Genomic DNA, 61,227 nt, shown 5'->3' with positions numbered 1-61,227 from the left:
ACAGCGCATCACATGTGGTTCATGTTTCAGAGGTTCATGTCATGAGGAAAAAAAAAGGCAATTATGCAAAGGAAAGGAATCCAAATAGTACAGCATTGGTTAAAAATCATAACAGAAATGTATGACAAGCCTTTATATAAAATTTAAAATTTTAAAGGGAAGTGAAAGTTCAACATTATCCTACAAAAGCTAAAATCCTGCACCAGTAGGAATTACTGAGTGGATAGCATCAATTAATAAAATATACAGACCTACTTAATTTTCATTCCCTGTGTATTTCTTCATATACAATAGTAATTTTCACATTTTCCATCTTTTCCATGAATACTAAAATCATTTTTATAATAGCAGGCATTTCTCTCTCCATTTCACATTTGTGATCAGGGCTAAACATTGCTTACATTTAGCCTTAATGATGCATTTCTGTTGAGCATTAAATCTCATTTCAAGTCTCCAGTTACACAGTATTCCTTCCACTTACAGACTCCTGCTGTTAGTCTCTGCATTGGCTCATTAAGTGCTTCTTTCCAACAGTATCAAAACAGAAGTATTTTCTTTTTTTTCAGTTCATGTTTGAAATGTACACAGTTGTATTGGTACACAGTTGAAGAAATTTATTTAGGCAGTGGTGGTCTTACAGTTCATGTATAGAATAATTCTGGTATGTTGGATGTATAAGGCATCTTGCTGCAACAAAAATGAGGTGTTTAGATTCAAAGAGCAGGGGGTATCAGCCCAAAAGACACAGCAATCTTGTACACCAGTAAACAAGACAGGTACCATCTAACAAGATTGAAAAAGGTGAAATTGCTTCTGTTAATGCAAATATACTATTAACTGACAATTAACAATGACTATCTCTGAAATAGTCAGAGATGTAAACAGAAAGGAAGCCTCAAATCTTGACAACCTGCACCAGAACACCAGCAAGGCTCTGAGACAGACTGCAAATTAAGCCTCAGCCTTTCCAGGAGTTTCATCATAACATTAAAAAAAGCTCAGCAGCAGCTTCAAAAGGGAGTTGCAGCCTAGCTAACAGAGTGAACTGAAACTGCTTAATTTTTCATCTGCAGCCAGAACGACAGGAGGAAGACAGAAATGAATGCTTATCACATCTATACCTCACACTAAGCTAAAGAAATACAATCCTCTGTTTGCATTGTTTGAGGCAGTACTGTTACCCACAGCCTGAAAATAGCTCAGCTTTCACCAAAATGACATTTTATAAACTAGTGCTTTGCTAAAGAAGTGTATTTTTTGCAACAGCTCTTCCTAGAGGGTGCAATATAGAACACAGAAACAGTACAACCTCTCAGCATTGTTGAACAACAAAAGAGTTACATGGTAAGACAGAAAGAAATTAGAAACAGGTTGCCTTATGGAGTACTATAGCTAAAACCAGAATTTTAATAGCATATGGTTTTGAGTAATTTTTTGCCACATGTATTACATTAAAGAAATTAAAGAAATTAAAGATTAAAAAAATTAAACATATTGGCAAAGGTTTCAAGTAAGATGATTTTATTTTTTAAAATCATTTATACATCACTGAGTATTCTGGTAACTTTCAGACCCAAAATAATCCCTAGACACGTGTTTGTGTATTATATTATAAACTAGTACAGGTTGCCCCTGTTATTTTCAAAAGAAATAACTATTACAACTTTTCCTCAGGGATATACACAATCTTTATTTTAAGCAAGTCTCAGTAAATGTTTTATCACCCTGTCATTACCGTATCTTCTATTAACATACCACTCACTATTAATTTATTAGCATTATGTTGACTTTAGGCTGCAAATTCAGAAAAGCAGACAAAGTAGCAGACTCAGTGGTTGTAAAGACCTTTGTATTTTGTGAATCTGTCAAAAGGGCATTCAAATCATTAAGCACTAAAATAAAAACCACACAGATAATTTGGTCTGGTAATTTTTTTAAATGTTGTAAATATGCAGCAACAGTGTAACAAAAAGTTGCATTTAAGTGGTACATCCAACAGTAGCACAAGATAATAAGCTCCTGCAAAAGTTGCAAAGCTTGTCCATATCAGACAGGATTGTGTGCAAAGCTTGTCGATTCCAGACAGGATTGTGAAAGATAAATTAATTCATTACTTTCATCCTATGTAGAAGGGCTCTTGTTACTTGCTAAATTTTTCCTGTTTGGACAGGAAATCATCTAGCTAACAGTATCTCCGATTTTATTTAAATCACTTTTTATCAAAGAAATCTTCCAGAAGCAAAGGTGATCTTCCAAAAGCTTTAGATTTATAAGTTCATGGTCCTTGTACTTGCCAAGACTTCATCATGGAACAAGGTTTCAGCAAACATATCCGAGTTTTGCAAAGCCTCAAAAAGACGCTTATAGTCTTCTGGATACAAGTTACACATTGCAGCATTTTTGGGAATTTCTAGTGCTTTCAGTAATGTGTCACTATTGTCCAAGCTCCATGAACTGAAACAAACAAACAAAATCATAATGGAGCATTTCTTTCTGTGAAAAACTAAAAAGCAAGAAACATTATCTGAAGGTCCACTTCTCTCTTTCACAGCCTCTAGAACCTCTAGAGGTTGTGTTGCAACCTCTTCTTGCAACACAAGTTACTTTCAATCCATACTGCAAACAGGAAGAAACCTCTGCTATTAAAAATAGCAAATAAAGCCCCCAGCACACATAGAGAATACCAAACCACATAAACCTCCTCATTACAGGATAGGCGCTCTCTCTTCCTCATCCACCCTAAATGCGCAAGTCAGTAACAGGCATTACAGCCTAAAAAGGGTGTTTCAATGCTGGAGAAATTAAAGTCAAGGGTGACTCAGTATAGCATGAACTAGTGACTTACACCTCCCAGGTATTTTCTTCTATACATAAACAGATGTATCCACTCTCACCCCATCTACATCTTCTGCTATGAAAGCTATACTTTTATAGATGTGCACATACATTAACAATTTCCCAGACAGGAAAGGAGTGTATAAATACACAGAAGATGCATATTAGAAGCCTCCAAATTCCTGGCTGAAGGATCAAATGAAGATGAGTTATACCACTTAGCTTTAAGAAAGAAATCCATTTAGGCTCTTTAACTTGCCTTTGCTAAGAGAGGACCGGAATTTAGTAGCTTATTTTTTCTCCCTTTCTGGAAATTAACTTTCATAACCTACTATAAGCAATTGAGGAATATATTCATTATTTTCATCAGCAATTAGTCAATGCTTTCCAGAGTGTGAACACCTTCCATTTCTGGGAAACAGAAATCTACTGATCATAAAGAAAAATGAATAGTTTGCATAACTGGTAAAGTACAGAGCCTAATTTTTTAATTAAATAACAGCCATTTGAGGACATCCCCATTTCACCTTCTAGAACCTTCAGCTGTTTTTATTAGTGTGACTGATGTCTGTTATAAGCTGGATGTCTTTCAGCTTTCACTTCTGTAACTGCAAAAGTCTTGGTGGCTTTATTATTGTATCTGTAAAATAAGTGAAAACTTCTTGCAGATACATGACCTAAGCTCCATGGGAGGTACAGGAATTACTGCATATACACATTCTAAATACTTGCCAACCTTCCTGACAGGAACAGTCCCCAAAATACTGTATGGTACATTGCACAAATGAAATCTTCTATTCTACGTGTTGATGATAAATTAAAAACTAATTAAATTTTTAAAAGGCTGTATTTCATTTGCAAATTAATACTGCTTTGGGAACATATTTTTATATTTTCATATATTTATGTAAAGTATAAAAACTGCAATTCTTTTTTACTTACTTTAATCTATCAGTAAGTCTAGACTTAGGTTTAGCAAAAGACTGTTTCACCATGAAAATAAAAGTAGATGCATTTGAGGGCTTCAAGCCTCCTGTAAATAGATTTTGCTGAGGAGTCAGTCGTACCAAACATAAATGGTCATTTGGCACCTGCTGCAAGAAAAATAGAGTAAGTAAGTCACTGAAAAAATCACTTTTTACGACAGTATCTATCTTATGCTAAGAGTTTCATCTTTGCCACCAGTAACATTTCTTATTAAAAAAGTCATAACAAGATAATCCCATTGGAAGATGAGGCTTCACCTCCCTGTGCCTCAAACAGAAAAGGAAATAGAAAATGAAATATACTATTACTTGGAGTTTATTTCTATACTTTAAAACTGAACTTTCTTAGTTTAAATAGACAATACAGGCTTGATGTGAGTTTTCAAGGTATTATAATGGCCTATTGTATTCCTTTTCTATGCAAGGTATCAGACCTGCCTTTTGTACATAAAGATGGAATTATATGAGCGTAACACAAAGATACTATTGCAGCATGAGGATTTTGTTAAACTGAGATAAAGTGGACTCTTCAACTGAAATAAATGTACTTCTGCATCGGCAGCAATGGATATATTAGATCTGACACTTGTACTTCTAAAGCTGTCTTAGTACATCTTGCATGGCCCACCTGATGACCCTCTCTACATGGCTTTTCAGCAATACAACTAAGCGTATAAAGCACACCCAGTCACTTACATATTACAGAAATATTGCAAACTACACTCAATACAGCATCATAGCAGTTTTCTGGGGAGCGTGAAACTTAAAAATATTAAGTAAACATGTTTTTATATTATCAGAATTAAATAGGAACATTCCTTTATTATACAAAGGAACATCATTACTTCTCCAAAGGAGAGAAGTAAATAACTCTACACTTAAACTATAACTTTACAGGTATTTTTGCACTTCTCAGATTTAAGTTTGGAGACTCATGCTTTTCCACAATTAACTTGCACATGAAATCTATAATAGACATGTGAATAACTATTTTAATCAAAACCAGCAGCATACTGATTGTGTTATTAACTGTGGTAACACTTGTTTTGTTCGAGCAGGTAGATGTGACTATCAGTAACTTTCTCTGGAAAATACTTTACCTATTCATATTCCTTTATGCTGTTTATTCACTGGTTTTTTTCTTCACGGACAATAAATATATTAATTATTTAAGATAACTAATAAAGATATTTAAGTTTCTAAGATAATAACAACTCTTCACTCCACTTTTGATGAATCTCTATGCTGCCTTAAATTTTAATTAGAATAGTTCTTAAAAAATACACTTGTAAATGCTGCTATAAAGTTACTTTAACCTTTAATTAAAAGTAGTTTAGCTTCATCTTCAGAAGAAAAGTGTATACAACAATCTTACCACAGATTTTGGTATCGCCAGTGCCCCATTTTTCAAATTAGTTGCAAATGAAGACCAAGGTTCCTATGGCAGGAAGCAAATGTATTATAAAGTGTTTTGTTAGAATAGAATAGACTATTTCATTTGGAAGGCACCTACAGTGATCATCTAGTCCAACTGCCTGAGCAATTCAAGGCTAGCCAAGTTAAACCATGTCCAAATGTTCTCTTTAATGCTGACAGGCTTGGGGCATTGACAATCTTTCTGGGAAGCCTGTTACAGTGTTTGACCACCCTCTTTGTAAAGAAGTGTTTAATGCACAGTCTAAACCTCCCCTGGCACAGCTTTGAACCACTTCCATACCTCCTATCGGTGGATACCAGGGAGAAGAGCTCAGGACCTCCCTCTCCCCTTCCCCTCCTCAGAAAGCTGTGGAGAGCAGTGAGGTCACCGCTCAGCCTCCTTTGCTCCAAACAACACAAGCCCAGAGCCCTCAGCTGCTCCTCATGGGACATTCCCTTCTGGTTCTTTCACTGGTTTTGTTGCTGTCCTCTGGATGCAAACAAGGACCTTCACATCCTTCTTAAATTGTGGAGCCCAGAACTGCCCAAGTACTCAAGGTGAGGCTGCACCAATGCTGAATTCAGTGGGACAACCACCTTTCTCGACAGGCTGATGATGCTGCTTGAGGCACCCCAGGGTGCAGTTTGCCCTCCTGGCTGCCAGGGCACGCCCTGCTGACTCAGACTGAGCTGCTGCCAACCAGCAGCCCCAGGTGACCAGTGGCCAGCCAGGTGTAGCCCAAATCAGTACAGTCCTCTCAGCTCTGCCCTTCAGCCAGTTCTTCACCCAGTGCACCCTGAACCCACTCATCTTACAGCTGGACAGCTTTTCCAGAAAGATGCTGTGAGGGGCAGTATCAAAAGCCTCCCTAGAATCCAGAAAAATTGCATCCACCATCTTCCCTTCATCCACTGGGCAGGTGACCTTATCAGAGTAGGGTGTCTAATGAATTAAACCAGATTTTCCTTTGTGAACTCATGTTAACTGTGTCTGATGACTGCATTATTCTTCAAATGCCTTTCAATAGTAACCCAGTAGTACTCCATAATGGTTGCAGGTACTGAGGTTAGAAGACAAAGGAATAAGTCTGTAGTTCTTTGAGTCTTTCCTCACACTATTTTTTGTAGGAGGATGTGGAATAACATTGGCCTGCTTCAGTCAGTAGGCACCTCCCCACACTCCCAAGACCTTTGGTACCTGATCAAGAGAGGTCCTGCTGTAACTTCACTAGCTCCTCAAAATTCTGAGATGAATTCCATCAGGTCCCATGGACCTGAGAACATTCAACTGATATAGCTGGTCCCTTACAGTTTCAACCTCCATAAATGGAAAGTCACTGTTCCCACACTCATGGTCTTTTTGCTAAGGGGGCCAGGCAGCCTGAGGCTGTATTATTAAATTATCAGTATTATTAATGACTGAGGCAAAAGAGACATCAAATGCCCCCACTTCTACTTTATACTTTATCCCAAGTGAACACCTTCAAAAAGTACTATTCTTCAACTTCTTAATATTTACCTTAATGTATACTTTGTAGTATAAGGTATTTGGAAAACAGTGGACAGTGAAGCCTAATTTTAGGTTAGCAAAACATTTAAACTATGAAGGTAGGTTCCTAGAAAAAGAGAGCATGAAGATAAATCTGAAAAGCATAAACTAACTGAAATTTGATGGCCACGTGCTCATGGGGAACTAGGGGGACAACATTAAAAAAAGTTTTAAAACTAAACCATGGCATGTTTCACAAGGTAAGAAGGTACTGACTACTAGGAGAAGCAGGTATGCTTGGAACATTAAAGCACCAAGACTCAAAAAAATTTCAACTGAACACAACTTAGGAAGTCAAAAGCATATATGATGGCAAAATTCGGAGGATATAACAAAGAGCAGACTATGACAGATTGGAAAAGCAGACTTCTAGTTTCACACAACCATTAGCAAAATGGAAAAGGTTTATCTGGTGTGTAAACATCTCTTTTTTATCTATCAGTTTCTGAAAATAAATGTGTTTGAGTACAATGGCTTGCAGTGAAAACACTGACATCATAGTGAATAACAATTTTGCTTAATTGAAAAAATTTTACACAAAACATGACTATTTTAGCTTTTTACAAAAATTTTCAACTGTTCTCCAACTGATTTAAACATCAAATTAGCTTCCAATTAGTTTGCCATGGTAAACCACTATAAACCCTTTTCTAAATGCACATCCATAGCATTAGGCGATATCGGCTGGTACAAAATTCCTACCTTATGCAGTAGTTCAATTTCATACCCTAATTGTGCAAGTACAGTGAGTGCTTGATAAATCTTCGACTTCCCAGGCTTTGCTGTTAATATCTAAAAAAATGGCAAAGAGCAAACATTTTTGTTGGAGAAACCAAGACTGTCTTTATCTAAGTAATGTCTAAAAGACATTGTAATATTTCAAGTATTTCTTCACAGCAGTTATTTGGATAACTGAACTATGCGTGAATCTCCAGCATATATACTCTGTGGTCCCTTTTAAGGCAGAGAAGTTTCACACAGAAGAGAAATAAGGATCAGATTTCATATAAAAATGGTAACTTCAGTAGAGTTATCAGCTTGCACTGATAAGATAATATTACCAAGAAGACACACAAAGCATAGTAAGTAAAACATCAGGTGACCTCACTGAACATTAAGCAACTTGCACAGCCATCATCCTGATCAATGTCAGGATCAAAAAAATCAAACAACTCTTAGGGCAAGAAAAAAAGAAAAGCTTGTGATTATTCTCACAAAAGACAAGGAAAGAAGTAAATTGTAGTAGGGAGATTTAACTTCATGTAATAGATTCACACAGCCTTGTCATATGATAAAAAGCCAAAACAACCAACAAAAAGGAGTCAACAATGCCTACTTAAAAAAGGTTCCAACAGCTTTTACTACACAACTCTTATATAACAGAGTTCACACTATAACCAGAAAATAAAATAAAAAAATACAAACACGAAACAGAGACTGCCTAAAATGAATAGGCTGCCCTTTATTTAGTAAAAAAATCTGACCATTAAAACATAATATAAAAGTGGATATTTCAGTGGTGTTCAACTTATCATTTCACAGAAGAATATACTTAAGGCGTTCAGTTTTTTTCAGTGGGGTGTTAGACACAACACTGGTTGTGTTAGCAGACCTGGAAGTCCTTGTCTACTTCAAGTAATTAAAGGTTTATGACTCTGTACAAACCTCCCAGTTTCGGGGCGGGGGGACGAGGGAAAAAAGGCATCCTTTAAGTGTAAGTACAGGTCTAGAACTTTGGGACAGCATAAATTAGGAATATGTAATCGGGAAAAGGTCCTGCATTTTAGTTAACACGGCATTAATAAAAAGGACTGTAAATCATTATATTTTGCCTCTATTCTTTTCAGTACTGCATACAAAACAACTCAAGAGGACAAGTGCGTCTCACTGTATTGGTATTTAGTGACTCGGAATCCTCTTCACTTGTGTTTTGGTGTTTTGAATTCAGTCTTCCTTAACTACTACCTGTAACTAGTAAACAAACTTGTTGCAAAAGCATGGCACAGAATTTAATCACCTCACAATTTACAATGGAAAACAGCTAGTCTGCTGTTGCATATACTTCTCAAAGACCAGACTTCACATTTGTGATATCTGTGGTTATATGACAACAGAATGTTTCTTAACAGTGCTATCACTGCATGAAGCAAACAAGTAGGAAACTGACAATACTTAAAAATTGGGGTAGAAAAAATTTCACTAGCAAAAACCTTAAGTATACAATATAATTGGGTTTTTGTTCTCTGAAGCACTACACCTTCATTACCTATAAAATGCCTTGCACGTACCGTGTACTCTTTTTCACTTATAAAGAGGTTGAGTTCTACTCTTCCGTATCTGTATATGGAGCTGCATTCATACATGGCAAAAAGAAGTCTCCAAAGTCTGTTTCTTTCCAATGGTTGTGGAACAATTCCGAAAACTTTCAAAGGAACATCTGCTTCACACAATAGCAAAGGTATCTTTAAGATTTTGCGGTATGTATTAGACAGTCTCATTAATTCTAATGTCTAAACTACAAACAATTAAGAGAAGATAGTCTGTGAGTTCATGTTGTTCAAGAATAAATACCATACAAGCCTTAGTCAAAGCTAAACCCAGTTTGCATTAGACTAAAACTTTAAAAGTCAAGAAAATACCTAATTATCTGATATTGTCCTGGGGGGAAGGGAGAGGGGGTGTTCTGAAGCTATCATGACTCTTAAGAAAAGCTGAAATGTATAAAACAGTATCCATTAATCCAGCATGTGTATTAAACAGAACATACACCTCAAGCAAATCCCAAAGGTTTTGCCAAACTGCCTATGCACACTTCAAACATGTGTTTGTAACATGTGGGATCATAAACATATACCTGCCCTCCAAGGAACTGCTGCGACGCCCATGGTTTCAAAAAGTTTGTCAGAAGACAAAGCAGGTGGTTTCAAAGCTCCCTTTGCCAAAGGATCCAGTCTGAAGAAGTCACCATGAATCACCTTTAACTGCCCATCCAGGCTATTCTCTAGGGACTGAATAAAAATAACTTTAGTCGAAGAAATCTGGATACAGTAACTAGTTTTGCAAAACATCCAACCCAAACAAAAAATGTGTTCATGCATTACCTAAAATTGTTACCTGATCAACAAGAGTCAAACCTCAGAGCTCTTACAGCTAATAAAAATAACAGCTTCTTTCTTTCAGCTGATAAAAATAATTGCCCCCTTCACTGTGCAGGGCATTTTGACATTTTTTTGTGCTTCTCAACTTGAGCTTTAAACCACATTCTTAAACTAGTAAGATGTTCTGCAATGTTTCTAAGAAAACAAACAACTATACTCAACTAAACAAACCACTTATTTTAACAATTTAAAGCTAGAATTCTTCATATCTGTGGAGAGGATACCTTTCATACACATTTTAAGTCAGGTGAGAATCACTGGTTCCAAACCAGCAATGTAATGCAAACCTTCTAGAGCAACTTGTGCAGCTCTGTGTCTGACCCTCTTTGAATCCATGCAAAGCCCAGATGAGCAGGAGAGGACAACACATGTAAGTATCAATTGTAGGATAACAGATTAAATAAAACTCTGAGATAATTAGAATAACTAAGAGTATTTTTACAGATTTCTTACAGCTTCCTGCAGAACTCTTGCTTAAACATAAACATCTACAATGACTCCGATTAGTTTCAGATTTATGCATAGAAAGACTGTGTATGAACTTGAATTCCCACATACACAAAATGGGAAAATTAAAAAACATTCTGCATTTGTGATGCACAGTACCAAACTACATACTGTTATTAGACATTATGTCAGATATTGCAATCACTGACTAACACCTTTTTGATCCAACAATTACATAACAATTTAAGCTAATTTCTCATTTTCCCTTTAATTTTGTTTTAGAAACGTGCAACTGAATCAAAAGTATACCTGTAAGTCTGTAAAAAAATCTGAGTTACTTTCCAGAGCTACCACTCTAAATCCTGCATCAAGCAGAGATCGAGTCAAAATTCCAGGACCTGAAATAGGAAAATAAAAAAAGAAAATATAAATAAATAAATAAATAAATAAATAAATTTAAAAGTGCCTCCTTGTTTCTAAGTGATTTCCTTTAGTGACTTCCCCAACACAACACTTAGGACATATCACCTTCAACATGAGATAGCTTGTGCTCGTTAAACACACTTCAAAACAGGTGTTAGAGAAATGATTTACAGGCAGCCTACCCGAGATTTCTCACCGTATTACACTAAGAACAGCATTACAATTAGATACTGACCAGCACTGGAAATAACGTTTCAAATATTTCTATTATTTTTTTCTTCTGCCAACTCTAATATACTGTGAAACCTTAACCATATTATCCTTAAAATACATTCTGCAGAAATGTGAACAAAAAACTCCAAACCTCAACCATTAGGTAACTGCAGAGGTTTTGCCATAGCCCGTAATCCTGGGTGTGCTGTTACTGATAAAGTTCACCCACAAAATCAAAGTATTACCTAACAGAAAATGACATATCTGGTCACTCTACATCAGAGTTTTAACACGAGTGACTCAAGCCTGCACACTGCATCCTCACTCATTCCCCAAACTCTCCAGTAAATGCACCCCCTCAGGCACACTCCGGGGCCCACACCCACGTGTCCCGGGAAGGTGCCGGGCCGCGGGTCCGGGACAGCTCCCAGCCGGGGCAGTGTCGGAGCGCAACGCAGCTGCCGCCCCCGCCCGAAATCCCGGGAGAGGCCGAGCTCCAGCCCCTTCCCGCAGCAGCACCACAACCAGCGCTTGGCGGGGCCGGGGTGCCAGCACGGTGGCGAAGGCGGCAGGTCGCACTGACGCCCCAAGGTCATTGGGGCGCGCCGGAGCCTCGGGGCAGCTCACCAGGCGCGAACTCGAGCAGGAGGGGCTGGGGGCCGGGGCCGGCTCCGCGCTTCAGGCAGCGCCGCACGGTGCGCGCCAGCTGCGGGCAGGCGATGAAGCGGCGGACCACGAGGCTGCTCCGCTGCTCTTTACGCACCGGCCGCTTCTCCTTCCCCGGCTCCGCTACCCGCAGGGCCGGGTACTGCCGCCCCGCCGTCATCCAGCACGGTGACTGCCCGCAGAGCAGCGGGCGCAGCCCCGCTGCCAGCAGGCGGCCGCAGCCCGCGGCGCCCAGCGGGGCCCGGCCCGCCAGCATCGCCGCGCTGCCGGCTCCGGGTGCGTGATCGCCGCGGCAACCGGGGCGTCACTTCCTCCTCTGCCCGGCCTCTCCAGCGCGCTTCCGCTCCGCCGTCGGAGGGCTCTCCTCCCGCCGCCCGCCCTCTCTATGGTGCCCGCCCCGCACCGCCGGCAGCTTGCGGCAGCACCAGCCCCCGCGCCTCCACGCCATGCCGGCTGGCGGGTCCCGGCCGCCCGAGCCGCCGCGGAGCTGAGGTGAGCTGACAGCGGCTTATCCGCAGGGGGAGGAGGAGGGGAAGGCGAGATGCTTCTCCCGGTGCCGAGCACCGCCGCCGCCTTCTGCTTGTGTCGGCCGCCACCGGGCGCTCCAGGGGCGGGTTAGGGCCGCCGGGCGGGCGGCGGGAAGGAGCCGGTGCCGGGCGGGCTGGGCGCGCTGCCCGCCTCGGCCGGGGTGGACAGGTGCCCCTGCCGCGGCTCCTGCCCCCGGCGCGGTGCCCCCGGAGCGGAGCGGAGCACAGACAGGGCTGAGGCGACGGGCGGCTCGGCAGGGGCGGCTCGGGCCGGCGGGCAGCTCTCTGCCGGGCGCCCGTGGAGCGATGTGTGCTCCGTGTGTCGGTGAAGTCCCAGGAGCTACGTATTTAGTTTGAGGTTTGCCTGGGTGTTTCGCGGGTGTCTTTGATCTCCGCGTCTGCAGCTGAATAGTCACTTCGGGATGGGTTGTTTGTATCGCCCTGCCGCCCTCAGCAGGTGCAGGATTCTGCTCCGGCCGATCTCCGGCATCGGTCCTTGCCAGCTTCTCTCTGCTCTATACCTCGTTGCAGCTACGGTTTAGGCTAAACCTGTGATTTTCGGTAGCGGTGACGTTGTCCTTTCGGCAACGTCCCCAGTGCCTGAACGAGAAATAACTTTAAGACCACCTTCAAAACGTTTTCAAGTTCTGCCGAACTGGAGTTCATTTTTCAGGGACGCTGTGCGAAAACCTTTCGGTGGCGGGTGAGTGGCCGCAGTGTGATGGGGGAAGGAAGAGAGAATCCTCCCAAACACGTTTCCCTGCTCCCTGTCTCGTTTGTGTAGAAGGCAAGAGGGATCTGGCAATCACAGGGTACAACTGGTCTTCAAATTAATGGTTCAGAAGTGGACTTTCTGTATGATTTTCTCTAAATTGCTTAATTTCTTGTATCTTGTTTTTCTGCTTGTGAAGTGAGAAATTAGCACTTCCCTACTTACTAAACAAAGTAATTTTGTTTGGTGTATCGCTCGAAAACAGAAATTGGGATAGAAAATTGTGGCTTTGTTGTTCTGTTTTTGGGGGGCCTACATGTGGCACAAAGAACGGCTGGGCAGAATTTAGAAAAATGCCTTAGCAAATGCAGCAGTCCTTCATATCTGCAATTTATTTTTAAATACTTGGCTTTTTTACACTGAGTGCTTTAATAGTTTTCCCTGTGCCTTAAGGGAAATGGACAGATTGTTCAGCTGGATGATGGGATAGACCTCAATCCATTTTTAAACTGGACTTTGTGTTTTTAATAGCATTTTCTCTCTCTTACTAATTAGTCTAATAATTCAGTAATGTGCAGGACTTTTAGAATATCAAGCAGAACTTGATTTTCTTAGCACAAGTGCTCAATAATGTCCTAATTCAGCATTCCTTGTCAAAGTTTATTGACAGCTATGGCCACAGAAAGATTAGGTGTAGTTTTAAACATAATGAATGAATCTTGGAAAATTTTGTTGTCAGTTGGAAGACTCAGGAATGCTAGGGTCATCTTTGGGTGTGCTGTTCAGAGCAAGTGAGATTATTCAAAGGAGTGTTTGCTAATAAAATCCAAATGACAAAATGCCCTGACAAGTCTTTATACACTAGAAATTATACACTTTTCTTCATGATCTTATTTATTTTGGCTTTGTGCTTGCCTGGATTGAATCACAGGTCTGTGGGCTAAACTCATGGTTTGTTTTTTTTCCCTTGCTAGAACTGCCAGATATATGCTGAATCTTTCATGCATAAAGGACTACCTCTTTATGACCTGGTCATTATCTTTGACAAACTGTTGAAACCATAGGAAAATGGTAAGTTTTATACTTTTTTAATTTAGAAATTAAAATGTAGAAAATTGTTTAGAAGTGTATCACAGGGACATTTGAACAGTTATTTTTACATGAATGGCTGATTGTGGCTTATGTTTTCTAGTTTAATCCAGCTATCACCCCATGCAAATATTTGAATTTACAGTCTTACCTCATACAGCCTTATGTCTTTGTAATTTATGTGCATTGTTGAGTGCTCTGAAATTGTTTCCTCCTAATTATTGTTTCCTGAAATAAATCAGGGGGAATCAAAAGGGTTACCTGTTTGTTTGGATTCCAGCCTATGCTTGAAGCAAAAGAGCTGATTAGTAGTATGGGTCAAAAAGATAGTAAAGAGATTTGATCTTTTTTTTTTTTTTTTTTTTTTTTCCCCCAATGATTCTACCTTTTGCATTTACCTTTATTTGGCTCAATTTAAAGCTTATTTTTCAAGTTAGCCTTTTGGTATTCTTTTGGTATGTGTTAACCACTTAGCCATAGTAAATACTCACAATCATTTCTAAGTAAGAGTGAAAACTGTAGAAGTACCTGAGTCTTGATCTCAGTTTTTCAGACTCTTATGCCCATACTTCATTTTAAGTACAAATTTGGCAGAATTTCTGTCTTGCACCAAAATAACCTGATGAGTATGTGAATGGAAATTTGCTGGATGGTATTTTTTCCTTGTCCTCCTAGTCCGTATTTATCATTAGAGTCTCCTTTAAAGACTCAGAATAGAGATTAGGTTTGAAAGGTTTACATGTTACCAAATACCACCTCTAAAGTGAATTTTAGAAAAAGCTTTCAACAGAAATGGAAGACGCTTTTACAGAAGAGCTGAAAGAATCACTTAAGCCTATTTGCTTCAGTTTTTGTGAAAGTAAAATAACCTGCTACATGCTTGAGTTGGCATAAATGTCTCTCCTTTGCTGAGATGCAGGATGCTACAGAATTACTATCTTCATTTATTTTATTAAGCATGCTTGAATAATTTTGTTGTAATGCTTTGGTTGGTGACCAAGGAAAATAGTAGGAGTGGTAAGAGATTTCTTCAAAAGTGCTCTAAGCATTGTACACTCAGGAAAAGAGTCTCTAGGAAGAATTATTTTTTTGAATCTATCAGAGAGTAGCCTCATTCTTTTGTCATATTTTCTAGCCAATGCTGTCCCCTACTCCAAGCCCATATATGCAGGAAGGAAATCTCCCAAGAACTGAAGTAGCATTTAATCCTATGACACGGTCTGGTTTGAGATTCAGTGAGTTTGCAGCCTTTAGGTTGTGTTGGATATCTTCCTTTGAAGTGGAAGTCTGCCTTTATAAGGAGGTTAGCAGTTTCGTATTTAGAGCCATTATGGTCTATAAACCTTAGCTTCTTTCCTACATGTCCTCTCTTGACAATTAAAAATGGCTTGACATTTGAATGGAGGACAGTGGCTAGGGAAGTGGGGGGAGTTTTGCTGTTTGGCCAAGCTATTAGTAGCAAGGGAAATTAGAATCCAGGGTTCCTTGGACACTCGCCTGCTCCATGTGACAATGTAGATTCCAGCCCAGCACTGAAAACCTGATTAATACGGAGTTACTGTCCATTAGAAGTCAATTAGATCAATTGTGCAGATCACTGGAGAGTGACTACCTAGGTACCAATTAAGTGAAACTATCAAGTCAGTTCTCCTTTGAGAGTTTCTGAGCACTAGGTGTGTAGTCATGTATGTTAGAATAAGCTTATTTGAATAAAAAAATTAAACCACTCCTTTGCTCTTTTTCTTATGTAGTACCATGCTGTTTAATAGGAAAGCTTTTTCATACCAGATGAGGATGGACTTTGCAGCCTTACAAACACCACAGCAAAGTTCACAGCTGACAAAAGAACCATTCAGAACAAAAATAAATATTTTTAAAATGATCTGATGCCTTTAATTCCGTCCCTGTTGATGCTAACAGCAGTGTCCATGTTTTATTTTCCTTTTAATGAACACTAAGCAATATTTTTGACATTTTCAGTGGAGAGGTGAAGGGTTTTGTAGTGTGAAGATGGTTGCATAATCTGTGTATTATAAGGCATCTTGGCAGGGTTACAAACTTTCTCACTCTGTGCTTTATCTGTGTGTAGAGAGAATCTTAGTCCCTAGGGCTATCAATCTGGCATCTTTCATCAGCACTAAATTTACTGCAAATATTTTTTGTGTGCATGCAAAAAGAAAAAGCTGCTATTAAACCTTTGTGGGCAGGAGCGAAAACATTCAAATAGATGCTTTTTCTGTTTATTTCCCTCAGAATTTCTCTTCACTGAATTCTGGTGACCATGTTCTACCAACTTAAATTCACACGTCATGTGTTCGTATGTCTGTCTCATCATAGGTCTTTATCAGGAAGGCTTTTGAAATGTTGTGTTGCTTGAGAGCCTGTTGGACCAAAGATTTTTTTACTAGTTTTTTCTTTATTAATCTACTTAAAATATAACTGTGATGTCCTCAAAACTATCAGGCTAACTGATAAGGAAAGTGTAGAGGTGAAATGCTGTTAGTGCCAGAGATTCCTGTAGACAAATTTTACTCTGTTGTGTGCTTGCCTTTTTGGAACCAAATTGCTTAGGAGTGTAAAGTTTTTTCCACTGTTGTTCCAATACGCTGCTCCACCTGTCCCAAGTGAATTGCTAATGTGTGGCCTTAGAATGTGAGCTTTAGCACTGCTTTTCTCTGTACATGCCAATCATTTTCTTGGGTTTTTTGTCTGGAACATTAATATTACACTGCAGGGCAAATTCAGAGTAATTCAGAATAACTTTTGATAAAGAAAAAACCTAAAACTAATCATGGTATTCATTTTATCTTGGTAAAATGAGCATGTTAGGAAGATGTAGTGGGTTTAGCACTGGCTAAAATCGCCAGTGCACCTACTAGAATGACTTATTCATTTCCTTAAATTAATTTGAATTTAATTTTTAAGTTACTTAATTTTTAAAAAAATTAAATTTTTCACTAAAATTTAATCAATTTAATTTAATAATTTAATAAAATGATTAAAAAATCACTAAAATGAGATTTTTAGGTTCACTTGATGAATATGTTACTGAAATAATATGGAAATTCATAGTGTATATTTTGGAGGTTCTTTCTTAATGGTTATAACTTGGAATTTTATATGCTTTTGGCCTCTAAGTGAGGGCATGATGATATTATCACTTCAGACCAGCATTTCATCTGGACCTGCATCATAGTTCAGGTGTTGTTCATTCTGCTTTTACAGTTTTACAGTTGACACAGTTTGGCAAAATAAACAAATTGGGGTGCATCTTGTCCTGAAATTACAAGTCTGTCAGTCATTCAGTAATATTTTGGCATTTTCACTGACTCATGTTTTTATTTTATAAAGTGACATACACCATGCAGAGCTTACACATTTGATCCTAGGAAGGATCTTTCTTAGCAAGAGTTGGCTTATAAAATTGCTCTATCCAATGTTGTTTTGGGAACTGCTTAGTTTCTTACCTGGATTTCTCTTTTTCTCCTGGAAGACTGTTGAAGTCTACTATGTTAATACTGAAATACAACATCAGTAACGCAAGGAGAGGTAATAGTCATTCAGTTTCTCTATGGGCTATTAAACTTCTTCTGACATGGTATCATTGAAACAAGCTCACTTTGGGTTTTAAGTGAAATTAGTTTTTACCACATTGCAGTATTGAGTTTTTGTTAATGTTTGTGATAGTTGAGATTTTGCAATGGGAAGATCTTTTGTAAATGGAAACTGCTTCAAGTGACCTTGATAATAGTTTTTTGAAATGCTGATCTGAAACAGATTAGATCTTTGTTTACAGGCTCAGGTATTGCAAGCATTCAAATTCCATAAAGAGGAAACTGGTAACTGTGTGCTTCAGAAAACTTCTCTAACATCTATTAGTCAAAAGTATGTGTAAATTGTTAGAGACAGCTCATATAGGCAATATTGGTTTACACAATTACAGCTGAAATGAATTTACCATAATAACTTCCTGTTGGAAGGGGGAGAGTTGAAACAGCACTCAAGGCTAAATTCACCACTGGGCTTAAGTGGTTGTAGCTTCATTAACTTCAGTCAAGTTACACCAGTGATTAATTTTTTGGGGGTTGTGATTTGCTTAACATAGGTCTCTTACAGTTCATACATGATTAAGTTCTTGCTCATGCATTTAAAGGCCAAAAGAAGAAAGAAACAAAGAAAGAAAGACTAGATTAAATGTATTGTACCTCCTTACAGTCCTTGTATGGTTCCCTTTTCCAAAATATTTATTTCATAATCTCTTATTGTATTAATCTTTGCTATGTCCCTGTGAAATATATCAGTACTTTGTAGTTAAGAAATGCAATAGAGATGATTTAACAGTGTGGCTGACTTCATGGAGGAGGTTCAGAGCAAAGAAGGGATTTGATCTCGTTCATTTGTATCTGACACTGAATAATGTAGAAACTAGACCATCCTTCCTTTTGAAAGTATAAGGCAACTATATGCAACATTTTTAGTAGAGCTGGTAGATATTCTGATTTTCTAATGATGGCAGTTACTGAGGCTCTAACAATTGGCCCTGTTCTTAATTAACCTTCTGGTTTGACCTGCAGGCTTGGTAACAGAGGGACCACAAGTATGTAATATGTATGGACAAGAATTGTTTCATAATTTTTATGGACAACTTTCCATTCTACTTATGTTTGCTTCTGGCTTTGATATAATTTAGGAGCTTACTGAATATTTTTATTATACTAATTTTCTGTGTGTTGATGAGAGCTATAAAACTTGCTTGTCCCACATCAATAATAAAAAAAAATGGAATTCAGTCTCACTATGAGATATAATTCTCAGAAAGTCTTGAACACTCTTCTTTCTTCAGTTGGGCAACTTTTAGATAATTGCCTCATCCTTCTTGCATCTCTATTTCAAGGGATCTGTTCTCTCATTTCTGTTTTTTCGTATATGTTGAAAATGGTTACCTGAAATCATGAGAGATTTTATATGTTTTTTAGCAACCTCTTATGAGATGGTAGGATCCAATAGCTTTCTCAGGTCCTTGGAAATTAAAGATTTGGATAAAAGTGCATTAAGCTGATTAATTCTCATAAATATAGTCTGTGGATTTGCAGGACTTTTTTTTTTTTTCCCCTGTAAAGAAAAAGTACCTATCCTATGAAAGATGCATAAATTAGATTAGTAGTTATTATGCTTTGTAATCAAACTTGTGCTCATGTCCTGAAGTGTAACAAAAATCCGGGAGTGCTTCAATCAGAGGGAAAATTAAAACATCAAAAAAGGCAAATTACTACTTTTCAGAAGACTTAAAAGGATGTATGTGTATCCCAAGGCAAGCCCAGTTACTCATAGGTTATTCCTGACCAACATTTGTCTAGACTGTTTACAAAAGAGCTCAAATGATGAGAGTTCTCCATTCTTCTAGAGCAGACTGGTCTACTGCCTTTTCTACCATATCTCTACCCAGGATATGTTCTGGTGTTTTGTTGCAGAAAAGAAAAAAAATGGAACACTTCAAATGGTGAGGTTGCTTTTTGTTCTTGTAACATTCAGTCAAATTCTTCTAGTGAAGCTTGAAACCCAAAACTTTTCAGACACTTGGGGGATTCATCATTGTGTATTTGGACTGCTGACAAAGAGGTTGTTTCTGTGAAATTTTTGACAGAACTGTCATATGTTCTACTAAGACAGACAAACCTCTTGTATTTGGCTACATGACTGAAACATATTTTTAAAGTAATGTGAAATGTGGAATAGTAGATTATGCCTGGCAGTATGTTTATCGTTGTTTATTAAAACTGTGAATAAGCAATGTGGCTAGGAAGCTTAGAAGTTGAAAATAGTATGTGGAACTTCCTCTTTAAACCTCACTATTCCTGCTGTTTATAGATGTGAAGATCATTGTGCCTTTAAATGCCACTGCCACTTGAGAAATGTCACTTCAATGTCAGAAAGTACCAAACCACCAAAGTGTTCATGCTCAGACGTTTTCGTAAATTCAGTGAAATTAGATAAACCACTCCTGTATCTGAATACTTCTTGAAGGACAACAGACTTAACACATTTGAAAAAACAGATCTCTTAATCTGTGTATCTGACAGAAGCAGAAAGCATGTAGAAAGATACTTTTACCCCTAGTACATTTTTTTCAAAGCCAAACAGGGCAAGGTGAACAGTCAGGAGTATGTGGTGTTGCTTTTTTCTGCAGAGGTGTCAGCTTGAACAATGGAAGTATACATATGAATATCTTTATTTCCCTTCCTTTAGAAACAGCAGCATTCCAACCATTGTGTTTCACATAAAACACAATGCAGAGAAGAATTCTGTTAGCTAGAATTGGTCTGGCTTTGTGAAATGATTAGAGCTACATGAATTGCCTATCATCTTTTTCTGCTGTCTATCTTTCTATAGCAAATTCTGTGATGGTCAAGTACATCTTCAGCAACTAGTAATTTTCTTGGTTGTGGTGAGGCAAGGGCATTCTGCTGATAATATTCCAGTCTTCTTTAGGTATATCTTGGCTTTCACATTAGATGAAGAAGCAAACTGTTTTGGAGAAGTTACATTTGCACTTCTGTAAAGAACATATGCGCTCTTTGTTTATTAGCTCCTGTAACAGCATAGTAGACATTGTCCTTTTTCTTGCGAGCTAATGAACTCATAATGCTATGTTGTATGTAGTTTTTACATAGTGTCATGTAGATACTGTGTCATTTAAGAGTTTCCTCCTGTCACTGAATCTTCATTTTGGTATTAAATATAAATGTTCATAAAATGAGGTCAACCTTTTTCCTTCTATGGGGATGTTAATGGACAGCAAGAAAAATTTCCAGTATATGTTATGTTTCTTTATGGCCCTGATAGTTTTCACATTGGTTTTCATTAATTTGTAGAAGATTATTTATCAATATGAAAAAAGATGCATCACAAGAGAATATTTAAATGATAGTATCTTCACACCAGCTGTCAGAAAGATCAACACATTTATTCTTAAGAAGTACGTGGATTAGGTTTAGTTATTCTTTAAATTTTAGTGTTTCTACAGTTTTCGTCTTTTTGTTCTAATGGTAGAAGCACCAACTCTGTAAACATAATGACTTTTAAAAATACTTGTTTCTTTTTCGTGGAATCAGTTTTGGGTTTTTTTGCTCTAGGACTTGTAAAGCTGCTTGTACTTAAGTAAAAAGCAGGGGGGCTGAAAATACTAAAACCCCTGCAACAATAAAGAAAACTAAATTCCTTTAATACTAGTTAGTTCCTATTTTTAACCTACCCTTAAACCTGAGACTTGAGAAATTTCTTCTTTAAAATTATGTGGATTCCACAACATCTCTAGACAGCCTGTTTTGTTGTTTACATAGCAACCTTTTTTTAGACTGAACTGCTATTGCCAGATGTAGTGCTGACCCTTCCTTCCTAAAACTCTTACCTTTCTGGGATTCAGGTTCTCTTGTGTACATCTTGTTCTGTGAATACTGTGCACAAAAAAACCCCACACGATTGTAATTACTTAGTGCCTGGTAGAACATAATGAATTCTCTTGTGCATGTAACACTTGCTGTATTATATCTCAGGAGAAAAAGAAAGCTTGGACTCATGGTCTGTTTTCTGTTTGGTATGATGCTTTTCATCATAACAAAATGACTGGTTGATCCCTATTTCAGATAGATGTGGTTTATTTATTTTAAAAATTTGGGGATATTCTGTTTGTGTTAGTGAATTTTATGTTATTCCTTTTGGAACACTTATTGCTACAATTAATTTTGAATTAGATCCTCAAAAATGCTGTAACTGCTTCTAACTGCAGACTATATTCCGCTATTGTGGTTTATCATAAAAGTTAATGAAAATATTGCATAGAAGCAACACTGGGAACCAATCTGAAATGCCCATTCATTTTGAATAGAGCAGTGTTGGTGATATAGTGGGGAAGCTGACTTTCAAAGATTTAAAAGATTTAAATCTCTTTAATAAACACGGAAAAATGAAGTGGCATGAGAATGAGAGGGAAAATAGTGTCTTTGGCAGCGGAGCTATATGAAGGCAATCAAATGGAATAGAAAAACAATTTGATGTAAACTTGTTGATTGTTAGAAGAAACAATGTTATAGTCTGGATGTTCTGTAAGATACATCCAAGATCAGTAAATTAAATACTACGCTATACGTTCAGTAAACATTCATGGAGCCCACCAGCTGTCCAGGATAGAGGGGCTGAGTTAATATGAAAGTTAAAGAGGCCTGGTGGTGTTTGTGGTTTTGTTTTGTTTTTAATGCCCTCTTCAAATTTTATCCGTGCCAGGTCAGGAATGATCCCATTTCTTACTACCTTTTTTTTTTTTTTTCCCCAAACAGCTATATTTAAGGTTATGTCTCTATAGTAAGGATAGATGGAAAAAAGTAAGCAACTGAAAAAGTTGTCAAAATTATATGAAGTTGTATGAAGTACATGAAAGAGAACACTGATTTTAAAACTGAAGTTGACCTAAAATACAAGCAATACATAATACTTTGTCCAAAGCAAACAAACATAAAAGTAATTTCCTCAGTACAGACTTTATCTTGTAGCCACTTGACAAGTATTTTCCATTCTATTTTTCATTTGGGCTATAATCATCATGATGACATGTGCCAATTGCATGAATCTGTGTGGCAACTGAAACACTTTTATTCATCAGTACCTTTTAACAAAGGTCAGTACAGTTCTACTCAGTATTAGCTTTTATTTCAATTTTGGGCAACCAGTGAAGGGAGAAAAGATGGGCCTTTGAAGAAACAAACATTTTTATTTAACATGTTGCTTATGTTTACAATTCATTTCAGTGGCAAAACAGTAAATACAGGAACCGCATGTTAATGGTCTTTTAAATATAGTTTAAATCACAAGGGATTTTAATTTAATTTTTGTTTATAAATAAGTGTTTCTACTTGTGTTTTTCATTCTCACAGGATTTAGATTGATACCTGCCTAGTGCCTTGGTGAACTCAAAAGGAATTGCAAATAGCAACATTGAAAAGGAAGAAGGTAAAAAGTTTCATCTGGGTGGAGAGGAAATCCTTCTAAAAGATCAAGGGCAAGACTGTTCTAAATTCTTTGAACTAGCTCTTTTTGGGTTTTTATTCTCTAAGGAGTCCTAAGGGTTATAGAAAGGAATAGATTTTCAGGGCTACTTTTATTTGGAGAAATATTGAGTTTCAAGAAATAAACCAAGAAATTTTGTTCTTTCCAGCTTCTCAGCTACAGAGGGACTATCGTTTTTTGCCAAATGTTCAAAGGAAGTGAGTTAACATGTTCCGTCAGAATGTTAGCTTCCTCTACAGCAAGTATCACTTGTCAGAAGCATCTTTTCTCATTTTTCACAATCAAATAGGAAACACCTTGTTCAAATGCATTTGTATTTCTCTTTCCCTTTGCTGGCCATTGAAAGGATAAACTGTTCTCTATGGATAGAAGCAAGACAGTGGTGGTAGGACATCCTGATTTTTAATTATTGCTGTTAAAAGTATCTTCTCATTGGGTTTGGGCAATTTACTTCAACCTCTTTTGATGTATCATTTGATCTATGAGCTGGGGAAAGAAGCAGTCATTATTTCATGTGGCAGAAAGACTAAAAAGTGAACCTTTCAAATATAATATTGTGTTTGGGAGTTTTTTTAGCGCTTTAGAACAGGTATCAGTAATCAACATAACTGTCGTGTGGGTGTCTAACAATATCTAGTTCTAGTTCTGATTCTTTCTGATCTGATTAAAGTTCTGTCCTCCTCTTAAGCTTTCATTTTGTGTTTAACTCTTTGAGACAAAATGGCTTGATTAAGGAGCATCCTTCTAGTGAACAGGTGCCAGATAAGTCCTCAGTATCTCCTTTAGAGTACCCTTTGTCTTTCTGGTGCTCAAGGAAAACCAATTATCATCTAATGTGGCTGCTAAAGGAAAATGCACCTTTCATCTCTAATGTACAATCAATAATTCTTCTAGACTAGGATAGACTATTTCCGTTGGAAGGGACCTACGGTTACCATCTTGTCCAACTGCCTGAGCAGCTCAGGGCTGATCAAAAGTTTAAGTGTGTTGTAAAGAGCATTGTCCAAATGCCTCTTAGACAGGCTTGGTGCATTGACCACCTCTCTAGAAAGCCTGTTCCAGTGTTTGACCACACCCTTCGTAAGAAATGCTTCCTAATGTCCAGTCTAAACTTTCCTGGTGCTGCTTATATGTTTAAGGGTAGGCAGTAATTTTTGTTAGACTGGTATGGCTGGAAGTGGTTAGCCAGTTCTTCAGGTTGGAAGCAGAGATGGAGTTGTCCAGGGTGGTGCTGGCTTTTGGGTTTGTATTGCCCAGCTGATGGTGGTTTGTTGGCCTACGTGCGCTTCCCTGGAACTCCTCACAAGCTATTTAATCAGGCCTGTACTTTGTGTGCTTGTCTGTGAGCATTTGTTACTGGAGACAGTGTTGAAAGCCTTACTGCAGTCACAGTAAATCACATCCATTATTCCCACTTCCTCTGCCGAGCCAGTCAGTGTTTTGTAGAAGCGCAACTTACCCATCATAAATCCATGCTGACTGTGCTTGATGACCTTCTTATCCTTCAGATGTTTGAAAATGCTTACTGGGCTAACTTGCTGTATTACCTTACAAGGATTGAGGTGAGGCAGAGCAGCCTCTAGCTCCCTAAATCCTCCTTCTTGTGCCTAAGATAGGAGTTGTGTTTTCTTTTTTTTTTTTTTCCCTCAGTCCTTTCAGCAGCTATGAAGCTTATGAAGGAATAATTTGGGGAAAATCTCTTTAGTAATCATTGTCAGAAATACATTTCTATGTATGAAGGAAAGCCTGCTTATTCTTTTGAATTCTTTTCATTTTTCTGCAATTTTAGTTCTTCTAGCAAGTAAAATGAAAGATTATCTTGCATACTTAGCAAGGGTGTATTTCATTTACTCAACTTGTGTATACCAAGAGTTAAAAAAGCCTGGTGAAAACAAGTGTCCTAAAATGTGTTTTCATTTAAAGGAAAGTATAGGAAGCTGCTGTAGGAGGCTTACCTAAGCTCTTCTATAATACAAGAGCGCTTGCTGATTCTTGGCTTCACTATTTAAAACGTGAGCTGAATCTAGTGAGATGTACATAATGGAGCTGTATTTCAGGTATATGGTTGCTAAATAAAACAGCAGTGTTGCTGTGCTTCTAAAGGCTAAAGATAAGAACTGATACAACAGTGGTCCTGCAACATGTAGGTCTTCTGCTAAGTTACTGTGTTAATGTGTCTAATTGCAGCATTGATTGGAGTTGCATCTTCACAAAAAGGGAAAATTGACTCCTGCTGAGAGTAGGTGGGGGTTTAGGTTTTTTATCAGCAAACCATCTGCTTCTGTGTATACTGAAGACATGTTGAATGTTTTCTTGAAAATAATGTGACAATTGAGGCAATAAGCAGGTTCTACTTCCATCTAATTCTGATAACACAGTTAATTTATCTGCAAGTTTGATCTGATACTATCACTGACAGAATTAAAAGTTGTTCTACTTTTATTCCTCCCTGGTTTATTTTTATTTCAGGCAAACTATGATCTTATGTGACAAGAATGCTTTTGTTTTAGCCATGGATTTAAAGGGGGCGGTGTGGGACATGAGGTGGCTTCTGTTTATCTTTTTGTTTTTCTTATCACCTCAGCTGTAACAGCAGGAGCACTGCTGTAAAGATCAGTTGTTGCTTTTGCTCAGGTAACTGGAACAATTACAACTGGATAAAAGTACAACTTCATAGGTTTTTTTGCATGTAAATATCGCCTGCATTAAAACTTTAAATGGGTCATTGAATGAAAGAAATTCCTCATACTTCTAAGCTGTATCGCTTGGCTAATGTGAATCTTTATTGGCTGGCACTGGCTGACATTATTTATCTGTTAGACTATACATATTATAAATGCTTTGTTCCATTTTATATTTTAGGTTTAAAAATATCTGGAGGGAGATTAAGTGGCTCAACAACTAACGTTCTAATGGATGACAGAAACTTTCCACCAAATGATCTGCAAATAGACTCAAAGGACAGTCTTCCTGCTAACTATAGGGTAGGGGTTTTGGCATCTCATTTGATTCCTTCAGCTGATGAAAATGAAAATCAACTTGACAGTGATGGAAATGAAGTTCTGACCAGTAGTAACATTGCTATGGGGCAGGATAAAGGTGAACAGGATAACATCAATAATAATGAGAACACGGACAGTGGAGACTGGATCTCAAGCTCGAAGGAAAGTGAGACTGAGAGGAGATCTGTAAATGTCCATATGGATCCTCAGCTGGAGGAAAAGCCTATTACTGAAAAACAGCCTGGTGGAAAAAGAAGTCCAAGAAGCAAAAGAAGCTCCAGTAAAAAATCTAAAGGTACTTAATTTATTTTTTTTTTCTTCTGTTTACTTCAGAAGTAGCACTGTAGTTTAAATCTGTGAGGTAATAAGAAATATATTTTAGGTATTGTACTAATTATTTTTAGCAGTTCACTAAAGGTTTGGTGGGTTTTGGTTTGTTTAATTTTAGTTTTTTTTCCAGAACAGCTAATAGTCTTCAATCAAATTCAACTTTACATGTTTTCACGTTTTGTATTTAAACAACAAAGTAGCAAATGCAATGCATTTGTAAGTAAACAGGAGTAGAGGGAGGTACATAGTGTTAGTATGGAAATTGAGCTGGCTTCCAAATCAAAATAGACAGGAATTCTGGAATTTTGGTTTTGTTCATTTGAACATCATGGTCAAGTGCCAGATTTTGGTGTCTTGATCCCATGTCAACATTTGAAATCTTGTTAGGAGTACCAAATGGCTTAATCTTGCCCTGCTGTTCTAAAATTTACTTACATTTTTCAAATCTTACCAGATAATCCTAGGTTGTGTGTTTTGGGTAACAAAGTGTTAAAAAATGTGTCCTTAACAATTTTTGTTGTTACTTTTTCTTTAGATAGTTTGGATATGAGTTGGATAAGGAAAATGTAATATTTATTGCATGTTATTATTTGAGATCCTTCTTCCCGTGTTGAAGGAGTAGGATTTAGTGTAACATAACGTGTTACATTAGGTTTTTGCCATACATCCTAAAGCTTGTGTGTCATAGGGCTGTACATACTAATTAAAATCAGTATGTTTCATGCATAGGTTTCTTTGAGAGAACAGCTGATCCACGCTTTTTTTTCCCATACATTTTAAACTAAATAATTTTAAAATACAATTTTCCTCATAAATGCCAAGTCTTTTATGACCTAATCTGAAAACTGATTATGATTTTAAGGGATTATAGAATAGGTAAAGACAGGAAAGGAAGGAAGCCTTGCATTCCATATCTTGCACAAATGGGCAAAATCTAGAAAAGAAAAATTATATTTTCTAATAGAGATAAGAGCAGTCTGAAATCTGTTGTTACAGGGAGAACAATTTCTCAATAACTTTCTTCAGCACTTAATAAGTATATATATTTCATCTGTAGATTTAAGTTTTAATAATAGAATAAAATAATTAAAATGAGATTGGCAGAAGTAATTGAGAACCACTCATCTGTATGATGGAAATAACAAAAAACAAGTTCATGAGAAGTTATGTTCATACATGAGCATGTTGACAGAGGTATCTGAAGCACAATAAGAGGAAGAGAAGGAAAAAACTCACCTAAACACTTTTAAACTCTTAAACTAAGTTAGACTTAGTTTGTATTCTTTCTCCATTAGTTTGTATTCTTGTTGATAAATGAAATGAACTGATGCAGAAGTACCACAAAACGAGCTGTCCACAGTAGATTGAAGTTTCAAGATGAAAAGCAGAATCCTGAAAAATTTGAAAATTTTATGGAAAAAACAGGCAATGTGAAAAACCACACCAGAGAACATTCTGCCTGCAAAACTCTGAAGAGTTTTGTTGAATTCTTAGGAATAAACTCTTGTTACTTTTTTATTAAAGAGCCTAGATTGTTAGAGAGGAAGGTCAAAATAAAAAATTGCATTATATCTCCCATTGTTTATGGGCTAATACACATTTAGCTTTTTTGATACTCCCATATGATGATTCTTCTGTTCTCACAAAATGCAATTGATTCTGTCACAATTTCGTGATGTTGCAAATGTCATTATTTTAGTGGCAATCTAATTTTAATTTTAATCTAAAAATCTAATTTTAATCTAAAATCTAAAAATTTAAAATCTAATTTTAATTTTCACCAGCTATTTTAAATTATTCCTGAATATCCCACTACACCCTCTACGTTAAAGGTCCAAACTAGCTTTCTTGTCTTTATACCAACTCGGAGTTAAAGGAGAGAATAATCATACTAGAGTGGAAGATTCCGGAGTGGGTGACAGCAGAGCACCACATAAGCAGGCTGGAATATCAGACTAAAGACTTGCATGGCATGTGTTGTTGCAATTTTTAAAAAAAAATATTTTAAACTGTTGAAAAATTATGGATGAGTTACTTTGACTCATAACTAAGGAAGAGATTTATGAATCTTTTTCCCTATAAGCACACCTGCTAGGATGGCTGTTAGATGTTGCCATTCTAGAAAAGATGACGTTCGACTTAAAGAGCATAATTTTCATATTCCTCTTCTTGCTAGTGACTAAGGCAATTTATGTGGAATATGGAAAATTACATTTTAGTCATTTTTGTTTACTTGTGACTTGCTCAGCAGAATATTGGTGAACATTAGAGAAGCCAATCTTTCGCTCTCAACATGTTTTTACTTCAGAAGAAAGAGCAAGTACTTACACTTGCAATGTGTTTGAAATCCTCCAAATTGTTGATTGTAAAGAATAAACAGTAATAAGTTTGATTATTATCTGTCTGTATATGCTTGGGATTTCTTGAAGCTAAAATTATCCTAGCTTCTACTATTAGTAGACTCAAATGCAAGTTTAAGTCACTGTATCTGCTTGAAGATCCTTCTGGTTCAATATTCTTCCCCTGACAGAGGCCAACAGAGGATTTGTAGGTGAGAGTACAAGGACAAGGCAAACATGGAGTTATTTGTTCGCATGTTCTGCTCCCCATCTGCAGTAATCTCAGGACTTCCCCAAGTGGAAACTGATAGACTGTAATACTTCAGAGTGAATTTGTCACCTGACTTACAGTCGCTTTATGCATCCATTTCAGTGTCCTGGAGTAAGAAGTTCCAGGATTTCATCTATTTATTGTTTGACGAAGCACCTCCTTTTAGCCTTCTTGATGCTGTAGGAGATTTAGTGTGGATTGACAAGTCTATAGCTTCTAGATCCCAATTTTTTCTCACATTATTTTTGTTTACTCATCAAAACTTTGAATGTACAATGATTATATCTGGTTAGGGAGGACTAGTGACCAAAGAATTTATGTACATTTTAACTGAAGAATTTAAACTTTGGTGATTATTCATAATGTTATTTCTTATAAAGAGTTGTACTAACTTTAGAGTGGTAGAGCTAGTGATTAATCAAGTTTAACCTGTTTCAATATAATTTTGTAAGCATGGACTTCAAATTATCCATGTTCTCTGAAAATAAGTTCATCTTTTTTCAAATGGTCAGTCCTGGCATAACATAATATTGTAAAACTATTATATGATCCCTTAACCTGGTAAAGCATGGTAACTTCCACTCAATCTTTTTTTCCCAAGTTAAATTCTACAACATATGCTTTTTCTGTAAATTATTCCCCTTATTTCCTAAAGCAGCTTGAAGGTAGAGGAAGGAAGAAAGTGTTTTGGATGGAATTGGTCTTGAAACAAATAAAACATGAATATAAGATAGTCAAATTACATGAAAATCCAAGTAATGTTATTTTATTTAGCATTCTGTACCAATCTAAGGAAGATTTTCGGCTTGCTCAGTTAAAGTTTTATCTTTACCACCAAGACTTTTGTCTCAAAATCTCTTCTCTTAAAAATGAATAGGTTTTAAATACTTGCTGGTATTTTTTCCTCAATAGTTCTTGAATGAATAAGTCTGAAACAGCTTTCTGTATTGGGTACAAAAGAATGTTTAAAAAAAGAGATGGCCATATGTTTTCTGTACTAGCAACTTCTGTTTCTGGTGGCTTAGGCTAGTGCTACTGCATGTGAAAATTAAAATTCACATAAAAAAAAGAGGGCAGCATCCATAATTTTATTTTGATAGCAAATCCCTCATACTTACACCTTGGATTCATTCTCAGGCAGGTAACAAAGCATCTTAATTTCATATTCTTGCAGTACTGATGAAGAGAAAAACTTGAGATGTACTGAAAAATGTGGGGGTTTATTCACAAAGTGTGTCAAAATCTGATCATTTTTAGGCAAACATGGGGCTGCTTCTGTGAGCTGCTGGGGAAATTGAGAGAAAGTTTGCTTCTCCTCCTGTCTTAGGGAGCATTGGCACACCTAGCTGGGCATAGAAGGGGTCAGTTAAACATTTGTGAGCCTGGCAGAGCAAAAGCTTGAACACAGCTCTTTGCCATGGGCCTGCTGAGTGCTCTGGCCACTGATGTCTTCTGTGTCTTTTTGCATACATTTTCATAAAGGCTTTGGTTTCATTCAGTGGTGGAGTAAATATCAGTGCTTTAAAAAGTGAAAAACTGTAATCCTTCCATATTAAAAAAATCAGAAACATATGTGACATACCTGTATCTAGTGAAGAAAAAAAAAAATGTCTGCTTTGGACATTAAGATTGTTTGATTCCTGGAAAAATTAGTGCGCTGTTTCCAAGAGAGGGGAGAAAAATAAATAGGGATCCTAGCCCTTCACATCTTTATGATGCAATAGCATTACTAAGTAAATACAGTAAAAGTTCTTTGTTGTAGTGCTATTAAGGCACAAATACTGCCTTGTGCTGAAAATCAAACAAGTTAGAATTAACCCACATAACTGTAAGGCTTCACTTTCAAAACCAGGGAAGAAATTAGAGGGCAAAATTTGATTCCAAGTGGTAGCTCAACTATATGTACAAATAATAATGCAGTTTATAAACTATATGTTAGCAACTGTATCATGAATCAATTAAAATGAAGATTTTTCATGATAATTTATTGAGCACCTTGCAGTCAGTGTTCATGTTTTGATATGACAGGTGATTATTAACTGCTTAATAAAGTGCAGCTTGAAGTGATGTTTTGTTTGTTTGTTTTTCTGAGAGAAAAGATTTGCCAGAACATGAGGATCCTCTTTTCTGGTTTCATAATAATGTGCTAAACAGGAAGCTGTATTTTTAAAGTCAGCCTTAATTCTATCTCTAGAAGTATTTCCTGGTTTGCATCTTTCATCCAGTTGTGTCTCTTATTGCTTTTGGCCCACAGGAAGCCCAAATAAATACCGGAAGCTCAGAGATATGCATTAATTTTGAAAAAGCAATGTTAAGTTACACCCATATTTTTTCTGGCAGTAAGCCCTGTGAAAATAGCCACCCACAGAGATTATTAGTAGTCTTAATCTGGATAGTTTACTAAATAAAGAGTTTAAAATAATCAAAAGTGAAATAGTGGAGCCTTCCATGGACAAGCTAATGCCTTTCTTAGGTCCTAAATCTTAAACCTGAGTCATCATTATTGGGTTTCAGTGGCAATGAAAGCAAAGGGGTCTGAAACCAAGTGCCCAAGCTGAGGGCACAAAGATACTTGAAACAGTGCCCTCAGCTGTCCATCTTCCAGATGATAACATGATTTTCAGAAAATGGGTGTAGCTGGGGAACAATATCATAATTTGAGTTTATTAAAAGTTTATTGTGCACATTTCTGTTGCTAAATTTTCTAAATTGTTTTAAATAATTATGAGATTTTTTTTTTAAGTTGAGTCTTATGCAAGTGTGTGAAATTCAATGTTTTATGGAGAAATAAAAAAGTTTATTAACTGTTGGAATCAGCTGTAGTTTTCTGGTTGTTCCTAACACTGTTTTATAGGAAGCTGTAATTCATTGCTCTCTGGTCTTTGTGAGAGACTGATCCAGTCAGTATATGGGTAGTTGATTTCTCCCACTACTGCTGTCACTACTACTACTCTGCACTTCTTTCTTAATCTCATGTAACATTTTCTCATAACTATCATATTAATGATCAAAATACATAGCAAGTTTTGCAGTTCTACCAAGAAAATGAGGGATTTACACCCAGAAAGTTTCTTCCGGTAATATTCTTACAGTGTTATGCTTTACATTATTCTTCAGAACTCCACCTGGATGCCAGACTTTTTTTGACTTCTGTAAAACTAGAGACAGGCAATGTGAACTGCTAGGAAATGTACCATGGAGAACCTAGTTTTCTGTCTAGCAAGTTCTGGGATCTAAATTCAGTTTACACAGCCTTGTGTCATTGTTACCAGCATAGATCAGCACTACTGCCTCTTTCCCTGGATGCTCAAACTATCCAACTGTATAGAGGAGTCTTCCTTTTCACTCAGCAGGATGGTCCCATTAGACATCTCTCGCCTACAATAGAAAATAGAATCCCACACTATCATCATCTGCTTCTTTCTATCCTTTAAGATCCTGCTGTCACTGTGAGGAGCCACTGTGTTATCATCTAAAAAATGGACTCTTGTGTCTGTCCATCACCAGGACAACTCCTTCTATGAGGTTCTTGGAAGAAGCTAACTGAGAACCTCATACTGTCCTCACCTACCTGCTATTTGCCCTTTTTGAACAAAACTGCATTCTAAGTGCTTTTAGGTCATCCTGGTCTCTTATTAATAATTCTTTATAACACTTATTATAATTAATAATTCTGTATAACACTTTCTACATTGATTTTTTTCCCCATAAGTGAAAGTAGGGTCCCAGTTAGAAGTGTACAGATATATCTGATGTATGTTACTGTGTTCTGTTGGGTAGGTGAGCTGACAGTGAGACAGACCTGTCACAACTGATTTTGACAAGACCAGTATTTAGTTTAGCAGCAGTGTTATTTAACATACTAGGTTTTTATTCGTAACATTCATATTGAAATTTCTTAAAAAAAGCAACTCAAAGTATTCTTTTGGAATCCTAACCTAAGTGCTTGCCCTCTTTAAAGGTGTTTCTACAATGGGAACCACACCCATCCTGGAGGAAAATACTCTTGTTACAGATACAGATTTTGTGGAGGCTGAAGGTGCTGTTGAAACAAAGGAAAACTTTCAGCCAAAAGACCAAAAGCAAACGTTGCAGTCTCTTTTCTCTTTGCTCCGCGAAGAGGTTGAGCAGATGGATTCAAAGATATTGCCACTGTGTCTCCATCAGGTACTTTATATGATTTTGGGGTGCTGCACCCAATTTTATTTTTATTTGAGACCTTTGTTTATTAGGAAAAATATGCATAAATGCAATTTATGCCAATATTCATGTCTATATGATATTTAGGATATGATATATAGGATATTTTGATGCATAACAGATGGTCAAGGCAAATATCTTCTCTAAGATCCTCTGATATTTGTTAAACTATAAATTGCCTTGTAAGTATATTCTGTAGTTAAAGGAAGCTCTTAAGGATGGATTTCTAATTCCTCAAATGGTGAAATTAGTTTGGCACGAAGATTTAGGAAAATCGCTCTTTAATAATATATAATTAATATTATATGTTAATATATATTTTTATATTATAGATATATATTTCTCAGTCCTATATAACTATATATTTAATATATAATCAGTCATACATATATATTTTATATATACCTTGAATAAAGTTTGCAAGACTCTGGTATAGTTACAGGACAGTAGATACATAAATAATATTTTAAATCTGGAATGGTTTTTACTGCTGCAGACGTCTTTTTACCATAAATTTTATGCATGAATAATAGAATAATGGGATTAGAGGTTTTATTAGTGTATACCTTTATATAAAGCATGCTTGCCACACCTGCAAGACCAAAGGAAAAACTGTGGTTTGAAATGCAATCTTTCTTACAAACTGGCCAGTATGTTTCTTTTTCTTCTGGAGGTTATGATGAAGAAAAATATGTGAATAGAATTTGATGCAGTATTAATTTACAGTTTAGTTGTGTCAGACTAGAAGACCTTTTGCTTGGTCTGTGGTGTCTAATATGGGCCATATGTACATACTATACCTGCCTGATTTGACTCAGCTGCATTGTCTTTATTTTGAAAGGTATTTTAAATTTCTAAACTGCAATGACATTCCCGCATTCTTCTTCTTTGACACAAATAAGAGATTATATGGGAGAAAGAGGTTTCTCTTTAGGCTAGCATATTAGAGATAATCTACATTTGACATAGAATTTTAAATAATTTTTTCTAATCCATGGTTAAGATATCTGATACTGTTCCTTAACTTACAAGAAGCTTAGCTTTAAGGGTTGACAGTTTGTACTTTTAAGCCTCATCAGATTTGGTGGTTGTTCGTGAGTCAGTACACAGGTCATTTTTGGAAAACAAGATAGGGCAAAAACTTAAAATGCTTTACAGACATCAAGGAAATCAATTGCACATGATGGAGGTGAAATCTGTTGCTTTTTAGATGAAGAAGCCAAACCCCAAGAGGAAGAACCTTTTGAAAGTCATACTGGAACTGTGACAGAACTGAGAACAGAATCTGTATATTCAGATTGAAAAGTATTCAAACACTATCTCTTTTTTCCAAAAAATTATCAAGCGTTTTGAAGGGAGTGTTTGAAAGAAAGCTAATGGAATTTAAAAGGATTGTAACCTGTTTTTTGAATTGAGGATGGGAGGGGGAAGGATTTTAAGTTTAGCATTCGTGTAAAGTGTGTCTCTTAAGAATATTTTCCCTTTCTAGTGAATTAACCTGTCATCTTCAGTCTATTTTTTTTATTCAGATTGCTAATACAGCCTGACAGTACCATTAAACCAAGTCTAACAAATACTCTTCTGTCACATTCTCTTTCTATTCTCTATGACAAAATTCAATGTAAAATCAAGAGCTGTGTCAGATGTTCTGGAGTATTAACAATCCGTGGTGTTTGTGGGAAGCCTGTATTGAATATTTAAAGTTTGTTGGATAGCAGGGGTTGTTCTAATAGTCAGCTTCTAATTAAAATAGGATGCAATTTTTTTCCCTGTCTTGAATGGGATTAATTTGATTTAAGACTTATTACAGAGTCTAAGAGGTGTTTTTACATATAAACGTACATAGAGCTTTGGCAGCTCCAAAAATTCTTAGGAGGCTGTTGTGGACAGCAGACAAAATGTGCAGATAAAGAACAATAAAAGTCACCGATTCTCTTTCAAAGGTACTGGGCTCAGAATGGTCTAGTGGTTAGTAGAAAGGCTGAGAGCCAGGAAATACAATTTGTAATCTAGGCTCCTCTATCAAGTTGCTGTCTTTTTTGAGCAATCATCTTCAGACTTCTACAAAAGTGCGTATTTAAGCCCTTGAGATTATGACTGCTTAAATCGATGTGTCCCAAAGATTTTGAGACTGGGTTTTTGAGTCCTCCCTAAAAGTCATTGGGGAGTCATCTACTATTCATCAACCTGAATGTTCTGATGTCATGGTACCTGCGGTTCTTGGAAACGTTTTGCAAGCTCTGGCCTTGCATCACCACACATGGCAAATAGGAAGACTGCCAAAATCCGCTGTCCCCAAGGACTGATTAGTTGCTGCTTGTAAAGGTCACTGGTAGTGTAGAGCTCTGTGGAATACTTCTGAGGTTTATATTTTTTGTATTTCATTGCATTTACAAACAAAGATGTCAGTATTCCTCAGCTTTCTAGGAAAGCCTCCACAGTTTTGTAACAAGCACAAATAAGTTATTGTTGCAATTCTCAAATATTTTTTGTCTCCAGGGAGACAAAAGACTGTTCTTTTCTCGTCAGTCAGGAAACCTCCATTTCTGTTTTAACACATTGCAATCTAATGCTCAGGAGAGCGCAGCAATAATCTTAATTTTATCAAAGATAAGGAAATATTGGTCAGGCACAGAATTCAGGCTTTTGAACTTGTATCTGTAAAACATGTGTTTCTGTTGTAGGTCATTTTAAAGCTTTCTATTAAGATAAGTAAAAGTGTTGCTGAAAAAAATTTTATAGTTGTAGCAACATCAAACCCTACTAAGATTTGGGTAAATCTGTTTTGTGTGAGAAGACTTAAAATTTCTTTGGTCTTTCCCCTAGAGTAGGAATACATGTATTTTGTCAGAAGATTCATATTTTACCCAAACTAAATGGGAACTATATGTTTAAAACTATGATAAAAAGTTTCTATTACATCCTTACAACATAAATTCTTAATTTTTTTTTTTCACTTTTGCAGATAGCTGAGACCTATTTTCAAGAGGAGGAATGTATCCTTTTACTTGCAGAAATTGTTGCATGGCATTAAAATAGTGTGGCATGATAAGACATAAAAGTCAAATGCTTTGCTGCTAACTTAAATCTTGTGGGTCAGGGTAAGAAAGAAGTGAACAACCATAATTTACCCGTGAGTGAATATACCACATGCTGGCAAATCCTCCTTAATCAAGATACTGGAATGTGAGCTGAAAGATAAATTAACTTCCAACAGCTGTACTGATGCAATCATTTGTAGCTGGGCATAAACAAGGAAATAAGAAAATATTTTCAAATAACTTTTGTTTTCATAAGATAACTTCTATTCTAAATATTAGTAACTAGGGAAATGTCTGGTGTAGAGATAGGATATGTATTATATCAAATAGGATACTAACAGTAATAATAAAATTGTCACAACAGTTGATTAGAATATGTACTAAAAATGTCTAGATTGGAATAAAAGTACCAAACACATGGAACTGTGATCAGCAACCTGCAAACAATAGCAAAATGGTGTTTGACAAATGCTAATTAGTCAAAGTCATATCAAAGTAGTCTGAGAAATTGGTAGGAAAATATGGGTAATTGCTTCTGGGAATGGTTCAAATAGTCCAGTTTATTTTGATTTGTTCCTAGATAATGCAAGTAAGTTTGTTTCAAAAATTGTAATAGTTGAACTGCTGATAATTATTCTGATATACTTCAGTAATTGTGCGAAAGAATAATAATATTAAACCTTAAGGTTAAGTTAGAATTTTAGAAAAGGTAGACTGGGATTTCCTCTTTGCTTTAAAGGGAAAATTATCAGATTATAAAAGAGGAGGCCAGTGGTAAGCCCTTAAGGTACATGTGATTCACTAAGATGCATCATATATTACAGAATTTGTGCATACAGATTATTTCTTTATTATGTAATTTCTACAAACAAAATACAGCAAATAGGTAATTGTTTAGCAGACTAAATATCAAATTGTAAGAAACCTAGACAAATTATATTAGCCTGTAGATAAAACCAGAGAGCTAACAGTTGCAATATTATAAAAGCAACATATAAAATAAAATATCCATCACTGTTTTAGAGGACTGTGGGTATTTTTTGGTCCTTCTAATTCAAAAGTGTCCATCAGAAAATGTGAATTGCACAGCACAAATTAAAGGCATGGAAAAATTCTGTAGTAAATTATTGTGCAGGGGGAAATACAGTTTAAACAGTGTGGTTGAAACTGTTCCTCTTTCATCGAAGTTGCTTTAATTGAAAGGCACTCTATTTAAAGCTGATCAAAGGAAATATTTTTTAATGCAATGTACACCTGATGTGTGGAATTCAACACCACTATATAATACATATTTATGAAGGATATCTCTGCTGTACCTTCAGCCATCAGCTTCCTGAGGTTAATAAAGAACTTACTTGATCATGTTGCACTGTATTAATTATCCATGACAGACATTTTAATTCATCCAGTGTGGAACCTCATATTAACAATAATTCAGGGTTTGTTTCTGTGGTCCTCTAAGGCTCTCTCTGTGATCTGTAATTCTGTTTCTAATAACAGATTTCCTGAAGACAGAGAATATTCCTTCCATTAATGTTGTTGTTCATAAGCCATGCTGTTGCATGAGGCTAACCAGAATAAGAAGTACTGGTTGTGCTCTTGTAATAATTACTCCAGTGTTTTAATTAGCATGAATAATGGAAAGTGGGTTTTCTGTATTACTAAGAACTTCATTCACTGTACTTCCCTCCTCATTGTATTGTACAATTACATTTCAAATAGCTGGTAAAGCAGCTTTAAACAGCACAACGAACAAGTCAGTCTTGGTGGAACTAGAATCATCCTGACTATTCTAAAATATGTGACTATCAGTATACCTTTGTGAATATATTGATAACCATAAGCAAGGGCAAAGAGTTCTTCATATAGAAGAAAGGCAAGCAGAATCTTCAGGAAGACAAAAGGTAAACTCAGCAGTCCAGGAGTGTTGTGTACAATGGTTGAAAAGGGGGCAGGTATTTTTCAAAATATGAAGTTGGATCAATTGTTTAATACTGTCTCCAGCTGGTCAGTAGAAAGGAGCCATATTTTCAGTTAGTCATGGTTATTGGGATATTTGTATTTCTTGAGAGATCTGTGCTGGTATTTGTGTCATTGTTCTGCTTTTCATTTCCCAGAGATTGCATTTTTTTCATAAAGTTATCAGCACAGTAACATTTCAGTAATTTCTTTTCAAAGAAAACCTTTTGTTGTGCTTCAGGAAGAGGTAGCTGCTGAAAACAGTGGGATTTTCTTTTTTTTTTGTGTTTTTCAATTTATTTTACTCCTTGCTCGCCATTCTCATGTCTGCTATTTTTTTTTTTCTTTCTTGCACAGGAATCAGGATGCTAGCTATTATTCATTTTGATTCACTTATTGTAAATTTCAAGTGTATAATTACTTCCCTTTCAAACATGATGCCAATTATAAGTAAGTCATAGCATATCCACATATGTGTGCATTTGCCTTTAACCTTCCATTCAGATGAGAAGGCCATGAAGTTCATTCAGCTTGAACGACTTTATCATGAGCAGCTGCTTGCAAATCTTTCTTCCATACAGGAGCAGTGGGGTGAGTACCAGCTAAACTAACATGGTAGAATAAAGACTTTAGTTTGTATTTCTAAGTAATAGAGTTACATTTTCCAGGCTAAAAAGTTACATAGCAAAAGCAGCATTTATATCAGACTTTCTCTAAGCTTCTTACAAGAAGGGTATTCCTGCATTGGATTTGTTTGCACACATTAAATTATAAAGGTGCAAATAGTTTGTAGTTCTTTGTTGTGTTAATCAGTATTTTGATCCACAGTTGTTTCAAGCTTATTTTTGGGTTAGGGTCAGTGAATCCAATGTGATGAAAATAAAGTGTCTTCTGAAAGAATAGGATGCTGTTCTACATAGTCTGAAATGAGACTGTAGAACATACACAGAAAAGTTGTCAATATTTCTCCATTAATTAGTTTCACCTATTCACTTTATTTATTTATTAATTATTTTTTATTTATTATTTATTTATTATAATAATGCTACTTTTATCGTATCTTGAGCAAAAACTATTTTGATTTAATTTAGAAAGAAAATGGAAAACAGCAGTTGCAAGTCCAGTTACAACACTGAGGAATTCAGATAAAGAACTGAGCTGCCAGGAACTGGAAAAGCTTACTAGAGTTTGCTCTTCCCATCAACAGTAAGTATAAGAAAGTATTATTATTTTTCAAACTAATGTGTTACTGTAGCTGTTGTCTCCTTGCCATTAGGGGTGTTCCAAAACAGTCAGTGTCAAAATAAAAGTTGCATCCTGCTGACCTGAATTTGGTTATAAAGTGGTGGTTCTTTCTGATGTGTAACTAAAAGATTTGTTACCATCAGTTTTCACATTATTTTAATATTGTTTGAGGAATGTATGAAGATGAATGTATGCAGATCTGGACTGGTTTTAGCAAATCATCAGTTTTCCAGAAATGGAGTTTTGAGTTTTATTTTTTCAGCCAAAGTAAAAACTGAATTGTGTTAATATAAGAAGAGAGGGACTGTAGAACTAATGATGGTGTTCGTGTCTAATACCTATTGGTTTTATCATTGTTTCAAAATGCAAGTGCCCAGCATCTCAGACTTTCAGCACCATACTTACCCTGTAGGATTTAATTGCCAAATTTCCACATTTTAAGACAATTCCTTAACGCTTAAAGTAGTTCTTGTTACCTTCTAGTAATTTCATATAGGTTGCATTTACATGAAGCAGTGATTCTGTACTTTCCTAGCATGACAGTATTCTGAACAGTGAAATCTCAGTTCGTAGCTGCTTTCCCTGATCCATCAGCCTCCTGAATCAGTGTATCACAGTATAACAAACTTGGGGGCAGTGTCTAGGGTGCCTTTCTGGGTAGTAACACATAGGGGATTGCTCCTGTCAGGAAGGAGGAGGAGGAGATCTGTCCTTTCATGGGTACATGTCCTACTGTCCAAACATTGATTTTTAAGGCACAGATGGAAAAAATCATATGAGCTGCCACCGAAAAATGATCAGCCAACAGCAGTAAGGAAACTAACCACATTCAAAGGCTGTGAAAAGGCCTGCCTGTGGCAGGCAAGATGCTCTCAATTAGATGGGGAGAGAGAACTTTCTCTGGTACATTTGCATTAGCCTTGCAATTGCATAGTCAGTCTGGATATAACAAAAGCCAAAATGCTGCTGTTGCTCATAAAGAGTATGATATGGCTATCAAATTTTTTTCTTCTGGGTGATGGTACCAAAGTTTGAAAACACCCTGGCTGATTTCCAGACTTCATGCAGGGATTTTTTTATGTGTATTTTGAATGCCTTTGGGAGGGAGCCCCTGGAGAGGTATTCCTGCATTCCCACAGGAAGAGGTGTAGCACTGGAGCTGTGGGACTGCACCCACAGTGTGCAAACTGAAGAGGTTGCACTGAGTGCCTGCAGCTGCCCCAGCCCGTGTTTCCCTGCACATGACCTTGCAAGCCCACAAAAAGGCTGAGACTCAGGTCTGCTGCGATTTGTATGCTGCACCGAGCAACTTCTCCCTGTTGTCACCTGGGTTGTCACTTCGTTGAGAATAACTCTGCTTTCTCCTTCATTTCAGTTTTGAAATATCATTCCCTGTTCTGAGAAACCCTGCAATTTGATAAAAATAAAGGCTTGTGCTCATTTGCTGTGATCAGTGCTCTATATTTAATATTAATACTCTTTTGAACTCTCCAGGCAAAAGCCTATTTGCTTTTATTTAGCTTCATATAGGTTTCATGTAGGAGGTTTTTCCTAAGCTTTAAATTCATTTTACTTTTTAATTAAAATTACACTTTAATTTTTAATTAATAGCATGCAGGTCTTGGAAAATGTGAGCATCTTGCTTTCGTACTTGAAAGTAATGTAACTTTTTCTGATACTCAAGGTTTCCAGCTACATACTGGACGTGTTTGCTCTTTAGAGGTGGTTTTGAGTGTCCTTTATTTGAAGGTTAAATGGTAAAATTTAAAAGTCAATGTAACTTTTTGAAGTTTTTGTTAGAGAATATGAACCTCAGTACTCTTCCCTTGTCTCTCCATTATGTTTTAGTAGCTTTAAATAAAATGCTCCACATTTTATCTTCATTGCTGTATGAAGGACTGCAAGACAGATTGTGTGTGATGAATCACATTGTGCATGAATCTCTATCCAGCTGGCAAAGTCCACACTGACTGTGAGCAGCGTTGATTTACCTGTGAATCTGAATGGAGTCAGCGGGAGCTGCTGTACCTTACAGAAGCCAGAAAATGTCCCAGTCTGTGGAGAGGGAAATATGTTTTTTGGCGAGGGCATTTCATTCCTCAATCTCTTTTATAGTGATCAGTATTTTAAATATAGTAGATATCAAGTTCTTATTTGATTTTTAAAGTTAGTAGAGTTCCTTCTGAGCATAACCTTTTACAGGAATGTACATTGCTTGATATGTTGCAGTAAATTTTCTTCTGACTGCTTTCTCAATTAGGTGGAACAATGTTAGGGCTAATTGGTCTGCTGATTATATTCATGCAAGTACAACTCTGAGCTTGGAAGTATGCTAGCAGGTTGACACTTTCAATGGAAAAGTTCTGTGCTAATTTTAGAGCAGAGCAAAGGTTTCTAAGATTTCACTTACATATATTATGAAGAATGTTGCCATTAGATTGTTTAATTTATTCTTTTTTCCTTTATTGCTGCAGGCCACAGACATCCAAAAATAAGGTAAGCAGCTGTTAAATTGAATTTTGCTTTGTCAAAAATCGGTAATAAATATATTTTAAATATTAGATAAAATCTTTAGAACCTTTTTGAAGTTTGAATGTCTCGAAAAGTTTTAAAAGCATTCCTGTTTAATTCCAAAAATTACAGGTAGTACTATAATATTTTACAGCTAGTAGCTGCAGAAAATACATGGGAAAGCAGTTGTTTGCCTCAGTTAATGGAATCCAGAACATTAAAGGAAAGAGAAGCTACTGCCTTTCAATCAGGTATGTGTATACATGTGCATACATTTGTTTTAAATATTACAATAATCATTATGTAATGACATATTCCTATAAGTATAATGAAGCTATTTCATTTGAAGCTACAGCATTTGTTGGATCTCTACAGATGCACAAATGGATGATTATTATTTTTCTCAGCACAATGGATAAATAATGCAATTTTAATTAGTCATTGATATTCATAGTAGTAAAGTAATTCCAGCTTTCATAAAAAAAAAGTCTTAAATATCCATGTATTTATAGAAGCTTATTTAAGCTACAAAATTTTATAAAACTAGAGATAAGCTGCATAATTTTTATGTATACAAATATATACTAGGTAATCAACCTGGTGACAGACATTCTGAGGTGTGGCAATGGGGTATAGTTAACAGTATTAGTGACTATTTTAAGTTACATGCAGTGTACTGATTTTGAGATGCATTTTTCTGAAGCAACACAGAAAATGATGAAACCTTTGGGGAATCTTGAAGAGAAAAACATTCTTATTGAATGAAGTTGTTTTTAGTACATACTTTCATGTCAGGATCATTTTCCTTTTTCTGCCTTGGGGCAGTGGCTGTTTTGTTTGAGTAATTTGTTAGAATCCTTGGGTTCTTATGAAACATTTACAAATTAAGGAATTGTTAAAATGGAGACAGAGTGAGAAGGAATATTGGTAGCCAACCAGGCAGTGCTTTTGCTCTCCTCGCTCTGAGCAAAAAGTTTCTAGTATTTAGATATACCAGTTGCCAAAATTGGCTTTAGCTAAGTACCTTTCCTCAAAAACAGTTAGAATTCCTCAGAAGATGAGAACTGGCCTAAGTGACCTTATAAGGTCCCTTTCAACCTAAACTATCCTGCAAGTGTGCATTTACATGTGTGGAGCCTCCCTACCACCATGCTCTTTTACCATGACCCCTATACTGCTTTTTCTCCACTTTGATTCTTGTAATCTAACTAAACGTATAGCATTAGAAACATGAAACAAACATGTTCCACAGCTCAGAAAGCAGATCAAAAGAACATAGTGCTTTTTATTTTTGGGTGGTTGGAAATTCCCGTGGAAAAAAAATTAGATTATTACAATTTTTCCTCTGATTTTATTCCAAGCAGGAGCAAAAGCTTTCTAGAGAGCAGAATTTTTGAACATTTGAATGTTCATCATGAATTCAGGAGCATTTTGTTTCAGTATTGAAATACTCTAGTACAACATCTTGACTTAATGTGGAAGGAATTAATGGTGTAAGTGTATCTTTTCATGCCTTTCTCTTATTGTAAGTCTTGCCAAAATATCATAAAAATCTTTGGGCTCTTTTTGGTAAATTAGTAGAGCTGTGTCATCCAATAAAAAGCAGTTCTGCTGAGAATATTTCAGCAGTGCTAAGTACTTTCAATACAAAGATAGGAATATTTCCACCCTAACTCAAGTTTAAATGGTTGAGATTTGCAAAAGATGCTTTTCACAAGATTAGTGGGTTCTTGAGGAAGCAATGAATTCTCTCCCTGACAAGTGTGAGCAGCTGTTCAGGCAGCATGTGGTCATTAGCTGCTGCTGTCCTTCAGTGTCAATGCATCGGTTGCATGGGCATGAATGAGTTTTGCTGTGGTTAGAAGGATTTGGGTAGGGAACACATCAGTATGAACCAAATACAGAAATTTGACAATCAGAAGGTGATTCATGGTCTGAAATAACATTCAGATAACAAGCTGTGCCTGAGTGATCCAGCTCAGGACTAGCAGCAATATGACCATTTGGGACAGGTTCTTGATTTTGCCTGAACCCCAGCAGAATCCTATATTGCAATAAACATACCGTTCCTAATATTTAACCTTTTCAGCAGTAGCCTAAATGCATGGGCCTTCCCACTGAAAACTTAAAATGCTTGACTTCTGCTTTCTAGGTGTTTTTTTCTCTACAAAAAAAATGAAAAATGAAATTAAAAATGAGAAATAAACATGTAAAGTTTTACTTTTCTTATATCTGTATCTGCCAAACCACAGGAAGAAATACTTAACTCATTTAGCTACTTGTAGTATAAGTCTGACTTACAGTAAGACAGGAAAAGGAAACTCAAGTGTTTTGAGAACTGGCCTTCATATGGATTAATATTGAATAAGAATTTATGTAGCAATTATCAATAAGAGTACATAAAATGCACTGTAGTAGTATCTATATTGCATTTTAGAGATTGTTGCATTGCACTATAGTAGTATCTTTGATGTAAAATCAAACTTCTCTGGCAATCTGAAGCAAAAATTACTCCATTGATCTGCTAGGGTATATGGGAACATAGTTTGAGCCTCTGAAGGCAGTTGATCCTAAGAATTCACAATTCCTCTCTCCTGGGACTATAGTGACAAAAACAGCTTTGTAAGAAGTCGTCCAGTCAAGATTCCTGGGACAGTGCCTAATTAGTTTTCTGCCCTTCTGAGCAAGGGTTGTGAATGGTCTGTTCTATTACATTTTACTTTCTGGCAGATTTTCACTCTGTGAAATCTACCAACAGCAAGAATTTGACTCTTGATACTGTGTGTATATATTAAAAGATGAGATTTGATACATCCTTTACCCATTAATTTCTTCAGTTTCTGACTAAAAGCAGAAACTTAATAGACTTGGTGTTAACTAAAGATAAATTAATGCGTTTCATTAAAACCTTCCTAACAAAATACTGAATTTAACAAAACTCTTAGCATAAATTTACAGTGTGTACATATAGTTTAGACTTGTTTCCAGGATGGGGAGGAATTCTTTATACCCTGTTTTCTTCTAGGTCCTGTGGGATTTTCTTTTGATGGGGAAGAAGGACAAGGATGGAGAAGTGTGAATTTGCCATTGGTAGATAGAATGTAGATCAGCACTCTGTCTGCTAAGCTTCTTGGATTAATGAGACCAAGTGGTACCTACAGGTTTCTGTGATGAACAAACCAATTTTGTTGTCAATTCTAATTGTTATCAACTCTGTTAAGGGGAAAATAAACCATTTTTTAAATTACCCTAGGTACTTCTGTTGCTAAAAAAATTTCAGTAGACACTTGGTTGAACCTCTGTCAGTCAGGTAAAAATTACTGCCCCTGGTAGGTATGTCTCCAGTTAACTCCGTGTGGGCAAAGGCATCTTTTCTAATTGAATCTTCAAGTATTTGTCTTAACTTGCCTTCAGACTGTAGTGGGCAAGGGTTGCCTGAAGTAGTTGTAAATATTGGACACTGCTGAAAACCTGATGTGAATGATCATTGCATCCCAGTTCTTGTACTGCTGTGGTTAGATAACAGTGCTAGTATAATTCATTACTTTCTTAGGAACAGCGTCCTGAGCTCAAGGGACACCTTTTACAGTAAAGAATCTGATTTAATTTCCGACTCCATTTAATCTTTGTGCAGCTGGGGCTGCCAACAAAGATGCCTGTTGTAATGTGGATGTATCCACTAGGAAAAATTGACAGATGGTAACAAAATCTTGTACCAATAATCCAGGCTGTGTTTGAACTCATGACCTGTATGTGAAGGACTCAGTATCCCATTACAAATCCCTTGAGCTATCTACTCATCTGTGTCTAATTTTTAAAAAGTCCCTGTCTCACACCTATTCTTTCAGTGTTTTACAGAAGTTAGGTTCCTCGTCTTTCTGTCTGCTAATGTCATTCTGATACTTTTTTCCACATTTTGATTTTCTTGGATATTCTCTTTTTCAATTTTCAAGTCTGTTGTTTCCATGCTAACTTGCATTTCATTATCCATTGAAAGGGGGATAGTTTGGAATTTAATGAAATTGTTTAGTACAATGTATTAATGCATATATTTGTTTTAATGAATGTGACTATTTTGTGTAGCAAGTTCAGGAAATTGCTCACATTTTAAGAGAGGTTTTAACAGGTGAGGAAGAATAAAATTGTCATAGAGAACGCAGTTAAGAAGGGCATTGTTTGGTATCTTTATTAATCTGTTCATAAGATCTTTCTGTTCTTCACTAAGACCAAAAAACTCAAATAAGTGTTTCCTAAAATTATGAATTTGTTGATTGAGGTTATTAATATTACTGCAACAGTAGTCCTATTATAACATAGTATTAACTTAGTTTTTTATTGAAGTATGGAATAAAAGGCAGCTTCTGTCATAGCTAGCTTTCTTTGATATTTTAATTCTTATCAGCCCTTTTCTCTCTTTTCAAGCCTAAAAACAGAGTGTTGGTTTTCTTGAAATGGTTAATAGCTAATAATTTCATAGACAACTTGGGCTAACCATCTATTCCTTCATCAGCACATCATGCCAACAGTAGGTGAATTCACCAGCTATGTAGAACTCTTTGTGTGTCTCTGAAATTTCAGATAAGAAAAAATAATTTTCATATGTTTTGTAAACATGAATACAGAAATAAGCTGCATCAAATCACATTTTTAATATGTAAACTTACTGATCCAAAAAGCAGTATCTTTTTATGCTGTCCATTTATGGGAAATGTAATTTCTATTTAGTTTAGTGTTAATCAAAGGAGCTAGAGATCTGCAAATTTAAAATCTATTAAATTGGTATGATTTCAGCTTCTTTAAAGGAAATGCAGGTATCTCCCTAGGTGATAGATACACTGGCATCAAGATACAGTTTTCTGTAATTAAGTGCATTTGCCTGAACTCCAGGTCTCCATGAGATGATTCACATAAAATACCGATTAAAAGAAAAGTGACAGTTCAGAAGGATACTGGTTTACATATTGGGAGTAGCTTTTTTCAGAAGGACACTCAATCATGTGTTTCATCTGCAAGAATGTGTGCAAATACTTTTTTATTTCCTTGAGTCAGGAGTCAGAGACTGCTAACAAGTTATCCTGACTGGAGCATAAAATACCTGCCCTTTATGGCAGAGCATTTTGAAGCATTAGGTTACAATGTTATCAAATCACAGTATACTCTTTCCCCCCTGGGCTGATGCTTTGAATCATTTAAAAACTCTGGAACTGTTTTTCCTATTGCACTTAGGTACTGAAACTTGTCCTGGCACTGGACCAAAGAAAGAAGATAAACAGCTGAGCACTGTTCACCCAGGTGAAAACAAAACTGAGAGACAGACCGAGGCAGCAAGTCTTTGGGTAGCTGCAGGAAAGGACCACATGGAGGAGCAGCACTGCAGTGCTGAATCAACGTTGGAGCCACACACCCAGTCCACAGGGACAGTGGGCAGGCCTTCCTCGGGCTTTTTATCATCTGGGGATGCCGGTAAAGATAACAGTCTGCAGCTGAGGGAAAGACAGCTCTCCAAGGATGCAGTAAAAATAGAAGGGGCTGGGGAGTCTGGAGTGAAACTCCCTCTTGAGCCAATGGTAGATGCTTTGGCTTTAACAGATGCTGATTATATGCCTACTGATTTGGTTCCTCCTGATAAAGATGTGGCAGCTGATAGAAATGTGCTCAGATCAAAACATGCTGCTGGGTCTTCGGAAACTGCTGGTGGCCAGCTTGGAAATAGTGATTTAAATCAGCAACAGATACAGCCTGATGATGATGATGAACCTTCATGGGACAGAACAGCATCAGATGAATGTTCTGGGTGTAATAAAGTGTCTGAGCACGACACTACTGCCCATTCACGGGTGTGCAAGAAAATACAGAGAGCAGCAGGATGGGAGGAGAAGGTCAATAATGAACAAGAAGATTCATTTCTGAGATTTTTGAATGGTAACATAATAGACACTGAAGAATCTGCAAACTTTGCAAACCAAGAGGACTTTGACACTGTTCCAGATATTTCACCCGAACGAGCATCTTATAACTCCCTGGAAGCTTTATCACTAGATGACAGCTTTTCTTCTCTTGACGAACTTACAAGAAGGATAGAGATTACTGAGGTAAATATTGTGAATCCCATAAAATCTTTCATGTTTATCTCAGTTAAAATATTTTACGTATTGCCAGCTTCAAAATGTGTTAGATATTCCTTCATGTGTCACTTTTTCAAATCTGAAATCTGTACATAGTTAATTGTTCTGAGTTACTCAGAAAAAGTTTCATTTTGCCTCTCTGTCTCCTTCTTGACCAGCAGTGCACTGTGTTTCAAAATTAAGATTGATTTTATGCATTAATGTGATACCTGCAGGGTTTTCTTTTTTTTTTTTTATTCTGACACAGGCTGTTTAATTCCTGTTAAATCAAATTTTGTCTCAGAGATCTACATCATGCCTATGATGTACCATCATCCATTTCTATGCATAGAACAAAGTTTGCTTTTTTTGTGCTTATTCCATAGAGGTGAGAACTACATATATATAAATTCTGTATATGAATGAATGGGCTTCTGATTTTGTCAAGTTTAGGCAGATCTGTTGTTCAACCTAAGCTAAGAAAGAGCTTCTAACCCTGAACCCACCTTCCTTAAGCACTGCTGATAGGCCTGTAACAAGGGTGAGTGCTTCATAAGCTAAATTGCTCTTCTGAAAATAGAGATGATTTATTGCTTTGGGACTTTTTTGGAGAGTGTAATGACGACATCTTTGCTTTATTTGTCTTTTTGTTTTTCTGCATTTGCATCCATGGAGCTTTTTTCTAAAGAAAAAAGAGCTTTTTTCTAAATGAAAAAATGAGTGGTTTGTGATGTTATTTCAGATGCTGGAGGGGGAAGACTTGTATAAAGGTATCTTCTTAGTTCATCTCTATTTTTAAGATCTTTAACAATAGACTATCCTTTGGCAATAAAGTTGCAGTACTTCTCTATAGATCAAGCTAATTCACAGAGACCAAGAAACCCCACAATCACTCAAGGACAGTGACCAAGCAGGGAACTTAATACTGGGGATCAATGCTGATGTTATTACATGTTTGGTAAAGTCTCTAGAGCTGAGGAGAGAGCATTTGGGTTTCTCTCCCTGCCTCAACAGTTTGTTACATCCTTTCCAAGATCATACCTCTCGTCTTTTGTGGGCTTTCAGGAAGTATGCCACATGCCAGGACTGACAGCCACGCACACAAAGCTGTACACTAGGAGATGTGGAAACCCACATACATGTTAATACACGTATCCCAAACTTTCAACTTTTGGACTTCAGTAAGTCCACTGGCTTGCATTCACCTAGAGGGTGGTTTTGAAAAAGAGCATTTTGCTGACAAGCTGTGATAAGCCCATATACATGTATAACAAAAGAGTAATTTAAGTATCATCCCTCAGCATTAAATTTCTTTTGAGCCCACTGAAAGTTCTGCATTTAAGCAGTGGAGTACTTTTCTGTTTCACATAGATAAAGCCTAAATTAATCAAATAGCATCTATTTTTAAACAGCTATGTTTGTGCCATTTGTGTTTCAGAGGACCGGATAGGAAGCAGCATATTGATACTGTTAGAAAAATTATGCTTGTATTGATTGTCCCTGTGACCGATGATGATGCTTTACAGGGCATCTAATTTCAATTCTAGTTTGCTCTCCTGACGCTGGGACTGCCAGTACTCTGATGGCAGAGTTGAGAATCTGCAGAGGAAAAAGTACCTTGAGTTTTCCCATAGAGTTTTTCCTGGCCATATAAGGCATCATGTTGGCTGCATTGGTGAGAGTCCACTTGAATCATTCTTAGCAAGAGGTCTGAGTTTTGTGTGAGGCAGGGGGCTTAAATGGGAGAAGGATTAATGTCAGTAGCAATTAAAATTTGTAATATGCAGCATCTGGGGTTGTTTTGCAATACTTGAGATTTTTAGGTCCCACAGGGTGAGTTAAGGACACCACCCCAGCTTGTATTGTTTCATTACACTCTTCCAGGATGTTTTTCCAGGTAATCTTACCACCCATCCAAGCCTAGGGGTTGTTTTTCAGAAGTAGTGAGCACCCACAGCTTTCTTTGAAGACACATTTGGAAGAATTTGGCACTCCTGAGAAACCAGCATTGTTAACTTGTGTTTTAGTGCTAAAATAAGATTGCACTGAAGTTTTGATCAGCAGACTGATCTTTGTACCCAGCTGTAACACTTCCTTTCTTGTCCTCTTAAAGGCTTTGAAATTGCATTGTTCAGGCTATAGAACAATATAGCCAAGAAGATAACAGTGTCTTCATACTGGTTTTTAATGAGGTATCTAGAAAATGCATTGGTAGCCACATGAACGAAATTAAATGATTCACATGAAATGTACCAATGTGGCAGTAAAAAATTAAAAAACAATCAATTTGACTTGATAAAACTTGTCATGAAGTGTTTACAAAACTGCCACAAACAAATTAGAATGGAAGGTGGAAGTAAAGATAATTTTGAAATTACTTGGGGACAAAACCCATATGGTAGGATAAAATTTCATTAATGTTCTTCAATTGACATATAATAATAATTTATTGAAAATGGGGAAGGGCAAATACTTGTGTATGTATTTACAGCTAAGAAGTTTTGCTTGGCTCCATATTGAGTTCCAAGAATCATTTCATGCATTTTTCTAATTTAGATACTTTGTCGCTTACTTTTAGTTTATCATTTGCAATAACTAATTACAAGAGTGAAATTTCACCAAATTCTGACTGGATTTAAATAGTTGCAAAACTGAAATAGTAGTTTTCATATTGTACAGGTCCTTATGCTTCTTCACTAGTACACATACAACAACAGCAAATGATGGAAAACCAATCATTTTATAGAAACAAGATTTGTACAGCTAACAAAGAGCTTTGAAGCACAGTCTGAAGCTGGCAACAACAGATACTAGAAGTATATAGCTCTTCTTATATATTTTTGCTATAATTTCTGTGGGAATGCAATGACACACCAGTGGCAAAACAAATTGTAATCTCAAAAAAGTTGCATTTTCCTATATAAAATAGAAGGTTGTAGAGTAAACTTTTTATGTGAAAGACAGTTAGGGAAGTGAGTAAAATCTTGAAGCTTTGCCTTATTAGAAAATTATAATTGGGAAATTCTTTTTAGAAAGCAAAGATAGTGAGATTGTCTAACAAAACATAAAATTTTTGGATGGCATTTTGTGTACCAAGAAATGAAGTCTTCACTAAGTTTGGAGGCAATGTTTTGCATCCTCTGTTCTCTTGTATGGCTTGGGTCGAGTTTGTAAGAACTAGGCTTCCATGTGACGTGCTTACACAGTATCTGAGGTATTTGTTGCTGTATAAAAGAGCTCAGGTGCTTGCATGGCAAGTGTATCAGCAGGAAAAAATAGTTACCTTCTGTAGCTGTGGTATGAATCCTGGATCTGCTAAGTTAGTTCTTTTTCAAACTCTAATTACTCACATATCTAATGTATTTTACTAGCAAAGGGGTTTGTCTGCTGCTTTTATTGTAACACAGGGCAGTCTTGGGTTTTGTCATTTTGCAGATTACTGCCTTAAGAAAATCTGATATTGCTTGTAATAAAACTCCAGTCCTTTGCCAAATAACTGAATAAGGAATACAGCCCAAAGAATAATACACAAACCTTCTTGAGTAGTTTTCTGCATTCAGACCAAACTACTTAATACAATGAGCTTTTATTCCTAGTTCCCAGTTTGTAGTGCCTCCATTCTGGGGTTTTTATTTATGTCTATATCTAGAACTAATTCTAATTGTCGAATCCAATATGTTTTCTCAAAGAACTTGAATTACAAGGACTTATTTTCATAGTTTTGTCTGGTATGTTTTTAAAAACTACATACAGACATATTTGTTGAAAGTAAGAGCAGTGTAAGAAGATTTTTTGTTATTTCATTACCAAACGCTGTTTTAAACAGAGAAAAGACAGGTAGTTTAATTAGAGTTTATTTTTTCTAATTTTGCAACCTGGTTATTAAAATTTATCTAAAAGGTGTAAAACTTTTGATTGATGCTGATTCACTTTCTATTAATGGTGGGGAAAAGAGAAAAGCTTTATTTAACAGAGTTTCAATTAACCAGCAGTCTAAATTCTGCTTTCCTTTTTGACTGTTGGTGAAAATGCCAGCACACACCTGCATGCCGCTTTCAGTTCCTGTACAGTGGCTATAAAAGCTCTAGTTGGAAGATTTTGTAAAGGCCAGAAGAGCTGAGTAAGCCCAGTTACATAGATGTTCCAAGATCATCTTTTGTTAGCTATCCAGATGTGAGTTAAGAAAATATCTGATGTTTCAATAGGGTCCTTTATGCAGCTCTTTCATACAAGAGCTGTTTGCAGGGCAGTCTGGTGCAAGCCTGTATTTTTCTGCCTGTGGTTCAAGTCAAGCCTCTGCTTGGCTTGTGGTCAACTGTATTAACCACAGTTCCCTCATTAACTTCCAATTTAAATAATATATTATGCCTTTTTTAATTCCTCTTGCCTGAAGAGTGGGATGTAAAGCTTTATCCTGTGTGGCGGCTGAGTCCTTCTCTTTAGATGTTGAAGATCATCAGATGTTATGGGAGATGGATCTAATATAATCACTTTGTGTATTGCAGACAAAGACAAAAAACCTTAAGTGCATAACTTGTAAAATTCAAAGGCAGATGAAGTATGGCAGATGAATTATAGTCATGTCATGGAGCTGAGTCAGGGCAGGTTTATGTTGGATGTTAGAAAAGGTTCTTCACCCAGAGGGTGGCTGGGCACTGGAACAGGCTCCCCAGGGTAGTGGTCACAGCACCAGCCTGACAGAGTTCAAGAAGCGCTTGGACAATGCTCTGAGACACATGGTGTGACTCTTGGGGTGTCCTGTGCAGGACTAAGAGTTGGACTGGATGATCCTTGTGGGTCCCTTCCAGCTCAACATATTCTATGATTCTATTCTAGGTATGAATTACATATCACGTAAAGGGGCCATTTTTCAAAATACAGTTTATGGCTTTTGTTGGGATAGGGAAGTAACACTAGCCACACTGATTTTTATTGCAAAATCAAAACAACTTGCTCCTCCTTTTTAAGCAAGAGAAGATGTTCAGAATAGAGAAACCTGTGCTGTGTCAAATTAGTTCTTTATACATTTAAAGTAAATCCTGAAATGTAGCCATGTAGGCTGACAGGGAAAGTAAATGAACCTCATTGTAGCAAGACTTTCCTCCAGAAAGCCTTTTATGTAACTGTAATTACTGAAACACATTTTCACATAATCCTGTCAAGGATAGCCCTCTGGTTTTAAGCTTGGAGAAGACAGTGAGTTTGTGGTACAGTCATTCAGAAGCTACCAAGAGCCAACAGACAAAATGAAGTGTCTCAGGTTGCAATGATGACTTGCAGAACAGACCACCACTTTTAATCTTAGGGCAGACTGGTAGGAATGCCCTGGCATCTCTGGGTGACATTCCCACCTTGTGCAGTCCAAGCCACTTGGGAATAATCGTGCCAGGCAACAGCCAGCCTGCTGTGTGGGTGGTGTGGGAGGAGCCATTGATCCTCTTTATGAAAGCAATGCTGTCAGCAGAAGCTTAAAATAATCTACTCTACTAAAGGATATCATTTCATCTCCACCCTTCCAAATAAATAAGTCAAATTAAAGCACTCCTACATAATCCCCCTTCCTCTTCACAACCAGGGAACATAAGTGCTGATTTTTCTTGCTGGCCTGTTAAATTTTTGTGGCAATTTTGCAAGGCTAATTTAACATAACCAGTAGGAGCTGCACCTCTGTGCACTCATTTGTTGTGATAAGACACTTGCAGACTATTATTTCTGGGTCATTTGTGCCAACTACTGGTCCTCTGCATGTTGACTTAGACAATTTATTTCCTCTGCCTCCACACTTTCACTACTTTCCAAGTACTTCCTTGTATTGTTTCATTAAATAAATCCATTCAAGCTCTTGAGCAGATAAACAAAAGGGAAAGAGTATAAAAAGTGTGGCAGAGATCAATTTTACCCTCTCAGTTGTGATTTTGGAAAAGTTATTAAAGACTGTAGGCATGCACCCACAGTCCCCAGGTCCACGTTGTTCTGGGTAAAGTTATTTCTCCATTTGAGGGCTATAAAATACTGCCAGACCTGAGACTTGCAAGTGTAATTGCCACATTTATCAGTTAAATATTGCAAAGGCCAAAGCTTTTGGCAGCAGTGCCTATTGGATTGTGCCCTGTGTCTCACTGTGTGCAGTGCACCATCTCTCTGATTACAGCGTGCATCAATGCATTATATAAGCTTGTAGCATGAGGCGAGCTTAAGGACATAAGTTATGAAGTTGTTTGGTTTTTTTCTTTTTCTCTAGAGCTCTTGGAAATGCAATGCAAACAAGTTTTTATGGGGAATCTTCTAACTTATGCTATAGATAGACTTAAGCAGTCAGCTGTCTGCAACTACAGCTTTACTTGGAAAATTGGGAGGTTTTGAGTTTTAGTGGAAAAGTAGAAGCCTTTGGGGTTATCTCATAGATGAGTTGCAAATTCAATTGTAAATGCGATACGTTTTTTCTGTAGCACAAATGTATACATGTTACTTTCCAATTTAGCAAACGTTACTGCTGATCTACAGAATTAATTTTTTTTAAGTCCTACTAAGATCTAGGAAGAAATAATTATGACTTTTTTTGAGGCAAGTATGCTCACAAGGTAAAAACAAGAGCAGTTCTAAACATGCTTTCTACTTTAAGTTCTGTTTATTTCTAGCACACTGGGAACTGCTTGCTTAGGAAAGCATTTTTCTCCTGACACCTTACCTACTTTCATTTCATTAATAACTAGGAAGTTACCGACTGCTCAGTCAACCCAGTAAGGCTTAGCCTATATTCTTGCAACTAATCCAAATGCTATAGCAAAGAAAGGAGAAGTTGTGATGACTTGTTTATTGACTTGTTGACCACACTGCTGTTTGTGCAAGCTGTTTGGGTGACCAGCCTGTAGGGAAGGATTTTTGAGCTGCTGCTGTATCCAGAGAGCTTATTACAATGTGGAGCTGGAATGTATCCAGAGCACTGTAGCTTTCGTGTTCCCTCTATTTGGGTTTGTAGCCCTGCTGTAGCTGCTTTTCCCCCATGGGGAACCAATTGCAGTGCTGGAAAATTAATCTCACAGTAAGTATTTGATGGTCTCTACAGGATTATATCTTTGGAGGTGCAGCAGCAGTGTGTCATTGACTTCTTATTGCCCTCTGATGATAATGATTTTGGCACAAATCCGCCTCACCACTGCCCCTGCCCCTGTCAGCTTACAGAGGAACACAAAGTATGATCCAAGCAAAAAATGTGTGGGTGTATCTAAGTTCTATAGCAATTAAGGGCAAGCGGTGTCAGTAAGCAGCAGAATGATACTGCAGCTGTCCTGTCTGTTCAGGACTTGATATCTTCAAGAAAGAGGTTTCACAAGTGTTGCAATGTTTAAGAAAAACAGATTGGAAACTATTTATTAACTGTTTAACTTGTTTCCTCCCTGAGTCATTGAGAGAAATTGAAGCATGAGCTCTGTTTAACATCTCTTGTGCCACTCACTGACTTTCCTGATAGATTACCCCAGTGGAAGGATTGGTGTCTATATTAAAGAAGAGAGATGACAGGGATGGAAAAACAATTGCTCAAGTCCAGCAAAGGCAAACAAAAAGAAGAGTGAGATTCCAAGAAATGGAAGACACATTGGATCAAGGTAGTTTAAAGCTCTTAATTAATGGGTTGCACTCTTGGGGTGCAAATATTGTCAATCTTTTGTTCACAACAGCAAAGCAGGCATTTATTGAATATACTCTATTGGTTTTTTAAAACTTAGTGAGTAAAGGTGATTGATCAAAGATTGTTAATCCGTACCAGGTTTGGGTGACAAGTCTACAGAAGGATACAATGAGGACACTTCAGTTTTAAAGCCTGGTTGAGAAGTCACTGCTTTTTTCCTCTGGCTGAATGATTTTCAAGTGACAGATAATATATGAGCAATGTTCATTGCTTGGAAGTGGGAAGTGGGAAGGCTTTCTCCTTAAATCCATTTACTGTGTAGGTAGATGGATGCAAAAGAACAAATCTGTTGTGCTTTGTCCATATGTACATTTCCAACATTTCTAGTACACCATGAGATTGGAGGGTATCAGATTTTAACCCTGCTTTATAATTTAACATCCATACATATTTGCTAGCTGTCATTAAATCTGGCTTTACACCTTACTGTGTTTTTGATGGGCTAAATAGCTTCATGAGAAACACAGTATGTTATTCTGTTATGCTCTCTTTTGGAGTTTAGGGTCTTCATTATTCAAACTGAAGAGATATTAAGAAAAATAGTTTTGAATGATAATGATATAGAAAGTGCTATCTACTGTGTATGCCAGCCACTAAATGATATAAATTCATTCTTAAAGGTGTCTCAAACATTCATGGCCTAAAAAGAGACCCTATCCCATCTTTTTCTTGAAATTATTTTTAAAGTATTTATGTTTTATTTAAAATTCCAGTTAGAGTTTTTTCTATTGTTTTTTTCTCAAGGATTTAGTGATTCAAAAGGAAAGTAGTTGTATATTGTTGTTATTACTTTAAATTTGATTTCAAACACACACCAAAAAAAAAATGTTGAACACTTGAATGTTTTTTTTACCCTATTTCTTCTCCCTGGTGTACAGTGAAGGGAGTACAGAAACTTGCTTAGAGTCAAATCTGTCTGACAGACGACGCAGATGTTGTTCATGCATACAAATTAGCAAGGACAAGTGAGGTGGTGAGGATGTAGCAGCACCTCTGCAACCTCTGCATTGCTCCTACTCTGGAAGAAGCAGTCATGCAAAGAGTAACTGAGATGTAAAATAACCCCACACGTTAGCCTTCACTGAAGGTTTTGTGTCTGTAGTCAAAATGTGAGAGTAATCACAAGCAGTTCATTGTAGTGCAGTCAGTGTCATTATGAATGAAGCAAGAATGTTTCCATTTGGTTTAGTTTCCAAGCCTTTGTTTCATTTCAACTATTTCATGAAGGACGGTTGTGGGGCATTCTCACAGTGATCTCAGCACAGCAAGGACAGGTACACAGACTGCAGAAATGAAGCAATATAATTATTTAGGTTTCTGAAAAGACAGAAACATAAAATTCCTCGTATGTATTGTGGTCACTTTGACATGGTGAGCATTATTAAGTGTGTTTACCTCCTGACCCATTCATGATACAAACCTATCAGCTTTTCCGCATGCACTTATATTGCTTTGTATAGCATCTTTTTTTACCTTTTCTGCTCTTATTTACAGATGAAGTGTCTGGTGGCTCCTGTGTTTTGCTGATCCTGCTGTGCATAGCAACTGTTTTCCTTAGCATTGGAGGAACTGCACTGTACTGCACCTTTGGTGACATGGAATCCCCTGTGTGTACTGAATTTGCAGACAACATGGATTTCTATTATACACAGATACTGCAGCGTGTGGAAGAACTGAAACACTGGATAGCCCTCTCATAGCTGAAAGGAGTGGACACAGCACTCTGAGAGCTCACCAGTGGCTACTGGAGAGAGTAGAACAAAACTGTGATTTCAAGTTCTCTAACACTTGCCACCTGCAAGTGATGTGTATTTGATGATACACTTTCACATTTACTTAGAAATCAAGAAAATTTTAGTTTAGCAATCAGGTGGCAAAATATTCACATCTGTTCACAACTGTAGCAGTGTGGCATGGGAGCATAAAAAGTTATTATCTTCATCCTTTTGAGAGTAGGCAAGTAGGTTTTCATCCACTTGAGCAAGTGAAGAAGAAGGAAGAAAATTAACTGTCTTCTGTATTCTCTCCCATTGCCACACATTGTGTAAGCAATCTCTGGAAGCTTAGTAAAAGGACAGCTTTAATTTACAGCTGTTTGTGCAAAGGTGTTGCCGCCAGCTATCATGCAATAAGTCTCTGTTTTATGGAAACATTATTTTTTTTTCTAAGTCTTAATGTTTTTATCCATTTTATTTCTCCTGGTGAGCCATGTAATTATTTGGGTGGAGTGAGAAGAGTGCGGTGGCATTCACGGAGCCCTCATTCGGTGATTACCAGGCTGACCCTGTATCTTATAGCTTGCAGTGAATATCATGAATGGGATAAATCTGCTGGCAGATTTCACTAAATTTCTTGGACCTTTGCTCTCAGTATCATGTAGGTTGTTTTAGAAATGGAAGGTTAAAAAAGAAGTCACTGGTCTCACTAAACACAGAAACAAAAGATGTTTAGTAAATTATTCATATTAAATAATCAAGTGGCTTTGGCCCATTTTAAAGCACCTGGTAGCAGGTGTGGGGCCAACTGGGTTTTCCTCCAGCTATGTCACTAACTTGGAGTAATCACTTTGTGCCTCAGTTTCTCCTCCATAAATGGGGAATAATGATCCTTGCCTTTGTCTATGAATATTTATTGGAATTAGGGCTCATGTCTGATTCATCCCAAATGAGTGCACAGGATCACGGAACCATGTGGCTGCAGCCTCTGTCAATGAGTGAAAGTTATGTAAAGTGGGACTGATCCAACAGAAGACATTCAGAGGTTCACTGCAGATCCACAGATCTGTTAGCATTCCAGGGCACTTGTTCCAGCTGATAAAGCACATTTGCATTTATTTGCCCTGCAGTTCTGGGACCTGTATTGCACAATCTGTTCTTTCTCTATTAGTTTTGCAGACAAATTTAGATCAGTACAGAGAGTCATTTTAAATGGGTATTTCTATCACTTGGTGCTCAGCCCTCCCTGTGTGGTGGTGACAGAAACACTGACAGGACAGTGAAGGTGAGAATTAGATACACAGGCCTTTGGGCCACGCTCTGGTCAAGATGTGGCAGCTGTTCTTGCACAGAGCACAGTGGTCCAGCCCTGCTGATGGTGTGAGTGTGAAATGATTCCTTTACACCTCAGGAAACAGCATTTTTGAGGGGTCCACTTCACTCCACTCTGTGGTTTCCTGCTTACTAACCTTGTATGATGCAGTGTGTTCAGGTTTAGGATATTATTTTGTAAAATGCTATGAAGTGAAATCTTTGAGATACTGCTCAGAATTATAACATTAAAGATCATGCTTTCTGACATTTGCAAGCAAATTGTCCCTCTAGTGAGCTTGATTGTTCCTAATGCACTGTTACACTTAACGGGTTTTTAAAGTGGAAGTTGAAATCATGTTTTTTCTAGAATAAACTGCATGTATGATTTCTCTTTTGGTTTTCACTGTGGAGGCTTAGTTTATTTATACCCTAGGGAGCCTCATGTGCAGCTTTATACTAAACTAGCAAATTTCAAATGCCCAAATTAATGAAAACTTTTGCTTTTAGAATGAAACTTGAAAATGGTAGTTTGGGGGTTGTTAGTTTGTTTGTTGTCCTCAAGAGTATCATAATGCTGGGTTACTCTAAAGGAGAAAGGGAATGACACTTTTGTATTTTAAAGTGTTACTGGCTGGTTCAGTTTATTATTTGAATTCTGGGTTTGTTTCTTTATTTATTTAGTTTTTCTTATAAAGAGAAGCTTAATTTTCCTTTTTTGGCAATTTACTCACAGAGTAATTAAAAAGCATGCTTTCAGTTAAAGTATGTATTTACCGTGTCTATATAGTTAGAATATATTTTGGGTTTCTATAACTTTGCATTGAGTGTTCCTGGATATTAAGTTTATCCTAAAGAGACAGCTGTTAATTTCAGCTTAAAAAAAACCCAACAAACTTTTTGTGCACTTCATCACCAAAAAGATAAGAGGTATTTATAGATCTATTTATTCAAAAGTATATCAGACATGGATATCAAAGATCCACAACTTCTAGGTTAATTTAATAAAAACTATTTTAAACAATGATTTTATTTAAAACTGTAAAGCTATTTAAAGTCAAAGCAATTTTTAATAACTATTTCAGTTTCAAGTCAGTGGTCCAAATCCTGGTATGTTCTCTTTGTGCTATATTCCCTGTGCAAAGACTCATGAGTATCAGCAGAACTGCCTACAAGATCATGAGGAGGTTGGGCAGCACTTCACCAACGCGTAGCCACTGAGAAGTGAGGAGCCAGACGCTCTGTGTAACTCAGACACCCTGCACTTGTCACTTGGAGCATCTCTTCAGCCTTCCCAAGCTCTGCCAAGGTACCACCCCTGCAAAGTCTCTCAGGATTTGAGGGAGCAGAACAGGCACATGTGCACAGGCTGTCCAGCCCCTGATCTGAACTGCTCGCTCCTCAGCTGCAACCAAGGGTTCAAATCTGGATCAAATTTCTGTTGGCATTCCTTTATGAAAAGCTGACGGTGCAAATTCTTGCTTTGTGTGACAATTCTGTCTGTGCAAATGATTTGCATGGTCTGTAGTACATTATCAAACTTGCAGCTATCAACAGAACAAAATTTGCTTTGCATTGGAGCTCCAAAGAGTGTGCAGGTAGGCCTGATGTTGGCCTTCCTGTGTGTTCTCTTCTCTTTGGAATACTGGTGACATTGCTTCCACCTGGGTGACCTGAGGGGTTAGCATCTTACAGACAGGTAAATCAAAAATCAAAAAGAAATAGTGGATTTGAACAGTTATTACTGCTTGAGGTAAAATAATACCAAGCAGCAGCTAAGATATTAGTTTCAGGAGGAAAACAGTGGAAAAAGGCTTCCCCTTCACACACACTTGGTGCATTTTAAAGGGTTTTGTGTGTAACTTTTTATTTATTCTGTTTCCTTCCCTGCCGCTCTCTTTGTGGCTGTTCTGCTTGGCAATAGGGGGACCATACTGTGCTGAGTTGAAAACATTTGTAATTGGTAGGAAAATTCAGGAAATGGTTCCTTACTTGACAGTAGTTTAAAAAACTTTTCATAAAATATGACTGGATTTCAGGCTGCTAATGTACCTTCAAAGAAATTGTGTCACTTAATCACCTGCAGCACTCCTCTAGAAACCCCCATCTTCCTGTTTATTCTTTGAGCATAATTATTTCAAAGAGTTTCTTATGATAAAGAAAAAACCAACAAGGCTTTTTATGTAGATTCAGCATTATGCTGACAAAAAATCTCACCCTCACCCCAAACAGCCTAGACTAGACCAAGAAAGGCACTGTGCTGTAGTGTAGCCACACTATACCATGGGTTTCTTCTCAAGACAGCATAAGGAAGCAGACATTCCACAGCCTAGATATGCCAGCAGAAGTTTGTGATCTAGACACAGGCTGTGTTTAAATTATCTTTTTTCCCGTTATCTTTGCTTTCATACCTGGAAAATGTGTAGTA

The 61,227-nt window shown here is 37.0% G+C and overlaps 2 protein-coding genes across 9 annotated transcripts; one reads left to right on the top strand and one right to left on the bottom strand.

Annotated features, from left to right (window-relative positions):
* Positions 1–1,499: 1,499 nt before the first annotated feature.
* Positions 1,500–12,021, bottom strand: TFB2M (transcription factor B2, mitochondrial). Of its 3 annotated transcripts, none has more exons than XM_058834474.1 (8): positions 11,655–12,021; positions 10,701–10,789; positions 9,641–9,794; positions 9,075–9,226; positions 7,489–7,578; positions 5,197–5,259; positions 3,778–3,926; positions 1,500–2,454 (listed from the first exon to the last, which is right to left on the bottom strand). In XM_058834474.1, exons 1-8 carry the CDS (start codon positions 11,947–11,949, stop codon positions 2,268–2,270), a joined length of 1,179 nt encoding a protein of 392 aa, XP_058690457.1. In that variant the 5' UTR covers positions 11,950–12,021; the 3' UTR covers positions 1,500–2,267. The 3 variants fall into 3 exon arrangements, with proteins under 3 accessions (XP_058690457.1, XP_058690455.1, XP_058690456.1); XM_058834472.1 differs by having other exon boundaries at positions 3,778–3,929; positions 11,655–12,020; XM_058834473.1 differs by having other exon boundaries at positions 3,778–3,929; positions 9,075–9,223; positions 11,655–12,018.
* A 26-nt stretch (positions 12,022–12,047) lies between these two features.
* Positions 12,048–58,245, top strand: CNST (consortin, connexin sorting protein). Of its 6 annotated transcripts, none has more exons than XM_058834465.1 (13): positions 12,050–12,185; positions 13,907–14,003; positions 22,949–23,024; positions 25,944–26,378; positions 32,985–33,190; positions 36,189–36,219; positions 38,728–38,814; positions 39,315–39,429; positions 41,943–41,964; positions 42,134–42,230; positions 47,206–48,071; positions 55,555–55,690; positions 57,268–58,245. In XM_058834465.1, the coding sequence occupies exons 4-13, from the start codon at positions 25,994–25,996 to the stop codon at positions 57,471–57,473; spliced, it is 2,151 nt and encodes a 716-aa protein (XP_058690448.1). In that variant the 5' UTR covers positions 12,050–12,185; positions 13,907–14,003; positions 22,949–23,024; positions 25,944–25,993; the 3' UTR covers positions 57,474–58,245. The 6 variants fall into 6 exon arrangements, with proteins under 6 accessions (XP_058690449.1, XP_058690448.1, XP_058690450.1 ...); XM_058834469.1 differs by lacking the exon at positions 12,050–12,185 and adding an exon at positions 12,352–12,923; XM_058834467.1 differs by lacking the exon at positions 22,949–23,024.
* Positions 58,246–61,227: the final 2,982 nt, after the last annotated feature.

The sequence above is a fragment of the Poecile atricapillus genome, chromosome 3 (assembly GCF_030490865.1).
Source record: "Poecile atricapillus isolate bPoeAtr1 chromosome 3, bPoeAtr1.hap1, whole genome shotgun sequence".
Lineage (NCBI taxonomy): Eukaryota > Metazoa > Chordata > Aves > Passeriformes > Paridae > Poecile > Poecile atricapillus.
Note: the sequence above shows the minus strand (reverse complement) of the source record. Positions and strands in the feature narration are given on the sequence as shown.

Excerpts from the sequence above, each read along its gene's own strand:
- TFB2M (XM_058834472.1), bottom strand. The coding sequence starts at position 11,949 with ATGCTGGCGGGCCGGGCCCCGCTGGGCGCCGCGGGCTGCGGCCGCCTG. Across the intron at positions 9,795-10,700 it reads ATTTTTTTACAGACTTACAG|TCCCTAGAGAATAGCCTGGA; the intron begins GTATACTTTTGA and ends ATTTTTATTCAG. Across the intron at positions 2,455-3,777 it reads AGACTTACTGATAGATTAAA|TTCATGGAGCTTGGACAATA; the intron begins GTAAGTAAAAAA and ends TGTTTGTTTCAG.
- CNST (XM_058834466.1), top strand. The coding sequence starts at position 25,994 with ATGGATGACAGAAACTTTCCACCAAATGATCTGCAAATAGACTCAAAG. Across the intron at positions 36,220-38,727 it reads CTATTTTCAAGAGGAGGAAT|ATGAGAAGGCCATGAAGTTC; the intron begins GTATCCTTTTAC and ends CCTTCCATTCAG. Across the intron at positions 41,965-42,133 it reads CACAGACATCCAAAAATAAG|CTAGTAGCTGCAGAAAATAC; the intron begins GTAAGCAGCTGT and ends AATATTTTACAG.